The 72,089-nt window shown below is 33.8% G+C and overlaps 2 protein-coding genes and 2 long non-coding RNA genes across 5 annotated transcripts; 2 read left to right on the top strand and 2 right to left on the bottom strand.

Moving 5' to 3' along the window:
* The first annotated feature begins 9,783 nt into the window (after window positions 1-9,783).
* LOC110007486 (uncharacterized) lies at window positions 9,784-10,523 on the top strand. 2 transcript variants are annotated; one of them, XR_002281342.2, is made up of 3 exons: window positions 9,784-9,859; window positions 10,006-10,140; window positions 10,246-10,523. It is a non-coding gene; the product is annotated as an uncharacterized LOC110007486 (long non-coding RNA). The 2 variants fall into 2 exon arrangements; XR_016043519.1 differs by having other exon boundaries at window positions 9,809-10,140.
* Window positions 10,524-19,543: 9,020 nt separating this feature from the next.
* LOC18436790 (uncharacterized) lies at window positions 19,544-28,588 on the bottom strand. Its single transcript, XM_006847012.4, has 2 exons — window positions 28,317-28,588; window positions 19,544-20,048 (listed from the first exon to the last, which is right to left on the bottom strand). The coding sequence occupies exons 1-2, from the start codon at window positions 28,564-28,566 to the stop codon at window positions 19,729-19,731; spliced, it is 570 nt and encodes a 189-aa protein (XP_006847075.1). The 5' UTR covers window positions 28,567-28,588; the 3' UTR covers window positions 19,544-19,728.
* A 6,224-nt stretch (window positions 28,589-34,812) lies between these two features.
* On the bottom strand, window positions 34,813-51,066 carry GNL2 (GNOM-like 2). Its single transcript, XM_088852589.1, has 6 exons — window positions 50,355-51,066; window positions 49,346-49,645; window positions 44,773-46,074; window positions 43,204-44,061; window positions 41,352-42,005; window positions 34,813-35,744 (listed from the first exon to the last, which is right to left on the bottom strand). The coding sequence occupies exons 1-6, from the start codon at window positions 50,700-50,702 to the stop codon at window positions 35,037-35,039; spliced, it is 4,170 nt and encodes a 1,389-aa protein (XP_088708715.1). The 5' UTR covers window positions 50,703-51,066; the 3' UTR covers window positions 34,813-35,036.
* A 405-nt stretch (window positions 51,067-51,471) lies between these two features.
* Window positions 51,472-60,024, top strand: LOC105420853 (uncharacterized). Its single transcript, XR_966753.3, has 3 exons — window positions 51,472-51,745; window positions 54,803-54,908; window positions 59,696-60,024. It is a non-coding gene; the product is annotated as an uncharacterized LOC105420853 (long non-coding RNA).
* Window positions 60,025-72,089: the final 12,065 nt, after the last annotated feature.

The raw sequence follows: 72,089 nt of genomic DNA, 5'->3' as shown, positions 1-72,089 counted from the left end.
AAAATCCCTTGAAATAGTTTTATTTGAGTTCCAAAATAATTTGGGGATGGTGCATCATGCACTTTCATTATTTCTTCAAAATACGTGATTTTTCTCTTTCTTTTCAAAGTACGTGAATATTGAGATCTCATTTCTCTATCTGGATATTTATTAACCATTAATTTTGCTTTCTAAAAATTTTTGGGGCTTAAAAGAGATCGTGGCCCATCCATGGTGTAAATCAAATTCAACTATTCCTTGGGAGCAAGTAAAGATCTTAATATTATTTAAAATTGAAAAACTTTCAAAAGAGGGGTTACCTTATGTTTTTTTGCATTTTTTAGATTGTTTTTCCCAAATATGAACTGTTTTCAATTTATTTTTCTCATTTTTCAAATCCATCCCACCGTCTAAAAGATGACCAATTTGCCCCATGTTGTGATAATGGTTCTCACAAAATGTCATTCCATAGTGCACAATGCACACTGCATGAAATGGTTTCTGATTCAATTTTTTTAATTTTTAATTTTTATTTTTATAATCTCAAATGCCACTTACATAAAATAGTTTCATTTTATAGGTTTCAATATAAATAAAAAAGAAATATACACAAACCCATTTGTTGCATCATGTCATTTCACAAAAGAGAAATCAGTGTTCAAAAAATCGACTCAGAAAAAGTATTCGAACCTTAGCTGAGGCAAGTCACTTGGCTGAGTCTGTGCAACTCGGCCAAGTTCATGTCATGCTTAAAAAAAAAGAAAATAATAAAATTAATAAGTTTATATATAATAAGATGACAATATCTATCGTGAATAACGAAGTAGCGTATTGGTAACAATCTTTGGTGCCTCAACAAGAGGTTTTAGGCATCGAATTTTCTGCCTCTTGCAGGTCACTTTGTAACTTGTGTAGTTTTTTAATAATCTTTACTTGTTTTTTAGAAATAAGAAAGGTCTCTTTTTTAATTAAAAAAAGTAGCATATTGGTATTAATCTTGTGGTGCCTCAACAAGAGGTTCAGGCATCGAATTCTGCCTCTTGCACGTCACTTAGTAACTGTGCAGTTTTTTATTAATTTTTTTGTTGTTTATGAATAATAAGAAAGGTTTCTTTTTTAATTAAAAAAAAATCATCTCGTCCGAAGGATTTTGAGGTAACCTAGACGTGCACAATAGCCAAAAGTCACTTTGACATTTTAGGAGTAAGGCAATGAATAAAAATATATATAAAACTTCGTGCATAGTACTTGGCCTTGCCCACAAGTCGAGGTCAAGGTCGAGGCTGAGTAACTCAGCCGAGTCTGAGTCGCTATGGCAAAGTACATAAATACTTAGAAAAACTTTTTCTCTAATAAAACTTAAAGAAAAAATCTAGATAAATTATCCTCAAATAAATGATTCACAATTTATCCCTGATTTGGAGCATTTTTATCTTCAAATAAATTGATAATATGCCTACCAATTTAAAACTATCTCATAAAATTATTTAGTCATTGCATGTGTTTGTTCCAAATGTAGCGAAAGGAGGGTAATATTTTTTTTTACGTACACCAAAAATCCCACATAGAAGATGTGGTATGCCAGTCGCCTTCATAAAAGGCGTAGAGGAGCATGAGGCGGTTCCAATTCATGAATTATCATTTCTAGTCAAAAGGTAGGGGCTCAAATTCTTACTGACATACCACTTTTTAAGAAAGAAGGGGTCAAATCCCAACTTACATACCACTTTTTAGAAAATGGACCAACCTTACATCTAATTAGAAAAGAGGGCCTCAAATCCCAACTTTTAAAAAGGGGGTCAAATCCCAACTTACATACCACTTTTTAGGAAATGGACCAACCTTACATCTAATTAGAAAAGAGGGGCTCAAATCCCAACTGGTATACCACTTTTTAGGAAATGGGCCATCCTTACATCTAACACGTCCAATTTAATAGTTTTAAAATGTAACTCTTTAATCCTTAATCTATTGGAAAAATGTAACACTTCCAATTTAACAGTTTTAAAATGTAGCTCTTTAATCCTTAATTTATTGGAAAAATGAGTAGGGGTCTGTCTTTTCTGCTGAATTATCAATAGAAAACGAAAAACTTCACTAAATTACCCAAAAACAAGAAAACAAAACCAAAGTGGCCGCTAGTTATGATCTTTTAAATATAAAAAAAGTTTATATAAAGTTGCACACATAAAATGTAGAATTGAGGCGCTCCTAAAAAATCCATCGTAAAAGACTGTATTGAAGTTTGAAAGCCTTCTAATTGAAGTTGGAAAGCTGATCTCGACATCTCGTATGAATATAAAAACAAAAATTTATTTTTTGGGTCCAAAAAATATTGCAACTTGCTACACATTATCTGGACTGTTTATTTTCAATATTTTCTTACACCTATAGATCTGCTTGATTTGAATTATTTTTGAAGTTTAAAATTTTATAATTAAAAATAAAAATAGATTCTCATACCATCCTAGGATTTTTTTTTAAAAAAAAAACGTTTAACAAAAAAAAAAATCATCCTAAGACTTTGCGACACAAATATTACATCTCACAGTAAAGTTTGATCATGCACCTTAATTTGATTGTTTAAAGTGGCGACCTTATACAAACGACACCCGAAATCGGTCCGGAATCCGAAATGACGGCCGCCGCCCTTGGAGGCTTTGTTTTGCCGCAGATGCATTTTAGGCACAGCACCATATTGCAGGGTGTCCTTCAGCCGCCTAACTAGTGGCACCTTACTTAGGATACAGAGTCTCAGGATTATGTAAGAGGTTCTCTTAGGCCACTCTCTTTCGTGAAGTAATCCGTTTTCCTACTCAAGTCTTTACTGGATATTCATTATCCTTGTTTTTTAATAAATTAAATTTTGTTTTTGAGCAAAGTCACTTTTTTCCTAGTTTCCCAAGAAGCCCTGTCAAAGTTCAACTTACATAGAATTTTTAGGAGGTATCGTACACAAGGCCGGAACATATGAGTATATATTTAGAAGATATCATCTTTTGATACTTTTTCCATCCTCCTTACACATTATACACATGTTAGTAAATACATTCCTCTTCTCCACAACATATCAATAGTGAATAATTTTCCCCACATAAGTGACTATAGGAAGGCTTTTACTTTATATGGGATGGGAATCTTCCAAACCTTGAGATAACTATGGGGATGGCTCTAAATCGGCCCAGGATTAATAGAATAGATGCAGATTTAACTGAGATGCTTCCATCCTCATGATGCTCCCTAAGATACTTATCGCCAGGCATTGGATGGTAATATATGTTGGATATGTGTGGCCTTTGAAGGATTTGACACCATTGTAATCAAATTTAATTTAATGGATTATTTGGCTGCATGGGAGCTTGATCCGACGGGGATCGATGATGTAGCTTGGGCCCATCCGAGACAGGTGGTTAGACTCACGCAATGTGATTCACCAGGCCTTGGAAGTCTAGGGATTAGAACAGTGTTTAGAATCACGAGAACCTAAGACCATAAGCATCAAAGCTAAGAAGGCAACAAAGAGGACTTTGGGTCATCCCTTGTTGAGGCCAGAGATATGCTTATAGCAGGCCGAGATAAAGATGGAATCCCACATTATGTTGGAGACTTGTGAGGGCATGGGTCAAAGCCTCGACACTACTAACCCATGGCACGTGCATATGATAGACACACCATGGGAAGCCACCTCCTTAAAAAGAACTCAAGGACTTCGCGATAACATGCAGTTATTCGAAAGAGAATTCTCTCACACAGTGCATTGTCGTGCAGGGGTCCAAGAGTGGCCCGACCTTGTCCTCTAGAGGAGCACATGTGATCCACAATGACACTCGTGCAACCGCATATTTTGGTGGACCAAACATGAAGCCTGCATATATGACTGAAAGACCTAGTTTTGTTGGCTCGACTTGAGAATGCAGCCCGTGATTTATGGACTAGGCCACCATAGAGTGCCTTAGATAAATTTTCTAGCCTTAGGTGCCTATTCTCCTTCAATGATTTTTAAATGAGTCCAAACCACTGTTTTTTATTATAAATAAAATCTATTTTTGGATTTTTTGGAATGTTTTTCTATGAAAAGAATATGAAATAAATAAGCTTGGATAAGATCAATGATATACTCATGTGGGCGTAGCATATGAAACGCCCAAGTGGCAAATGGGGCTCACATGGGCTAGACATGTGAGCATAGCATATGAAACCCCCAAGTAGCAATGGGGCTCATATGGACCATTCAGCCCATAGTAAGGCCCATATGGGGCCATTGCACCTCATGGAGGGGTTACGCCCTAGTGACATCATGATGATGTCATCAATTGGGCTCCCTCTTATCTTTTCTCTTTGTTAGTGTATTGATGATGGAATTTTAGAATTATTTATGAGGAACTTGGTAAGTGACCTACTTTTCCATACTTGAAATTTGCGGAACACGATAATGAGAAACTAGCATTGTTTAAAAAAAAACGGATGGCTGACCTGAATCGGTCATACCCATACTCGTGACCCATACTCGTGTTGGATTGGTGGATCGGTTCGGAGAATCGGTCAAATCAATAAATTTTATCTCAAAATATTTTCAAAAAATCGCTATAAATATCTAAAAATAATGTTCTTTTAGTCTCTAAAAGAAATTAGAAGTAGTACAATATATACTTTTATTATTTTGTAAAAATAAGTGAATACTGAGATGTTGTTTTCATGTTGTGTGTCTGTATAATTATTAATAATAATATGGTATTATAATATGAACAATTGCTTCATGTGGGCTAGACTGTATTTCTACAATATGCGATCTAGAGGTATAAAGCATCCATATTAAAGATGGATGCAATTAGGAAGTCCATCTAACGAAACAATTGTAACTAACGGTCCAAATATTTTCTTATTTTCTTATTATTTGTAATTTTCAATTTTTTTTTTTTTTTTTTTCATATTCATGATCTCCATGTTAAAGATTATATATACTCTCTAACAATTAGGATCAATTTATATTTAAAATATATATTTATTGCCAGACCCGTATTTCTACAATATGCAGGCCACCCGTATGCTAACCGCATCCTTATAATATTACATCAAAATACTTTTAAAAATAACATTTCCATATTATAAAATTAAAGAAATTAATTTTCCATATAAAGTGAAATTAGTATCACATCAAAGTATCAAACATTATTAATTCTCTTTACTCATCCAAAATTATCACAATCTAACTAACTACATTATTATATACTAAAATTGAAATTATTACTTTATAATTTATAATTGGAAAATGCTGGCGTAGGCCCACTAACCTACAACTACATATAGGCCCAACGTCCATGATTCAATCTGAAGCGATCTGACGGACACGCCTTCATTTCGTATTTTAATTTTAATTTTAACTTTTTTCATAAATCCAAATTATATGAAATTTTAAGCTTCTAGTCTTCTCATCAATGTGCACCTAATAAAAATATTAAAAAATAATTTATAAAATATAAATTGATCAAAATACCCCTTAAATATTTTGGGGGTACTTTAGTCAATTTATTTTTCACAAAATATTTTTTTAATATTTTTATTAGATTCTAATATTTTTAAAGAACACGCCTAAAATTTCAAGTCATTTGGATTTATATAAAAAAATTAAAATTCAAATACAAAATAAAATCGTGATCATTAGATTGGCTCAGATTCACTCTGGGTCGTTTAGCTTATATGTAGTTGTAGGCTAATGGGCGTACGCCAGCATTTCCCTTTATAATTATTTACTATGCAAATAAGAAAAACTCTAAAATCTCTTATAACATCATCTAATTTAAAAAACTTATTATAACTATAATATATATATACATGGAAGATACTACAAAACTCTTTACTAGCAAAAATGAACAGTGATTATACCTACTCTCATCACCGTCCACAGTTCATCGTACAATCACGATTGTATGGTAGTATTTTATTTTTTATTTTTTTTATACAAATCGGAATGACTCGAAATTTAGAGCGTATATTCATCAAAAATAGATGAATCTATAAAAAAGATCAAAAAAACATTTTACATGAAAAACATTGACCAAAATACCCCCAAAAACTTTTGGAAATATTTTGGTCAAATATTTTTATACGAATTATTTTTTTATATTTTTATTAGGTGCGTCTTGCTAAAATATACATAAGCTCCAAATTTCATATCATTCTAATTTCTAGAAAAATAATTAAAAATAAAATACTACCAAACAATCGTGACTATGTAATGAACTTTGGATGATGATAAGGGTAAACGAAATCACTGCGCATTTTTTCCTATAGGCGTTGAGAAGACTTTTTCTCTCTCTCTCTTTCTATATATATATATATATATATATATATATATAAAGATTAGGTTATCAATGTATAATTATAAGTTATAATAGACATTTTTGGTTATCACTAAAAAATTCAATAATTAATATTTTTTAAGTTTCAAAAACAATTGGGGGTGTTACGATATGTACTTTTATTTATGACAAAAGTACGTAACTATTAAGATGTTTCTCTGTTTGGATGTCTCTATAATTATTAATTAATTATAATTTAATACTATAATATTGCATAAAATGATTCAACAAATTCCATTTTATATGATTATAAAATATGGATTATATACAATAGGACTATTTACCGTTAATACAATGTGGTCACAATTACGCACAACTATCTGATGTGAAGTTTGATAGCTTGGATATATTGCCAAGTTTGAGAAAATTTCTTTTGAAGTTTGAGTTTGATCAATGGAATAATTGCAGCCATCTAATTTCACATCCAATGGTCAAGATTAATGTCTCACCTTGTACCAAAGGTAAATGGTCTCCTTCTATTCTTTTTCTAAAAAAGATTAACCCTATAAATTGAAATTAGTATCACTAAATATTTATTAATTATCTTTGCTTATCCAAAATTGTAACAACCTAACTAGCTGTAATATTATACTTTAAAATTGAAATTATTAGTTATATTTTATAATTATTTTATTATAAAAATTATAATAAATTTATAATTTTCTTATAATATCATTTAATTTATAAAACCTTATTTACAACTATAAAAAAAAGTAATACCTACATAACTTATAATACAAATAAATTAATAACTAGGATACAACATTGTTAATATTTAATAGAGTAGAAGTTTAGAGATAGAGTAGGAGTTTAGAGAGAGAGAGTCAAAAGTTTGTTTGGGTAATCAAGTGACCCAAAGTTACTGAGGCGAGAGAGGGAGCGAGATGCAAAGGTGAATGGACTTAATTAGTCCCACATCGGACAACTAATTAAGTTTTACAAAACGCTCGACGACAACCGTTTCCATGCCCTTGGGCGCATGTTGGGTGGCTCATCAGTTAGTGGCCACGTGGATTTTGACGAGGAAAAGATGGCAGGACCCTTAGTTCTGAAAAAAAATTCCTGCCTCTATAAAAACAAAACAAAAAAATAGGAATCGTCCGGTTCTAGAGAGAACCGGACGATTTTGTACAGTGACTCGCCCGATTTCACTGTACAGAATCGAAGAGTCCGTACAGTGAATCGGCGAGTCCCGTACGGTTTTTTTTTTTTTTTGGTTTGTAATCCATGATAGATTTTTTTGTAACACTTGATTGATTTTTTTTGTAATCCATGATCGAATTGTTTTTTTTTTTTTTTTTTTTTTTTTTTTTTTTTTTTTTTTTTTTTGTAACCCATGATAGAATTTTTTGTAATCCATGATCGAATTTTTTGTAATCCATGATCAAAATTTTTGTTTTTTTTTCTTGTAATCCATGATCGAATTTTTTGTTTTTTTTTTTTTTTTTGTAACCCATGATAGAATTTTTTGTAATCCATGATCGAATGTTTTGTAAAACATGATCGAAATGTTTGTTTTTTTTTTGTAATCCATGATCGAATGTTTGTCTTTTTTTTTGTAATCCATGATCGAATTTTTTGTTTTTTTCTTTTTTTGTAACCCATGATAGAGTTTTTTGTAATCCATGATTGAATTTTTGTAATCCATGATCGAATTGTTTTTTTCTTTTTTTGTAATCCACGATTGAATTTTTTGTTTTTTTTTATTTGTTTTTTTTATTAATCCATGATCGAATTTTATGTAATCCATGATCGAATTTTTTGTAATCCATGATTGAATTTTTTGAAAATTTGTGAGTTTTTTATTTTAATCGATGCTCAAATTTTTTTTTGTAATCCATGATAGAATTTTTTGAAAATTTGTGATTTTTTTTTTTAATCCATGATCGATTTTTTTGAAAATTTGTTTTTTTTTTTTTTAATCCATATTATTCAAAGAGAAAATGAGAGAGATGATGATTCTGAGGCCACCCTATCCCAGCCATATTATTCACATATCGAGTCCCAACAGCAAAAGTGCAGGGATGAGCACGACAGTGCAGGTGAGCATGAAGGATAGAAAATCTTCGGGGATTTTAGATTAGGAACACAACAAAACACTAACACTCAGGGATTTAAGAATAGTCAGACGCTTGCTAATATCGATGATTCGTTTTTAGATCGAATCAATGAATTGTTAAACGAATTCAATCAATGGCACCAGCGAGACCAATAAGAACAATAACGTCGTCTATCATTTTATTTTTAGATCATATATTACTAATTTTATGCTTTATTGTAGTCCATGTATGTTGATATACTTATTCCATGATAATTATATGTTTATCCTTTTGTGTAATGTAAATGAAATGCTGAATGGCGGTTCATACAGGGAAAGAATATATCAATATTCGCATATTCATTCAAAAACATAAAAATTCTTAATGGAGTACCCTCATTTCTTATTGAATTCCTAAAAAACAATATTTATAATGAATTTTAATAATTTTTTCGAATTTTTTTTAAGCTTTATTATGATCGATTCACTCAATTTTCGATCCGAATCGTCGATTCGTCGATCCGGATTAATTTTTTGGAAGCCCGATCCTTGTCGCCGATCATTTTTTTAAACCATTGGGTGAGACCAAAAATACACAAGTCGATATCCAATTTGGCATTTAGAACCACATCATCAATTTTTTAGATAGAATTGTCCAATTTCGAGTAGGATCACCAATTTTCGAAAAAAAAAACCACAAGATTCCTTATTACATGTAAAGTTTATTCGGGATACATGCCAGCTACATAAAGCACCCATGTGCCTGGATTCCTTGATCACATGTAACGTCTTCTCAGGACATATGCCAGCTGCTTAAATGAATATGTGGACGTTGTTTGAGATAACACGTAAAGTTTATGCGGGACACTTGTCAAATTGGGCTTTATTAGTCTACAGCTATGATGAACCCAATAGTTAATTATTTAATTTGAGCAATCTAACAAATACGATTTCATTTCGTATTTAAATACAATTTTATTTCATATTTAAATTTTTATTTTTTTTTTATAAATTTAAATCATTTGAAATTTTAGACGGCTATTATTCTCATCAAGGCTTACCTAATTAAAAAATTAATTCGCAAAACCAAATACTTCTGAAAAGTTTTGAGAGTATTTTGATCAATTTATTTTTCATAAAATATTTTTTTTATATTTTTATTGGATTTTGATATTTTTTAAATAATATAAGCACAAAATTTCAAGTCATTTAGATATATAAAAAAAAATTAAAATTAAAATACGAAATGTAATCGTGATCATTGAATCGACACAGATTCAATATGAACCGTTAGACTGGATCTACGCCATATTTTTCTTAAAAAAATCCGTAAAAATTGTTTGAGATAATCATAGGGATCTTGTCTCTCTCGTATGGACAAAAAAGAAATTGAGGGAGAGAAGGAGAGAGAGATTGTGAAATAGATAGAGATCAAGGAGAATAGCACACCCCACCATTGCTTCATTGTCTCCCTTGATGTGCGGTAATGATTTCCCTTGATTAACGAAAATTGGCAATTAGGATAGATTTGATTTTTTTAAAGTAGTTCAATCACTTAGAGAGAGCAGTTCTAACTTCCATAGATCCAATTTAACCGGAACCTCTAACAGGGTCCTATTCTAATCTCAGGAAGTAGCCTTCCGGTCGTCCGATGCATTTAGAAGGCAGTACGTCCGCATTACATCCTCTTATATGCTGGACTCTTTCTTCATGTTAACTGACTTTGGCTACCCACTTCAGCAGAACTTGAATTGTGTTTTTGAGGTACGATCAAAATTTAACTTGATGCTCTCCAAAAGAGGGGTTGTATGCTCAATTGTGTGTTGCTTGCCATCTAACTGTGCGCAATATTCTCACAAACTATTGTAGAGGGAAACATGTGCTCGGTTCGGTCATGCTTCTTGGGGCAAGATGGAGGAGTGCTGGTAAACTGCAGAGGAACGAAACCACAAGCTAGCACACGCTAGTTTCCTATGGGCAAACATCAGTTTTGCCTCGAAGTTAAATGGTTTTGAACTTGCCGAAGCGAGCCTTTCCCACCATTTGTTTTATTTACATTTTCCAAAGCTTCAATCTAATAAATTTTTATCTAGTAGCGATTGTAACTTCCTAGTACCAAAGTTTCAATCTAATAAATTTTTATCTCATAGCGATTCTAACCTCTTTGTATTAAAAATAAGTGGTCTTGTAATATACAATCCATCGTTTAGAGAAAGTATAAGGCTTCTACGAGTCTTAAGACTCGTACGTATAAATGAGTTCACTCCTAAAAAACTATTGTTGAGATGGATTTAGGACTTAAATTTTATGTAATCTCTAATATAGAGATCTTCAATATGTAAAAATAATTAAATAAAAAAAAATTAAAAATGATAATTTTATGAAGAAAATATATAGACTATTGGTTTTAACCTTTTTTTGAGAGGGACCACACACATGCATCCATGTTTGAGATGGATGATTTATGACTCAGGGGACTGTAGAATCGCATTCCCTACGCATACAACACTTCTTTTTAGGGAAATTCACCAAAAAATGAATGTTTTATATCTCTTAGAATTAAAAATAAACATGTGGGTTTTTTATTTTATGCTCAAGTCCCACCATTTTGTATTTTTTTATTTCAATTTTAGTTTGGAAATCCAATGTTCAAATTAGGGTCAAATATTTTTAAATGAGGAGGGGTTAGGACATTGAATGTCCAAACCGAGTTTTGTTGGGAAACAAGTCACCTCACCATGAAAATAGCAACTTTACTACCCCAAGCTCTAAATTAGATATCTCTTTTAATCTTTACGTAGGACTCCCAAAAATAAAATAAATAAATCACTCCTGGACCTGAAAATTCCCCATACAAAAAATCATAAAAAAAATTAAATATCAAAATTCTAGCCAATAACTTGAATTTCTTCTATGGGATTTGCATCACAAGCACACTCTAATTTTCATGATAAAAAGTTATTAAAAAAATGTTTATATTAGGAGTCAACTTTATATTGAAATAAGTTTTCACCTCAAAAGTCCATTAGGAAAGTTTGTTCTGATGCTAAAAACCCTCGAATTGATCCTCTCAACCTCAAGATGTATATGGAAAATAAAACAATTTCGATTTATAAAAATCTTGCATCTTGTAATACATTATTTGGAATTTTTATTTTCAAAATTTTTAATTATTTATAAATCTGTTCAATCTACATCATTTGGAGTAATAAATTTTGCATCGTCTTGAGGTGTGCCTACTTCAATAGTATTAGGGCTAACAATGGTCCAGAAAGTGGCCCTAAAACAGTGGGGACTAGGCCGCTTGCCCTTATATAGTAAAGGATTTACACCTTACACAAACTTCACCGAATTATTAATGACATCAAGGTCCCAAACCTACCATTTGGTTTATTGACCTCCTCAATGGTTTCTTTCGCCATACAATTGGGGTTTGTTCATCTTTGTGCTTTTCATATTTAAAAATAGTCATGCCATTATAGAAAATTGCAAGGGAAAAACGTGCCCTTATATTGTAATCGAAATGCTAGCTTCTAGTTGCCATGACAGAGAAATTTGTAAGGGATGAAGTGGTCCTCAATACTGTCTCATTCTTTGAAATGTTGGCTCCTCTCTCTCTTGATGGATCTCTCTCATGTGCATCCATCACGTAAAGGATGTAGTTTCTATAAGGCTTGGGCTTTATGAAAATAAAATAAAGCATTATCTCAAATCCTTGTCTTAGAAGCGCTCGTGCTGGTAGCACTTCTAGATCTTCACGGCACCTCCTCCACCATAGTGTGAGTTGGCAGCAGAACTGAAAAGCTGGGCCTACGAAATAATCTAATTCGATTTCAAATAAACAACACCACCAACTATGGCAAGGCCTCCTTAATGATTAGGTTAGTCAGCCCGAGACGCGTTTGTTGACAAAACTGCGGTAGGAATGGAGATCTTGCAATGGAGTGGAGGCAAACTGATCAACGAGAAACATCCCTACTCACTGCAAACGAATACACCACAAGATCGAATTGCACTCATGCCTCTCCTGCACTTTTGGCGACATAAATCTCCATAATGGCTTTAAAATCAATTTTCAACACCAACAATGAAATTTGAAAGTAAAAAAATGATACAAATCTTGAGGATCTAAAAACACTTATTTTTAGGGTGGAATGGACGGTCTAGATAATTTGTTGCAATATACACTATTTTTAGAGCTTTAAATCTCAATTCTTTTTCACAAACATAATGTTCAAGTTGTAAAGGATCCTCAATGCTTGAATTGCAACTTTCAATGAGCTATGAAGTGAAGCTTTACTTATTTTGATAGGGCTGCAGCCCTATCAAACCATTTTCGTTAAATTCCAAAGGAACGGATTCTTAGGCCTGATTGAGGGGAACGACCGTCTAGAAAATCATTAATCATCTACTTCAGTGCCTTTCTCCTTTAATTAATTCGATAATCCAATTTCTTTTCAGGAACACACATTTAGTTTAATTAAAAAGCCCTTAAATCACATTAAACAAACACAGAAAGGCCAAGGAGCCCATGCGATCACCACCCTTCCCCATGTGACACCCGCCATTTTTTATTTCAATCCAAAGAGATTAATAAATCACTATAAAACCCTGAAACAATGGCCGGTCCCACTCTCTCTATATTACCATCTTTCACTTCAACCGTCCACCATTTCAGTGGATGGTGATGACCAATGAGACTACAGATTTTGTATGTCCTTGAATATGACTTAGTATATTGCGAAATGACAGGAAGTACATTCTTTGGAATATGTCGTAGTCAGGGTTAGGCACTACAACGATGACAATGAAAGTTCTCACATGTGATCCACCAGAGCAAATTTCCCCTAAGGAAGGATTAAATTTAGGAAAAAGTTTATATACGCTCTAAACTATCAAATTAGGGCGCACCACAAAAATTTCACCAGAAAAGGTTGTTTTGATGCTCAAATATCCTCAAATTAATCATCTCGACTTCAAGATGCATAGACATGAGAAAAAAATAGATTTCAAAGTTTAAAAATAGTGCATCTTGTAATGTATTTTTGGATTGCCAATTTTCAAGATTTTAAAGTTTTCATAGATATGCTCCATCTACACGCTATGTTTTAAGCTTGAAATTTTATAATTCAAGATGGTATTTTAAAGTTATCACAAAGATTTCTAGTATTGAAACCACATTTCTTGATACCATTTGAAGGTGCACTTTACTTTGATTGAGGCACGGCTATATACCAACCGCACCCTTAAATTTAAGGGCCTCATAGTGTATACTCTCTATGGAGCCTCGTACATTTACTCCCTTGGACAAAGAGTAACTTTGGATATTTTTTTAATCTAAAATTTGAGATCCATTTTAAAGTCACATATGGTTTTCCAAAGATAAAATTAGATTTTTTAGTTTCTAAACGCTTAGACATTAGAAACTAAATCTTGTATTTCATTTGTTAATTTATTTACATTATAAATTATATAATGTATTTTTTTATAGTTGTAAAGACAAATTTTTTATATTAGATGATATTATAAAACAAATTTTAAATTTATTCTTATTTGTATAGTAAATTATTTTTAATACTATATTATAATTAATAATCATACAAGCATCCAAATAAGGAAACAACGTCTCAATATTCACATATTTTTGCAAATAATGAAACTATGTAATGCATCACTCCTAATTTTTTTTAAGAAACTAAAAAAACACACTGTTTTTAGAGATTTATAGTGATTTTTTGAAAAACATTTAGGACAAAACTTGCCGATTCGACCGATTCGATGATTCGACACAGGTATGGGTACAGACAACTCGAGTCACCGATCCATTTTTTTTTTTAAGCTTGGAGCCAGCAAAGACAAGCAAAAAAACTGCCCTAACAAATTTAGGGGGTGATAACTTAATTGTTACTCTATGTATTACATAACTTAAATGGAAACTATTAATCCCATTTTGCTTAACATGATTTATTTAGAAAACCTGAATCCCAAAGCAAGAGAAAATTATGAAAATCCCCATGAGAGAAGAACTGTTCGACATTTATCCATTTCCAACTATCCCAGCTCAAGACCACGTACTTTTCCATGTGCATTTAAAATTGGATCAAAACTATAAACAGGGGAGTTTCCCTAAAGCAATAAAGTTTGAAAGAAAGGGCTTGCCAAAATTGCAAGGACCCAGTGACGTAATCCAACGCTTTTGGATGAATCCACAGCTAAGTGAATTTCAAAATATTTTTTATGAGATTGTTTACAAAGAGACCATTTATCTTTGTACATGAAGATCACAATCATTCTCACTCATTGGATGTCCAATTGAATGGCTTAAGTGAGTCACGAAATCTCAGAAATTTTTTTTAGAACTATGTGACTATTCAATGACACACTAAAAACCATCCATTTTAAAATCTAAGAGACAAGAATGATTATAACCTCCATATACAAAAGATAAATTGTTTCCTTGTGGACAACTTCTTTCTTTACATCTATTCCCTCGAGCAAATAACCACTTGGAAGGTTTTTCTCAATGTGAAATTTTAGGAATGGATGGCTTAATGACTACTAGATGATTATTTTCAAAAAAAAATTTCTAAATTTTCAGTTTTTTAGCAGTTACATCGCACTCCCACATGTGTTCAAGTGTAAGATATTATTATCTTTTTCTAGTGGGTAGAAGGTGCTAGGAAATATTTTTTATTTGGATTAGCCTATAGCTCAAAGAATAAAATCCCCAAAATTTGAGATCTTAAAGTTAATACTAAATTAAATTTTACTAGGTGGGGTGTAAATGGACTCCGTACTCTCGTGCAAGAGTATAAAATATTTTGGCTTCAAGTAAATAATATTATATAGATTTCAAGTTTTTCAAGCTTCCTTCTATATACAATGGTTATGTACATTGTATTTATCATAAAAATAAATAACCAAAATATCTTTAAAATTTTTAAAGGTATTTCAGTAATTTTTCATCATCAAAAATATTTTTTTATTATTTTTATCAAGTGTGCCCTTGCCAGATCTATCATACCCCAAATTTTGCTTCATAATAATTTATCAAGTAAAAATAAAAAATTAAAAATAAAAAGCTCTCAGATCAAGATCTGAGAGTTCAAAGACAGTATATGTGGTTATAAAGTATACTATATTTGTGGCTGTAAAAGGGATGACTCAGCTGCCGATCTAGGCAATTCCCAATGGATAAGGATTTCGTACAACTGGATTATTACCCACGTGGAATTCGACTAAGAGTTAAACCCATGGCTTCCCCTCTCTTCTCTCTCTCCTATATGTACATCAACTTCCTCTCTTTCTTCCCCTCTCCAATTAACAACCTCTTCAACTTGTCCCCCTCTCTCTCTCTCAACAAAAGAGGCCCCCGCTCCCCACTCTATTTGTGGTCTCAATCAAAACCAGAATCCAATCCCCCCTCTCTCTCTCCCTCACATTGAGAAACTCATCAAATTTTTCTCTATAAAAGCTTCTTCCAGGGGTTGGCACAAGACCCATATCAGCAAAAGACTCTCCCTCCTCCATGGTAGTTTCACTCCTCTCAACAGCCGGCCTCATCTGGCCTCTCTCTAAAACCACCACCAAAACAACCACCAGCATACGCCCCAAACCCAAATACAACACGCATACAAAGACTACATCAGGTCCCATAAACTGTCTCTACGACGATCTCGGCCTCTCATACCATGCTTCAAAAGCCGACATTAAGGCCGCCTACAGAAAGCTAGTGAGGACTTGCCACCCAGATGTCGTCTCTCCGGATCAAAGGAACAAGTCGGCGGATGATTTCATCAGAATACACTCTGCCTATGCCACATTGTCTGATCCTCAAAAGAGGGCAGATTATGATAGGAAAAGTCAGATGTCATTTTCGAGCAAAATGACAATCCGGAGAACGTGGGAGACTGACCAATGTTGGTGAATTCTATGCCGGAGAATATATTTATCTTAATAAACACCATATGTGGGTGGTCAACAAGTGTCTGGAATTTTTACACGAATGATTCTGGTGGCTGGAATCCAGCATATGTCAATACTAATAATAATGAGTAATGCTATGAGCTAGTAATCTGCTATCACATTCTATTCTGTAAATAATAACACGAGTGAAAGATCATTGCGAAAAAATATTATGTTTGACATTGCAATGGGTTATCAGCTATCAATTGTAGCAGTTTCATAGCACTGGTTATGCCAAAACTGAAATGACTCAGAACTACGTTGAATGGAAATAGCTATGTACATATCAGTATGAAACATGGTCTTTTTTTTATGTGATTTTTAAAGTTATGAAGATGCTGCAGGCGTTCAGCCACTTTGAAGATTCAATGCATTAGCTCATGACTGATAAACAAAATACTTGTGCCCAGAAGAAAATTTTGAATATGTATTCGTCTAAATGAGAAACTAGTAGAATGAAACAAGAGTAGATATTAATTGGGGACAAAAGGAAAGTCCAGTTTAAGGAAATGGAAACAGAAGTGGCACTGCATCCAAAATGTTAGCAATCTGAAGGCAAGAAATTTGAGTTCAATTCCTATTCTTTTGTTTTTTTTTTTTTTGGGGGGAAGTCAGGAGACTGAACCTTCATTGAAAGAGAGAGACTGATATAACAATGGAAACATGACAGAAACGGCAATAAAAATTAGTAGAAAGAACAAAAAAAAAATTTTTGCTATAAGCAAAAAAAAAATTCAATTAAATTTAAAGGAAAATATCATAAGAACCCCAATTTCCAAACTTATATTGCAGTAGCTCCTCCCAACTTTCTCTTTTATGCACCATTAAATTTCCTTGAAAACGATAAACATACCCTCTCATTCTGTACATACATCCACCCTTTTCTCACTTTCATACATCAACAATTTCTCTTGTACCACAAGGTAAAGACAGGATGGGAAGAGGATATCGTATAAGATAAACTGTTGAAGTCAAATTTCATACGGAAAGGTGATAGCAGAGGGGATGGAGGGGATGGGGCGCCTTGATAGTTCTTGAAGAAATTTTTTCCCGCTCGAAAGAAAAAGGTTGGGAGGGGCTAAACATGAATAAGTTTGAAAATTGGGGGTTTGTACTGTATTTTCCCAAGATTTAAATAGGAACAGATATAGAAGATATACGCCACATTAAAAACAAAAGCAATTGGAACATGAGAAATTTGAGGCCAAAATCTAGCATAACACTGAAATTGCTAATCCATTATTCAAAATTAAATTGTTGACCGACTCACTTTCTTACCTCGACATACATAAGTTCAACATCAAATTTATTAAATAATTTTTCTTTTAAGCTTCAAATTATAGTTTAAAAGATATAAAGCGGGACATTTTTTGCACGGCAGTGGTTGCGTGCAGCAACACCACAAAACTTGCCAGAAGTACCAGTTCTAGTGCACAAAATTCTGCAAATTCATTATCTTCACCTCCGCATCATGGATCTAAAAGAATAAGGATATGGAGCCCTAAAATCAGACCATCTTCCACCACTTTTTTTGAACCATTCATTTCAAGTATTTATAGATGTGCCAAATCTGTGCATATTTTGAGCTACAAATTCCAGAAATAGGAGAGAAAATGGATATGCAGGTGATCAGGGGCTGCTTTGGATCCTCAATCAATTTCCAAGATGGTTGTTTGAGGAGCCACCATATGCACCTGCACCCTTGTGAAATACTTCCCCAAATACAAATCTAGAACATAAAATTATAATTTATATAACTTACTAAGATAAATATTCCTGGAAATAAATTCAGTTTTATTTCTTTCCCAAAATGAGATATCCCATACTATTATGGTATGAAGTCCACGTCTAGGTTCTCTAGTTTTTACCAAGTTTTCCTATTTCAAAAAGAAAAACTCATACGCCACTATAGGAGCATTTTACACCTCATCAGAGCTCAAAAATTCAAGATTCCATCATGACTTTTTTAATTTGTCACAAACTTTGCCAGTAATCAGCAATTTGTACAAAACTATACTAAAGGTGGATGGGATACTTTTGGGTACAGCAAGTGAGAGACTCCAATCTGAAAGGGTTGAGTCATAGCTCCACACCACTACAATATTTTCTCAAAACTGTTTTTAGCTGTTCATCATTCACAAATTATTAATCGTCAGTTGCTCAAGCTGGATTGAAGCAGGTGGAACCGGCAGTTGAACAAATGATTGAGCTGGAAAAGGTTGAGCATCGTATTATTCGGTTTAACCTTCACTTTTAGACACAAGCATGTAGTCAACCTGCATTTGGTATGATTAACCCCTCCACATTATCTACCTCTTCTTGGTATATATCATCGTCGAGAGTTCATGACTTGCACACTTATAGGGCAGTTATCTACCTCCTACTAAGCTAATTGTGTTATTAACATAGAGTAAAATGTCCTGGATTCTTTGGTATAAACTACCACCCTCTATTTCGTCTGGAACAGTGAAGGAGCTAGAGTTAGGAGGTTGTTAGCCCTACTTACTTGATTTCTAAGTTCTAACACAAGAGTAGCAAATTTTCCAACTCAATTTTGACTCATTGTTTAAAGGTAGTGTATCAATGACTGACTCCTATTCTTTTTGTGCTTCTCTCTACCTATCACATAAAAACATGGGCACATGGCACTATGATAAATAATCAACAGCATTTACAAATTAAGTAAGGAGTGGAACAAAGGAAGTTCTATAAACAAAATCTTCAACAGTAGTTCAAGGTTTAATAAATTTCATACATTTACTGCATGTAAGTCTATTGTCCTTTTTCCATAATCAATTCGATAAGAGTCATGAGTCTTTGTGTGTATCTGATCTTTATAAAAGAAATATAGAGAGCCTTTGAGTGCTTAAAAACTCGCCAACTCCGGAGTTGCCTGATTTGTACCCATTCTTGCCCCTCCTTTATTATATTTTTATAGACTCCACTGAGTCTTATTGAAGCTTGGCTGAATCGAACCGGCAGATCTCAGGCTCCAGCTCTTGACTGGTTTCATGTTTTTAAACGCTAACAACAAGTGTACTTTCAAGCACCTATAGAACATATTTATTTAACCCAGACTTTGAAGTTTGCATAGTCTAAACATTGGCATCAACTTTTGTGAGGTAAACTCCGTAACCGCAGGAGTCTCAATAAATGCATACCCCAATGCAATAAGTTATGGCAAAGGCAGCAAAGCAACATGGATTCCCAAACAAATTTACAATTAAATAAAATCTTCGAAAACACATATATAATGTACAGGGCCATCACTAATTGCAACCTTTATGGGTAATTGTCACTTTATTTTGAGTAGGATCAGTGTACCTAAAAAAGGTCAGAAACCTGACATTCCCCATCAAGAATAATTGCAACACCAGAAATAGCTCTCTAGGAAACCAGGTGTTTCTCGATGGTTGCTACTAATGCAGATTTGGGTACAGCCCCAATCACAGTGTCTTGCTTCTCCCCATTTTTGAATAGTAGAACAGTTGGGATGCTCCGAATACCGTAATCAGTCGCAACCTGTGGGCTTTCATCAGTGTTGAGCTTGAAGCACTTCACTTTCCCCACATACTGCCTCGCAATCTCATCAATCAGAGGTTCAATCATCCTGCAAGGTCCACACCATGGCGCCCAAAATTCAACGACAACAGGAACCTCACTTTCGAGAACGGAATCTTTCCAAGACGATTCAGTAACTTCCACAGCTGCACAAATTCAACATAAACAGCTCATTTACTTGTCTACTGCTTAACAATCCTACAGCTTGTCTGAATTCCACCCCAAACCATGATCAACTCATGGTTTGGAAGAGCAGTTGGGGGATGAACTACCATTTGTGGGTCGGATGTCGCATATTTGGCCTTTTTATGTGTGCTGCCACTATGTAAGTGGAGTAAAAACAGGAATTACCAGTTTTATCCCAACTGCAAATGGCATACATTTCAGTGAAAGTCCCCGTAATTGACAAACCACAGTTGCAGGCAATTACAGGAGTCAACTCCCAGGTGGAGCACCTTCCTCCCTCCCTCCCTCTATTTATGTGTGTGTGTGTATGTGTGATGAGAGCGTGACTACTTTGCAAGAAGAATACCATATTGAGATTTATAAATGATGTACACAAATGCACAAGGGAGTCAAATGTAGCTGGTCTTGGAGCTCGAGAGTTAGTGAATATACTCTAGGTTGAGAGCATACATGATAAAATGCAGAGTTTCAAATGGGAGAAAAGAAAACCTTTTTGGAATTTCACATTGTTCAAATGTATAAAAGAAACCCAGGCACATATTTTAAATACAACACTCTTTGCGTATTTACAATATGTACAAACCAAATAAAAGAAATTAGTAGACATGTACAAAACGTACAAGGGTGGAAATTACAAAAAGAGCCATGTGAATGCTAAATTACAACCAGGTTCAAACTAATAAGCATTTGGGATGATAAACTTTGTGAAACAAATAATACATCCTCTTACAAAAAGAACGAGAATGTAAGAGAACCGCAGTACAAATTGAATGTCAAACCATTGCTAATCAGATACTCTTTCTACCATATCTAAAATGCTGGCCGTTGAAAGATTTAAAAGAAGGCTACACCAACGACTTAATACAACACTACTCAGTAGTTATTGACCCACTCTCCATTCTCTACTCAGAAAGGCCAGAATTTTGCAGTTAGACATAATCTGCCCCATTTGCCCACAGCCTACTAGATGATCATTCTGGGAAAGAGCTATTCTGATTATAGTTGTTGGAAATGCCTAGGATTCCGAATCATTTCAGGATTCAGAATCACATGTATTAGATGTTTCCTAAAATTGGAATCATTGTCCATACAATTCGGAATTACGAATCGTGATTCGCACTATATTGGAATCCCGATCCAATAAAATAGGAATCGTGTTTCCTATTTGTAGAAATCGGTCCCTTCATGTTGGAATCGAGTTTCATACCTATATGGAATCGCACCTGACCCCACATAGTTCAATGGATTCTAGAATCGCAATCCGATGAGATTGGAATCATGATTCCTAAAAATATAGAATCGTGATTCCTAAAATTCTGGAATCATTGTCCCCAGCACCTTGGAATCAAGGTTCTCACCATTCAGGAATCGAGATTCTCCCCATACTGGAATTGCACACCAGTCCCCTTCAACATATGAGAAAAGTATTCAAAAAATATTTAAATTTTATCAACTACTACAAGATTGAATTTTGGTCTGTATATATTTAGTCAAATTACCAATGTCAACCTTTATGATATCTTCGTTAACAATCCCATACAATGGACTCGGTCTACCAACAACCCTTCGCCTACAAGGCCTGGAGCTGATCTGCGGCATACAACTAGTGAGAACAACAACGAGCTCCCTCTATCTCCTTTCCTTGAATTATAAATAAGTAGATGACATAGAAATTCTTCTTGTTAGATGTAGTTTTGAGACTTTTAAAGATTGAGTTATTCAATTTTAAGTCAATTTCTGATATTTAATGATTAATTTAACCTAAAATACCATAGGGCACTTCGCTCATATGCTTATCCTCTCACTCTACTTGAAGAAAAGCAGTAATAGCACATCTTGGTACCCATCATATATTTAACAATATTACATTAGTACCCACATCATTTACCAAAAATTATTAAATTTGAAGTAACAATTTTTTTTAGTAATATTTATACTTGGTAAGGGTTGGTAAAAAGTAATATGGAATTCGAAAACAAGGATAGAAATTAGAAAACAATAAAATAAAAAATTTCACATATTCCCCATATTTAAAAGTTCGATTTTAATGCCGTGTGCAACAACTTTAACATTCGCAATTCCTAAAAATTTGGAATCAACATTTCGCACAACGGCACAAGCAAAATCCCATTGTTGTGTAGCTAAGAATCACAAAGTCTGCGATATGGAATCTTGGTTCCAGGCTTCCAAGAACCGAGATTCATAAACTAAATTGAATCACTTTTCGAGAAACTTGGAAACGTGATTCTTTTCTTTCATAATCGAGTTTCCTCCTGGGCGATTCGGGTAGCAATAATTCTGATGCCCAATACTAGAAATTGCAACTGCTATGATTGGGACCTCAGTGGGCCATTCGGGTAACTATAATTCTGATGCCCCAAGACTAGAAATCGCAGCTGCTATGATTGGGCACGAAGGGTTAGACCTCGCAAATAACCTATGCAGCACCTCCTTTTCTTGTTCACACAAGGAACATGAAACCTTGAGCATTTTTTAGTTTGCCCTCATGAGATGAATAAGGCCAAACTGGAAGTCTGATCAATCATCATTTACAAAACCTCAGCCCTCTTATTCCTCCCCGTTATGACTTTCAAAATGCAATGACTCTCTTTATCTGCTCCAAGGCTTACATCCTCCAAAAGCCCCAAAAAATTAGTACAAGCTCAAACTATATATTTTATCCGTGCTCCAACATTCTTGATTAATGAGTCTCCTTCATAAAAGGGTTTGCATGAAGATTTTCAAATGAATAGGTGAAAATTTTATTCATGTATTGCAAAGCTAGGAAGCGCATAATGCAACTTAGAATCATTCGCAAATGAGCCAAATTTGCTGTAAGCTGTAACATGTATCTCAATTAAAATAATTTTTTATCCAGTTTTTTGTCTTCACCACAATACCATTTTCTGCTACATTAATGATATTCAAAGCTGCATGGCAGTGAAAATCTTTCATTTTTTTTTTCCATTAAACTACCATCTTTCGAATAATTATTTTGCATAGATCTAACAATTTTCTCCATTAGCGTGATTCTAAAGTGTGCTGAAAGATAAAGAGTACAATTTAAAACAAACCTTGTCTCAAGAAGCCATGTTGGTGCTTTGGCAGCAGCATAGAGGGTTTCTGGGTGAAATCAAAACCCCAATGTTGCAGGACACCTTTGGAAAGTCTTTCACCTTTTGGTAGGGAAGATATTTAAGGGTTTATATCCCCACCACACCCTCACCACCACCCCCCCCCCCCCCCCCCCCCAAACTCCCCCAAAAAAATAAAAATTAAATAAATAAATAAATAAATAAGTACATAAATAAAATAAATAATAAACAGGTATAGAAATTTTTTGTATGATCCAAGCGATAAAGACAAAGAGTTAACATTCAAATTCATGAATATTATGTGGTTCAAGCAAACTGAACCAAAAACATTATCTTTAGATCTTGAATGTTCACAAGGTATTGTATGTTTAAGTGTTAGACATTGTTAGTTTTAGTTTTATAGTTTACGCCTTAAGGGTTTCAATCACAAAGTGTGACCTACAGCCTTGTGAAATTTTCATTCCTTATCATTTTATAACCTATTAGGTAAAGTGTAACTTCCATAAGTATATGCATTGGAGTGAAAGTTTACATATGTAATGTGATAGAGTAATCGGCACATTTTTACAGGTTAAAAAGTTTTTGGTTAGTGATGGAAGTTTGAGAATAGCTTTTCTCAAATTTTTATCAAAATGAAAAATATTAAATTATATCATGATGTCAATAATGAAGATAAAATTGAAAAATATAGAATGGAATGATTTGTTCGATAGTTCATACCGTTAACTCCGTGTGCGTTATCAATATCTCTACGTGCGATTCGTTAGAACATTAACTTTTACTTCTTTCTTTTTTAGTATTTTAGTATTAGAATCTCATATAAGGTTATAGAATGTCATGGTGCTAGAACCTTGTTTAGAGATGTTTTTGCTGGTATCGACCTGGATTTGGATGCCCAAGTAGAATTTGGAGCATTCCAAAAAATAGGAGATCCAACTACAAGGAGACAAATAGTTTGATACAACATTGCTCTAGTCTGTCTCGCCTCTATTTGGTTTGGTATATTTCGTATAGAGTACAGGAAATCTAAAATATTGATTCAAGTTACTCTTTCTCTAGGAAATGATCCCAAATGAATAGATATGGAAGCTATATATAATTTCATTGTAAACCACGATCGAATCTATGGAAGCACTGGTTTATACATTCCTGTTGGTATCGACTCTAGGGATAATTTTTTTCGCTATCTTTTTTCAAGAACCGCCTAAGGTTCCGAATAAAAAAATAAAATGATTTTTCATTATCTCAATTGAAATAATGAACCTCCTGGGAGGTTCATTATTTCAATTAGTTCCCATGTTCCTCGAATGGATCTCTTAGTTGTTGAGAGGGTTGCCCAAAGGCGGTATATAAGGCATACCCAGTAAAGCTTACAAGTGAACCAGATATGGAGATGGCAACTAGGGTTGCAGTTTCCATTATTAGAGAATTTCAATACCACGACAGGATAAGATAGTTTATTTATAACGGAATAATATACAAAGTCAATAGATCTCAACCAATGCAATAGAATTTATGGTTACACAAAGCGTGGAGGATAGTTCCTGATCTGGTCCAAGACGGACTATTGTATAGGATTTATTTAAACCGTTGAATTTAGAATATGGTAAAGTAGCTCCGGGATGGGGAACTACACCCTTATGGGGGTCGCAATGGCTTTATTTGCAATATTTCTATCAATTATTTTGGAGATTTATAATTCTTCTGTTTTACTGGATGGAATCTCAGTGAGTAAGGTACAGAAAAACCAGGTAAAAACAAAAAATAAAAATAAATGAATCACTTAGGACTTGGATTTCTAGGTTAGGTAATTCGACCGTGCAATTCCTTTGTTTCGGTATTTCTGGAATATGAGTGTGTGACTTGTTATAATTGATCCTATTGTATACTACAAAGAGTGGATCTGTCGTCTTGATAGAGATGGCTCTATCTTGTCGGATATTCAGTCTAGTATCTGAAACATATACATTACATGGTGACCTAGACAAACTATTTGATAGGTAGAAACTTAAATAACAAAATGACCTTATCTTTATAAAGTTACCAAGACAGAATCAACTATGTAAATGTTGCATAGAAACACAATGCGTATAATTGTAGATTCTCATGTACTTTTAGAAGGGATGGTAGGATAGAAATGGGTCCACCCAAACAACAACATGTTGGCCTGTGTGTCAAAATGCTTGTAAAATGGCGCATATTCATCACCTATGCACTAAATAGACTATGGATGCTAGCCCATGTACCTTCTAGCTTACACATCAGGCTATATGCTCCCATAGGAGATAGATACTTAAACAGAAGTAATAATATGAGGATTTTAAACAGAAAAACCATGTGAGTTACTTTTTCTGAGAGATAGGATATCTAGGTTTTAAGATTGGGAAAACATTGTATACCTAGTATGAGCATGTCATTGGATACTTTGACTGAACATCCATCATCCACATATATCCATGTACTGTGGGAGATGTGGTCCGCTTTTAAGGCTGCTCCTATTTTTTTTTAGCAGGCACAGTTACTCAACTCCATCAAGGATACATGGGGATGGTGAATGGGTATGAACCCATACTATACATGGGGATGGTGAATGGGAATGATTTTAATATTTTAAAATCATGGATGCCTATTCCACATGGCAGAGGGGGGCTGCCACGAGGGGCATAGACGATTTTTCCATGCTACGAAATATAAACAATTAGGTTGAAGCCCAAGGTTCAAATTCGTGACTTGTTAAAGATCTCACAATCTATTTCGCTGTGAAAACAATCATATCTTCCAGTCTATCCAATGAAATCGTCAATATTTAACTTGCCATAGGCACTACTAGCAATTCCAGAATTGTAATTTTAGCCATGAGACTAGATTCGTCAAAATCCATACCAACTGCTACAAAATTCCCATTGCATAGATCGTGCCTTATAAGGATCGACAGTTCCATGGGACAATTGTCCTGTAATGTATATCCAACCACTTGTAGAATTTGGAAAGAAGTGTTTTGTGGAGAGATACATCTCTTGTTACGGGATCCATAGAAGAACAAAGAATGAACATTTTCACCCAATGTTTTCGATGTTCTTCAAATTCAATGGGAGCTTGCTGTCGATGGTTGGAATGGCGTGGGAGGGGTCAGGCCAGCCAACCACAATAAAATAACAACTGAAACTGATAGAAATTTATGGATGTCAGATAAGAGCAACTTTGCTACGATGGCACTGTCACAATATAGGGCTTAGTCAAGGCTACTAGTCAAAAGGTATAATATAATTTAATTAATTTATTTATTTATTTTTTGGTAGCTTCAGAAATGCAGTTTAAGAGAGTCAGATTCCATGTAGCTACTTTAAAAGGAACCACTTATAATAGTACACGTAGGTTTTGTACTAATGATAAAAAGAAAAAAAGAAAAACATAGGTTGTGTACAATACATAACTTGATTAACAAGAAGGTCTTGCCTAAGATTAATGGGTCTTAGAAATCTCTATTAATAGAGAACTTTCCATATGAGAATCTTTACATCTCTCATACAATATGTTGTCGTTTGATACCCATAGAGAGTTACTCTCATCTGCAAGTAGGTTGTGTACTACTATAAACTGCCTTGGTTAATAAGGCCATTCCTAAGCTTAGTGGGTCCTAGATATCTCTATCGATAGAGAACTACCTCATGTGAGAGTCTTTTACATCTCTCATACAATGCATTGTCATTTTCATACCATAGGAGCTACTCTCATCTGCAATTTTTTACTTCTCTTGTTGAATATCTTCTGTTGCTTTCGCAATAATTCTCTCTCTACACTTATTTATTTTTCACAATCTCCTCTCTCATTTCACAAAGATCTACTCTTTGTATGTGAGTCATCATGTTTTTTTTCCTTTCCAAGTTGCTCCTGAGCATTAAGCTCTGGGGGTTATTTGTGAAATTGATTCTGACTAGCTATGTCACAACACAATAAAGATGCCACTGGGCTATGAAGAACTTAATTTCAACACACTTCTTTTTTCCATAAGTAGTGTGAGAACTTAGCAAACATTGGAAATTCACTGCTAGCTACTCTACAAATTATAAAAAATATATTTGAAATGTTTTTGAGTCTTTTTAAATCTTCTCATAATTAACCATTTATAGGCTCCCAGGCCCCAAACCAACTGGAGTTGTTTAGATGTTAATGCAAACCAAATTCACATCTATTTTTTGTGTGATCATTCCATCTCTCGAGTCTAATATTAAAATTTCTACAAATGAACAATGGAAACCAACATGAAGTTGATATCAAACTCATCAAGACCAGCCTAGTAACCATGAACTCAGATGGGTTTGCAAAATACAAAGAAAAGGAACATAGAAAAATCAAGAAAGAATTCGTATCAAACACATATAATACCTTAAAACTCAAAAGAGTCGAGGACTCAGATGCAAGCATGAGCACTCTCATACCATAACTTACGAAAAGACCAACTCTTTCATTCTATCACCAAAGCATAGCCCCAAATTTTCTAGTAGGTAATAATTCACTGAGAGATAGGAGCTTTCAAATAATGGGCAGACATAAAAGTGACAACAATCCTATAATCCGATAAACCAGACAGCAAATAATTATGAAAGAAATTCCAACAGAGAATACAAACACTACAGATTCTAAAATTGTTTAAGAAAAAAAGGGCAGAAATCCTTGGCTAAAAAGCTAAAAAGATATTGACATGTGAGGTTAACACAATTCATTTAGCAAAATTTCAAGAGAAACAGCAAATAAAAACGATGACCATAATCCCCCTTCCTTATAAACAAACATATATATGAACAAAGAACAACAAATAATCACCATCCATTCCTATTAGAAACTCATAACCATAAATGAACACCAGCAAATCAAACAAAAAAGAACGAAGCAAAATAACAAAAAATAATTAACCACTCTAACTGTAAAATTGTACTGAAGGGAACAAAAATATCACTCGAACTTAAAACAACAGTTGGACGATAAGATAAAAAACTTCCAATTATTCTGAAAATACCAGAAATACAGGGAAAAATACACATATGAAACAGGTACGTAAAAAAAACAGAACTAATCCTTATTTGTGAAAACATTAAAACGTAATTAAACATTTAAAATCAAATAGCGGTCTACCTTGAGCAAGAGCATCTTGAGCACCGCAAACGAAATTTCCTGACCCTCTTCTCCTTCTCACTAAAAAAGGGCTCACGGGATCAGGTTCCCCGATTCTCAGGCCCGCCCGTAGTGCCCGAGCCCCCCGGATCATGTACGAAGAGGGCACAGTCAGCTTCAGCGACGAAGAGGCGGGCAGCAAGTAGGGGCTGCCCGGTCTCGTTAGAGTGGCGGTGGAGGAAATTCGAATGTTAACGGTTGCGGAAGACATTGCTGCTACAATGTATGAGTGGTTCAGTTATTGCAGGACGGAAAGAGCATGGCGAGGAGAGATTGAGATTCTCTTCGAGAGAAATACGCAGGCTATTTAGAGAGAGAGAGAAATGGTGGCTTTGGTTTTCCTGGGGGTGCGGCCAAACCCAGCAAGAGGGAGGGGAAACCGAGAGCATAAGAAGATTCTCCCGATTTTATAAAATTTAGATTTTTAAAAATAGTAATGATACTAGGCGTAGATGTATCGAAAGTTGAAACCAATGGTTTAAAAACCGGATCGGTAACCCGGATCGGGCTTTTCAAAAACCTATCCGGATCGGCGAATCGGCGATCCGGATCGGAATCGGGTGAATCGGTCAGAATAAAGCTTCAAAAAAATCCGAAAAAATTATTAAAATTCATTATAAATATTGGTTTTTAGGAATTCAATAAAAAATGAGGGTACTCCATTAAGAATTTTCATGTTTTTGAATGAATATGCAAATATTGATATGTTCTTTCCCTGCATGAACCGCCATTCAGCATTTAATTTACAGTATTTCGTGCTCATCCCTACACTGTTGCTGTTGGGACTCGATATGTGAATAATATGGTTGGGATAGGGTGGCCTCAGAATCATCATCTCTCTCGTTTTCTCTTTGAATAATATGGATTAAAAAAAAAAAAAAACAAATTTTCAAAAAAATCTATCATGGATTAAAAAAAAAATCACAAATTTTCAAAAAATTCTATCATGGATTACAAAAAAAAATTCGATCATGGATTAAACAAAAAAAATCACAAATTTTCAAAAAATTCAATCATGGATTACATAAAATTCGATCATGGATTACATAAAATTCGATCATGGATTACAAAAAAAAACAAACAAAAAAAACAAAAAATTCAATCGTGGATTACAAAAAAAGAAAAAAATAGTTCGATCATGGATTACAAAAAATTCAATCATGGATTACAAAAAACTCTATCATGGGTTACAAAAAAAGCAAAAAACAAAAAATTCAATCATGGATTAAAAAAAAACAAACAAACATTTCAATCATGGATTACAAAAAAAAAACAAACATTTCGATCATATATTACAAAACATTCGATCATGGATTACAAAAAATTCTATCATGGGTTACAAAAAAAAAAAAAAAAACAAAAAAATCGATCATGGATTACAAGAAAAGAAAACAAACATTTCGATCATGGATTACAAAAAATTCTATTATGGGTTACAAAAAACCAAAAAATTCGATCATGGATTACAAAAAAAATCTATCATGGATTACCAAAAAAAAAAAAAAAAAAAAAAAAAAAAAAAAAAAAAAAAAAAAAAAAAAAAAAAAAAAAAAAAAAAAAAAAAAATTCCGTACGGAATCGCCGATTCACTGTTCGGACTCGCCGATTCCGCACAGTGAATCGGCGATTCACTGTACAGAATCGTCCGGTTCTCTCTAGAACCGGACGATTTCCGATTTTCGGGGCGATCCGGTTCCTTTTTCACTATTTCCGAGTCGAACCGGGCGAGTCCGGTTCGACTCGGCGTTTTTTAAAACGCTGGTTGAAACATAAAAATCTAAAAAATTGACGAAGGAGAAGGTTTATATAGAGCCGAGGCTCTAAACAATCAAATTAGAGCCCACCTGAAACATGAGATTGTTTTGATTCTTAAATTTTTTCAAATTGATCATCTCCCAGTCAAAATATATGGACATGAAAAAAAAATAGATTTCAAGTTTTAAACATAGGAGTTGGGATTCTATATAAAGAGACCATATGTCTTTAGAAAATGGTTATATGAGGTTGAGGGCCCGATCAATCAAATTAAGGTGCACCTCAAAATTTTATTATTTTGATGCCAAAAAATACTCAAATCCGATGGTCTCACCTTGATATGCATGGACATAAAAATAAAATGAATGAACTTCAGGTCTTGGAAATAATGTACCTTGTAAGGCATTATCTAGACCGTCAATTGTTTTTTGGCAAGTGTTGGTAGATCTGCTTGATCTACACTATTTTTGAAGCTTTAAATTTTATAATTAGAGATGAAAATAAATTCTCGGCCCATCATACAGATTTTTGGTACTGAAACGACATCTTTCGACATTGTTTGAAGTTGCACCTTGCTTTGAATGTTTAGAGCCTCAACCTTATACAAACTACATCATTTATCGCAATCACTCCTACACATTAGATGTCATTTATGGCTCTCTCTATTCGAGAGAATTTAGGCGTAGCACCAATAGGCAATAAAATAAGAGAGAGTAAGCTTAGGTAGGTTGGCCATGTGTACCGCCGATCAAATATAGAACCTGTTAGGAGGTGTGAGTTAGTTCAAATGAAAGAACTAAAAAAAACAAGAGGTAGGCCAAAAAAGACGTGGTTGGAAGTAGTTTGAAAATATATGAGGACTTATGACCTCACTGAGGATATGACATTTAATGGAGCAAAATGAAGAACCAAGATTCATATAGCCGACCTCAATTAATTTGAAAAATACTAAAATAATAATGTTGATGATGATGATTTAGAGCACTATCTCTATTATATATTATTTTTAAGTGTCTCTTTAGAGTTAAGGTCCATTCTAGCTTTAATTTACAATTCTTTTCTTATTCTTGTAACATATATCCACCCGTAACTTTAGCTTTTTCTTATTCTTGTAACATATATCCACCCGTAACTTTAGCTTATTAATGTGTTTATATTTCAAGTAGAGATATTAAGCTAGGTTTCAAATAGGGTGTTAGCAAATCATCAACCATCCATTGTCACCAATGGGAAGTTGAGGAGATGCTAGCATACTGTGTCAAACACAAATGTCAACGTACTGTACAAACAATTGTGACAGTAAATAACCTACAATAATGACAGATACAATTTTATAACATAGAAATATATAATAATCTCTAACTATGAAGGAACTTAAGAGTACAATGATGGACCAAATCGTTCCTCTCAAGGAGAAATAGATAGTTACACATACCTTGAAATAGATAGTTACACATACTTAAAAACTCCTTTGAAATATTCCCTTTTTTTTAAGATAAAAGGTTCTTTGAAAACTACATTGAATCAGAATGATGAGTTAAAACGCTGTCATAAAGTTCGGGATGCCGTAGGTGCCTTTTAGTACAAGTATGAAATCAGATTTTCATTGTATCTCCGAGACAACCACAACTTACATTTCAAGAAAACTATTGCTTTGATTCCTTGCTCATTTCCCTAATGAAAGTTCACGTTTTTTTAAAATTTGTACAAAAAAGCCTTAAAAAGCATCTTATGCATATCCGGTTAACTGTTTGGGTTCGATTTTTTCCGCCTTGAAATTTTCAATACCACATATTTAAGGCCAATTTGGACTTTCAATTTTTTCTACCTTGAAATTTTCAATACCACATATTTAGGCCAATTTAGACGTTTCATGTCACCTGCCGCCACACTGGCACTTAGATTGGGGAAAAGTGCTGTTTAAAATTATCAATATGGAGCGGTGCAAGTATAAATAGAGAAAATTTATTTCCAAAAAGGAAAAGTATGTAAGGAGACCATTTGTCTATATAAGGAAGTCACCACTGCTCTTGTTTGTCAGTTTTCAAATTGAATGACTACGAGCATGTTTTTGTCTAAGCTCAAATTTTAGAAGAAATTTCCTCAAATTTCGTTACACACTCCAAGCAGTCCAATTTGATATCCGATGGTTAGGAGTAATTGTGACCTCTTTGTAATAAAGATAAGAGATTATGTAATATGAGATCATTTATTTTTAGCTCAAGGAGGTCTCAATCATTAGATGTGAAATTCAATAGATTGAAGTGTGTCACAATAGTTGTGCATAATCAATGATACGTCCTCAACGCCAGATTTCAAATCCGACGGTCAATAATGATTATGGCCTTAGCAAAAATAAATGGTCTCCTTGTATATATTTCTTTAAGATAAATAGTCTTATAGTATACAATCCCATCTCAAAATCACAAATGTCGACCAAACTCCTGCTTGTTGCACTTCTGAATAAAAGAACTACATTGGTGGACTCATATGAAGTAAACAAATCCAGTGTTGTAGAACCAAGATCGACAAGGTAAACCACCATCAAAAAATATGGTCTAGATTGAGAAATTACAAATCTAGATCCATAAATCGAATTGATTCTCCAGTGTGAGAATCGGTCCAAAAGATAAAAAAAATGAGAAAAAAAAAATATATATATATATATATATATAATGCGTGGGAACTAAGCAATCGCCCAATTCCCAAACTCTCTCCGTTCTATATACGTCCATAGGAACTGAACCTCTTCTCGGTTCCAATAACGAGCTGGGTTAGTCTAGATCAAATCCGAATCCACCTTGTCAGTTTTTTAAACAATAAGCAAACCCATTGCTGAAACGCAGACATGCCCTAAAGTTACTGACATTAAAAAGAAAAAAAAGAGAGTTAGAGAATCCCATCCAACACCAAGATACAAGGTCTGATTGGCACTACTACTTGGTTTCCACTCCACATCTCAAGGCTAAGTATTTAAGAAGCGTCCAACATTTCAGGAGTAAATCATACAAAAGAAGAGCCTCACAGGATGTATACTCTGTCCATAAATGGTGGGCCAATGATTTCATGTAACCGTACATGATGCAATAATCTTAAAAAATTATCATATGGCTATTTGTTTGATTCAAATTTTGAAATATACACTCTTTTCTTTTCATTCTAACGAATAATCACAAAAAAAAAAAAATTGAAAACACAACCTAAAAAGTAATTTTTTAGCCCAATTAACATAGGCCGTTCATTTTGATAAGATGCTTAGATCTAGGCTTTAGAAGCAATTTTTCATTTCAAATTTTTTTTGGATGACTTTATTATCATTAGATGAACAATGTTAAAAAGAAAAAAATGATTTTGACTTTATAACGGCTAATATCTTGAAATTCACAAAATGAATGATCTAGATTTGTTTTTGGAGGGGACTCATTTTGACCATATCTAGGGTTCAAATTGAACTTTTTTTTTTTGGAGGAGATTGATTATTGAGATGAAGAGAGTGTGTGTGCAAAATTTGAGGTCAAACAAATACCACACATGGTTTTCTAGAAGTGCCGTTGCATTAAATTATGATACAATCGTTTGCATTGGATCACTGCTCTACATGGTGATATATATATATATATATATATATATATATATATATATATATATATATATATATATATATATATATATATATATATATATATATATATATCTGTGTGTGTGTGTGGAAAAGGCTTATGTGAGCCAATGGGCTCACAAGAAAAAATGAGCTCAATGGCTCAGATTGAATCCGAGCCGATCCAACGATCACAGATGCCCGGTAGTATTTGAATTTTAATTTTTTTCTACTAATTCAAATCTCTTGAAATATTAGACGTGTGTTGATAAAAAATATGTGAATATTTGAAAAATGTTTAAAAAATATTTTACATGAAAAAATAACCAAAATACTCCAGTAAATTTTGGGGGTATTTTGGTCATTTTTTATTTTTCAGATTATGTTTTTATATTTTTATTAGGTGCGTCTTGATGAGAAGAATATTCACCTAAAATTTCAAATGATTTGGATTTGTAGAAAAAAAATTAAAATTCAAACACTCTCGGCCGTTAGATCGATTCAGATTCAATCTGAGCCATTGGATTTATACTATTATGTGAGTTAGTGGGCTCACCCTAGCATCTTTATATATATATATATATATATGAAAATAATCCTGTGAGCGAGTGGGCTCACAAGTAAAAATGAGTCCAACGGATGCCTTTGAATTTTAATTTTTTTCTATGAATCCAAATCAATTGAAATTTCAAGAATGTTTAATTTTTTTTCTATGAATCCAAATCAATTGAAATTTTATGAATGTGTTCATCAAAAATAGTTGAATCTTTGAAAAATATCAAAAATATATTTTACATGAAATTGACCAAAATACCCTTGTAAAGTTTCAGGGGTATTTAGATCAATTTTTTTTGTGGATTATTTTTTTTATATTTTTATTAGGTATAGCTTGATGAGTAGAACAAACGCTTAAAATTTCAAGTAATTTAGATTGTAAAAAATAAAATAAAATTCAAACACTACCGGACATCCGTGATCGTCAGATCGGTCCAGATTCAATCTGAACCGTTAAGCTCATTTTCCATATATATATATATATATATATATATATATATATATATATATATATATTCTCAAATGAAATCAAGAAAGAAAGGGAGGAGATCGCTGCAAAAAAATTTCTATTACTTAATATCACTTAAAATCCACTTCTTCCGTTCTTTCGCATATCATGTCGGGAAGACCACCACATTAGAATTTACATGTATCAACATCAGATATCGACACATATATATATATATATATATATATATATATATATATATATATATATATATATATATATATATAACACAGCTTCAATTTACAAATGAGCATTCATTCCCCAGCTAAAACTCGTCTTCTGGGAATAGCTCTTCCTTCAAAGAAGGTGCAATCCATTGTATCTGAATATTAGTAATATCCCACAACTCATCTCCATCTCTTTCCACCAGTATCCCCTTCTCCATCATGTCCACTATCATCTTCCTTAGCAAACCAGGTATCTTCTCTCTAACACTTCCTCCTCCAACATCAGCCTTCATTCCAGTGTCCATCCTCCTCAGAACACCAAGCCAAAATGTCCTAAACCCACTAACAGTTCCCATTCTCTCTACAAGTCTCAGAAAAACCTCGACTAAAACTTCCATGGCCATCTCCACAGTGCCCTCCATAAACTTCTTCTCTGTGGCCTTTTCAAGCAAGTCGTCGACCATTGCGAAAACCACAGTGTTGAAGCACTGTAAGCAAGCTTGGGGGCTGAAAAATAGGCCTTCATCAGCTTCGATGATAGCACGGCATAGGGTTGAGACAGCATGGTTGCGTATTTCTTCACGTCTGACTAATGTTATTTTACGCAGAGCATCTGCGAGTTTCATGAACATGCCTATTGCACCACCGCGCACCATCCCCTCGTCACCAGAGGCACCGCTAGCACTGCTTCCGGTGCCACTGCCGCTACCAGGGTCAGAGAAGCCGGCCCTGGCCCAGGCCACAAGCGGGGTCACAGATGCGGCCATGAGATCTAGGAGTTTCATGCTTTTCTCTGGAGGACACAACTGCAAAATATAAGAGAACATAAACCATATAAGCAAATTAAATTGTGCAAGGTGAAAAGAACTATTATGTATTTGTGTATGTGTACATGTGAGTTTAGAGTGGATAGTAAGATGGGTCAAATTCTTGCAATGTCATAATATGAAAAAATGAGGCAGCTACGAACTTATAAACAGCCAACAACAGACAAATACAGAGCAAAAAAACTGGGAAGAAAATCACAATAACAAGGCATAGACATGAGAATCCAAGATCTCTACCATGCACCATGAGAATAAAAATAATAATAATAATCTACAAGAAGGCTCTCTTTCTCCACAATAAACGGTTTTTTTTTTTTCTTTCACAAAAACCCCGTTCTGTTACATAGTCAGTTTCCTTTTATTCCCCACCACTTGCCGTTCTAAAAGATCTTCTCTACTAAAATGAAGACCTTTGTTCTCCATACCACACCACTTATCAAAATTCTACTACGATTTTCCTCGGCTTGTCCAGGAATACTAGTGCGATTCATTGCTTTCGGAACCCTAGTTGTGTTGAAAGCAGTGGTAAATAGTGGCTATTTGACAATAGCTAGATAGAATTTTCTCAGTTTCCCTTTATTCTGTAGCAGTAGAAGAAAGAATAACTAGTGGCATGATTCCAAATTATGGACCGTGGCCAGAGGCAGTGTTCCAAAAATCGAAACAGCCTCGTATATCAGCCAAGCGCTGGTCCGAATAACCGGTAAACCGGCGGATTCAATAGACTTATCCGGTATGTCCCAGCCAGTCCAAAAAGTGTATAAAAAAAATAAAAATTTCAAAAAGATATTAGTTTATTAAAGCTTGATTAAACAAAGGACATCCAAAATGAAGATTCATAGTAATCCAAAAATTGATTTTAAAAAAAAATTTAAAAAACTTGATTTTAAAAAATTGATTAAAAAAAATAAGACAAAATGTAAAAATAAGTATTCATGCCAAAAAATTTTTCAATCTTTTCCAAAATGATAAAAAACATATAAAGGCACATTAGAAATAAATCCATAATTTTTTTGGATTTTATAAGGGTGAGGTCCTAAACAATGAAATTAAGGCGCACCTCAAAAACTCACTAGAAGATGTTGTTTCGAAGCTCAAAAATCCTCAAATCGATCATCTGAACCTCAAGATGTATGGACATAAGGAAAAATGAATTTCAATTCTTGGAAATGTTGCATCTCGTAATGCATTTTTTAGAACGTCAATTTTCAAATTTATGTCCATTATTTTCTCCTTTTCTAATATTGAAGCTTTCCTTTATAATTATAATTTAAAAATAGAAAATAAAATAAAATAAGGGTGAGGCTCTCAGAAGATGATGTTTCGACGACAAAGAATCTTCAAATTAATCATTTGAACCTCAAGATGTATGGACATAAGGGAAAATGAATTTCAATTATTGAAAATATTGCATATTGTAATACATTTTTTGGGTTGTCAATTTTCAAATTTTTCAAGTGATCATAGATCTGCTCGTTCTACACTATTTTGTATGCTTTAAATTCTATAATTAGATATTAAAATGAAATTTCAGACCATCACAAAGGTTTTAAGTACTGAAGCAATATATTATTTGAAGGTGAGCCTTACTTTGATTGTTTAGGGCCTCAGCTTTGTGCAAACCACACCATTTAAAAATTGACTATTGTTCTCAAAATCTTCATTACAATTAATTTCTAAGTTTTTTTTGTACTTTTTTGTTTAATTGATGACTTATTTTTCTGCCTCTTCTAAAAACTTCCATACTTTAAAAGTAGTTAATTTTTTTTTTATTTTAAAAAATTTTAAAATACTCATAAAAGTTACATGCATTTTTCTACAAAAATAGGTATAAGAGAACTCTCTCTTCTTCCTTAATATGTTTACAACTAAATAACTATTCGTATTTTATTATTTTTATGCCCTCAAAATTTATCTATAACAAATTTTTAGGATTTTTAAACACTAGAAAATTTCATTCGAGTTCTTTAGTACAAAGATAGAAAATTTATATTTTAAAATAAAATCTTCTTTTGCAGGAATTTTCACAATCTATCATTGTTGATTTTCTCTTTATAACTAAAGATTCTAATTCCTTTAAAAAAAATCATTTGCTTGTTTTCATGATTCTTAAATGTATAAACTAGCATAAATTCTTAACACCCACACCCACACACCCACACACACACACACACACACACACACACACACACACACACACACACACACACATATATATATATATATATATATATATATATATATATATATATATATATATATATATATATATATATATAGTGCCTCCAAAATTATTTATAACTAATTCTTAATTGTTATTACAATTTTTTATGTGTTGACTATAAAGAAAGAATGCCAGCTTTATTGGTTATTTTTAAATACTTAATTTCAAGTACAAATTTACCAGCTATTTTTTTCAAAATTTTATATTTGAAATTTTAAAGTGTCCCAAACATAAAAGACAGAAAATGAATTTTAAAGTGTCCCGAATATAATTATGGATTTTAAATTTTTGAAATTTAAACTTTTATTTATGATACATTTTCCTTTTTTAAGAGCTTTTAAAATAAAAAAGGTACATTTTCCTCTTCTAAGAGCCTTTAAAATAAAAAATAGAGGCTAGTTTTAGAAAAAAATTATGCTTTAAAAATAGTTTATAATCAATTTCTAAAATTTTGACAATAACCTTGTATACGCTTACATATCCAATAGTTTGGCATAATTCTTTAGGATGTAAAACTAATGTCATTTAAGTTGCCCGAAACAGGAGATAAGGACACTAAAATTGTACTATAGTTTTCCTTTGTTCTATGTTTTTTATTTTTTCTCTTTTCTTTTTGTGTTTTTCATCTAACTCTGCTTACATTTTGCATTAAAAATGAATCATTGATTTATTTTATTATTCTTCTGACTTCTTTTTATATTTATACTACAACATATGTAAGTCCACTAGCAAGTCGTTAAGAGATGGTATTAATCATAGGATTTCAATCCATAATCTGCTTTAAAGAGGGAAAATAATCTACTACTCTGCTCAATGGGACAATGTAACCATGTTTGAAAAGTATACTATTCATATATGTCAAAACAAGTACAATTTCAACAACCAAAAAACTCAATTAAAATTTGAATTTCTTGTACTTTTTTCTTAATTTTGACCTTTCTTTTTTTTTTTGGTAATTTTATGTTCTTTAATTATATTCAAACATTTCATAAAATTACTTGTCATTTAGAAGCAATATAGGTTGTGTGGTTTGAAAATTTAGAATTCACAAGTTGCTAAGGAGAGGACTAACTTCCTAACACTCTTAGTCTACATGAATTTCAAAATCATTTCATTCGTATATCTAGTGCTATTATCTTTAAAAAATGCAAATCTACGAAACTTATTTTACAGAATTTTTTTGAATCAGTGTGTATATGTTTGTGTGAGCCTACAAGCCAACAAATGGCATATTGCTCTATGAAGTCATTCTTATTTCACAGTTTTAATTTTTAGTATTCTATATTTTTTAAAGGAAAAATTACATACATATTTATTATAGTTTCTGTTATTACAGCTCTACCTAATAGTTTCTGTTATTACCATCTTACCTTATTCAACAACTGAATTCAAATTATTTTTCGTTGTTAAACAGAATCAATTTCGGTTATTTAATAATAAAAAATTTTAAATTTTCTTCCTCAAGAACCAAATTTTTTTCTCTCTTGTGGGTCTGCATATCCTCTCTCTACCTCTCTCTCCATTAGATGAGTAAAAACGGTTTTTTTTTTTTTTAACTCTCTCTCTCCCCTTCACCAAAGGTCTTTTTCGGATAAGTTCATAATCCCTAGATTTCTCCTAAATATAGGGGTACAAACTCGTTGAGATAACCATGAATTCAAAGAGATATAGAGAATACGCTATAAGATTTCTCTTAATCTTCTAATTTCATAATCCCTACGATTTCTTCTAAATTTAGGAGCTCAAGATTTCTCCTAATCTTCTAATCTCATAATCCCTAACATTTTTCCTAAATTTAGGGGCTCAAACTAGTTGCTCCCATTTGATTTTATGGGATAACTATGGCTTTAGAGATGTAGAGAAAATACGCCACAATAGAGAGAAAACATTTTTCTCTTCTTCAAGAAGGGAAGTTGGTGCATTTTTTGAAAAAAAGTAAAGTCATATTTTTTAAAAATTTTCGATCTCATAATCCCTAACATTTTTCTTAAATTTAGGGGCTCAAACTAGTTGTTCCCTTTTGATTTTATGGGATAACTATGGCTTTAGAGATGTAGAGAAAATACGCCACAATAGAGAGAAAACATTTTTCTCTTCTTCAAGAAGAGAAGTTGGTGCATTTTTCGAAAAAAAGTAAAGTCATATTTTTTAAAAATTTTCATTTGGAAACTATGTATGCAATTTTTCCTTTTTTAAAAGGATAAAAGGTTTATGTATGCATAAACATTTGCTTCTCCCAAGGCATCACACATACATCTTAAAGATAAATGTGGAGTTGTGGTCTCTCTAAAGAAAGGCAAAGATCTGCTTACTGGGCTGATAGCTCATTCTATTTTTAATTTGTATATTTTTCTTCAAAAATTAGTTTGTAATTGTTTTAACACACTCATGATCGCCATATTAGAACAATTATATATAACTAAGACATTAAGTCCAAAATCCATCACAAAATGGATTGCGAATAGGGGATGCATATTGAGTCCTAGGACTCATAAAAACCAGATTTGCTTTTAAAAGGACAATGTCATTTCCCTTTAAAAAAAAAACAACAGAACAATGTCATTTCTAAACAATGTCAATCTATAGTTGAAGTCTAACTTGATGGCATTGATTTAGACTAGTAGTTGAAGTCTAACTTGATGGCATTGATTTAGACTAGTAGTTGAAGTCTAACTTGATGGCATTGATTTAAACCAGTGATTAAAAAACGCCGGGTTGGCATAGAATCGCCAAGTTCGATCCAGAAATCGGTCACCCCGTGTCGGTTCTGTAAATATATAGAAAATCGCTTGGGTCTAGAAGAACACTGGCGATTTGCTACAGTAAAATAACGTTTCAATACAGTAAAAACACCAAATCACCGATTTGGACCAGTTCACTATTTTTGCACATGTTTTTTCACGAATCCGGACTAGTTTTTGTAATGTCAGATCCTAGTCACCGATCCATTTTTTAAAGAGTGCGGTTTGTATAGTGCCGAGGCTCTAAACAATCAAATTTGAGCCCACCGTCAAGAAATATGATTTTAATATTGGAAATTTTTGTAATAGCCTTAAAATGTATTTTCATCTTTAATTATAAAATTTAAAAAATTGACGGTCAAAAAATACGTTACAAGATGCACTATTTCCAAAACTTGACATCTATTTTTTTCTCATGTCCATGCATCTTGATGTCGAGATGATCAATTTGATGATAATTGGGCATCAAAACAACCTCTTCTATTGAAATTTTTGAGGTAGGCTCTACTTTGATTGTTTAGAGCCTAGGCTCTATATAAACTTTTCCCCTTTTTAAATCAATGATTTAAACTAAATACATTTGACTAAAGTGAAACTCAATTTATTAGTTGAGCATATTACCTTGGACGCGGCGAACCCAAAGGCTGTGTCCACACACATGAGGAAGTTCACTTTGGTGATATGCACACCTCCCTCCATGAGCCCCACCAGTGTGTCGGCGCCTTCTTCGAACACCTCATGGTTTCGAGCACTCAATGAGAGCAGTGATAGTGCACTACGCCAACCTACATGAGTATGTATACTCTCAGCATTTTGTATCAATATCCTACTAACCATCCTGACAAATGGCTCACATCCTGTTTCTAATATCTTCCCAGCATCTAGCTTCCATGTAAACTGTATCGATCTAAATATTAACTCTTCGGCAAGTTTCTCTGGTCGTTGAGCCATTATTCTTCGGCATATACGAAGAAGACCTAATAGTGTCTTCTCTACGAAGCAGTTGAAGGAAATTGCTGAGAAATGGGAGATTAGGATGAGAGACTCGTAAACACCGGGCCAAAAGTAAGCGAACCGGTCTGTGTTCTTAATGGTGATACCTACTAGGAGCTCAATGCATAGGGACACTGCATCTTCCTCCTCGCTTAGGGTGCTACTATACTTTTGGGCTCGACCAGCTGCTATTACTAGGGCTTTGGCCAAGTTCTCTAGGGAGTCTATGTTGAGAGATCCACTTCTTGTGAAGATGGTGTCTATGCTGCATTGTTGGATAACCTGGTGAAAATTTCAAACATTGAAACTATGAAACCTTATTAAGGAAGCCAAGATTACATATCATTTACATGCAACATATCATAGTAGAATTTGTTTTGATGGTTTGTATTAGTGGCTACTCATGTGCATACATGACACATTCATCAACACAATGAAAAGCATATTGTATGTGAAGCTTTTACATAATAAAGGCTTGTTAAAGCCAAGATTCTTCGTATTTATTTGAAAGGGAAAATATCTCCATATCCCTTTTTAGGTTTCATGATAAACCCAAGGTTTCAAAAGATATCTTTTAACTACATGGCCACTTTAAACCTACTTTTTAACTTAAACAAATCTGAGAAAGACATGCTATTTCTAAACCCAATCATTTCTCTCTCTTCACTTATGTCTCAAACTTCTCTATTTCTCTCTCTTCCTATGTCTCTGTCTCACTCTCTCACTCTCCTCCTGTGTTTTCCAAACACTTTTTTCTCTCTTGCCAATAACCTCTCACCTCCATGAAGCCCTTCTCTCTCTAGAAGTTTGAGATGTCTTTTTAGATTTGTTTGGCCTAAAAAAACAAGTTTAAATTGGCTCAGACGGTTAAAAGAAATAAAATGTACGAGTTTTATGCCCCAACATATCTTTTAAAACCGTGCATCTATTGTAAAATGAAACCTAAAAATAGAGGGATATGGAGATGTTTTCCCTATTTGAAATAGTTGAATTACTCATTTATTAAGAAAATGAAGCTAGAATAAATATGGATGTGTTTCCTTTTATGCGTAGGTTGAAAAAATGGGGCATAGAGACAATGATCTTGTCTAGAAATAGGTATGTGTTTCGTGAGAATACATACATGTACACATGCATGCATATGTATGCATGTACGTGTATACATATAAAACGAATGTATGCATTTACACATGTATATGCATGTATACTTTCATCTCACCATGTGCGCCAAACTTTTCGCTTTCAATATCTTATGAAATTTGTTCTTACTATCACTAACATGATATGGTATGGAGGAATGGGCTCAAGGCATAGATGGTCAGGGTGGAGTGTACCATAATATGATGCCTTGAATTCCATTCTTACTACAGGAAATGGACCTTTTCCCACTTAACTACCCAAAAGAAAACATGATTAGTATGTGTTCTGTCCTATTTTTTTGTCAAAGTCGGTTTAGATCAAATTACACTACAAGGAATACCTGTAGGTTCCTCTCAAATTCATTGCCTACTTGAGATGTCCTCATGTCCTCGGCACATGTGTCAAGTGATAGGAACTGCGTGAACCTCCCCATCAAACCAGAGTTGCGCCTTGATAACACATGATGCAAGTGAGAAGGGAAAATGACCCCTGCTTCTGATTTTCCAAAATTTGCAGCTGAATTTCCTTGTGTTCCTTCATTCTCACCTTCTTCATCCTCGTCATTGTGGTTATCCACTATGGACTGAGGCAAAAGCTTTAACTTATTCAATTTCAACAAACATTCAACTATGTTTCGCCACCCACTTCTAATGGAATTACCATATTGATTTGCTATTGCAAACACTGTTATGACAGCGACTCGGGGCTTTGGGTCATCGGCAAATGCATATATTGTATCTTCTACTGATGTGTAGGGGCTGAGTAATGTTGTAAACTTACATAGAGATGTTAATAACTCATCTAATGCATCTTCTAATCTATAATTTGCCATCTTAGCAATGGCTGAGAAACCCTCAATACAAATGCGAATGATTTCCTCATCATCTGCATGCTCAAAAGATGCTGAAATTGCAGCAATTGAGGGGCCTGAAATTGCAGCAAACATTTCGCGACCGAGTTGTGGTCCACCTTTCCAAATGGCGTATGGCTCCATTTTACTAATTGATGTCTTGGTTAGTGTAGTCCATTTGCTAGGTACTTTTTCTGGAGACACGTGATCATTTGTAGAGGAGAGGGTTATCTCATTGTTGCCTATAGAATGATAAAGCTCGGATAGGTATTCTCGAGGAAGATCATTTCCGGCGTTTATGCACCGATTATTGCGAATGAATTCTTCCTCAGTCATCTTCTTCTTCACCTGCCATAGTAACGCAAGAACTTTTCAATAATTATTTAGGAGGTTAAAATTTTGGAACTTACTCAAGTAAATGAATATGCACAACAATTGACAAAATTCAAGAAAAATAAATTGCCAATGGAGAACTTAAGGCCAAGAAATCTTTATAAAATCAGTGGTATTCCATATAAGATATTCCAATCAAAATATATTAGAGGTGAAATGGAATATGTGAGCTAGCTTGGTTAACATGAGGAAGAAAAATGGTTATTTAAAATACCCACATAGTATTGCAAATATTTGCTCATTATCCTAAAAATGAGGTATTATTGTCAATACCGATGCATTTTTCTCATTAATCACTCGAATAGAAAATAAAAATAGCAAGAGATGGCAAGGGAGGCCAAATCATTTTAGTAAGTGTTAATATTAGAAAACAATAATCCTTACAAAAATTAAAATACAATTCAAATAAATAAAAACAAACTAGGAGGTTTATCTCATCATCCAAGCCTTATCCCAGGGGTCGGCTATATAAAAACCAGGAGGTTTATCTATAAAATTTAAAAAGATCGGGTCTCCGGAAGAAGCAAAAATCTCAAGAATTAACAATACTAATATAAAATGAACTCAAGAAAACAACTTTTTAAGGGTTGAAGAAATCCAACTAAATGATAATCCAAGCACAAAGGAAATTATATATAAAAGCCTTATGAAAGGGTGGATGACTACCTGAGCATTATGTTGGTCTGTGTTGAGCATGATTAGTGAGTAGCATAGTACAAAAACTGCATCTTTGTCAGCAAACATTTCGGTCTCCTGATCACTATAGAACTTCTCAGCAAAGGCCTCCAAGATTCTTTGTATCTTCTGAGACTCTCCTGGTAATCGAAAAGTCTCTAAATATGTTCTCAATGCTATATCAAGAATCACGCTTGAAAAATCGAAAGTCGATGTCAATTCCTTTAAGACTTGTATATTGAACTCATCAGGATCTCCAAGAAAATCTCCAATTAGTGTCTTATCAAGACCCATTGTGTACCTCAAGAAGTGACCTACACTTTGAGGGTCTGGTTCCTCTGGTACTAAGTGATTAGCCCTAAGGAAATACATTCCTTTCTTTTGATCCCTATTAAAATGGTCTCCGGCAATGGCCAACTTCTTCTTAAACCACTTCCTTTCCCTTAGAAATTTCACCCACTTTTGGGAATCCTCATAATCGTCGCATTGAACTGTCCATAGAGTCTTGTAGGATGTAATTTCGACAGGAATATTATCTTCTTCATTGCTTTGTTCATCTAGAACACAATCCGTGATGTTTTGGATTATGACCACAAGGCCTTCCAGTGATTGCACTTGCAGACTAGTCATCGGAGAGTTAACCGGAAAAGCATGCTTGCAAAGCAAGTTCCCAATTTGCTCAAACACATTTTGACACATGGGATCACAATCAAAATTTGTATACATCTCCATTGCGAATTGGGGTAGCCTACAAAAGCTTATCAGACCTTCAATGGCTACTTCTTGTTGTTGTTGCTTTTGAAATGAGGGAGCAAACTTCACATTGGAGGCTATGATTCTTAGCAAAACATGCACAAAGAAGGCCTCAAGTTGGAGCTTCAAAGAGCAACGAAGGTGGTGGTATAGGTTTAAGACAGTGCTGCAGATTATAGAGAGAACTATAGGGGAGCTTCGTGGTCCGTAATGTATCAGATGGTGGAGAAGATCATCTTGCACTATCTTAAGGAGCCTTGGGTGCTTTCCAATTCCTTCACCACCCAATTCAATGGCTGAGTTTATTAGAATCAAAATAAAAAGTTGCATGTCTTCATCAAAACCTCCACCACTCATTTCTCCATCTGAAGAATCAACTAAGTTAAGGAGTGTGCATAGGAAATAGAATATATCTACCATGCATGCAATTCCATAGCCTGAAGAAGGATGGGAGGAAGAAGAGGAGTCTTCACACTGTGAATCAAGGTCTTCTCTATCATCGTCTGTGCCTTCGAGCTCAGGTAAACGCATGAAGATGACCTGTAAGCTGATTTTATGTAAGCTTTAAAACATGTGAATTGCAAATAGGGAAAGTATATAATGAAACCATTTATCTTTCATACAAGGTGGTCACAATTAATCTTGACCATTGGATGCGAAATTAGGTGGCTGCATTTATTTCATCAAGCTCAAAGTTCAAATAAATTTTCTCAAACTTTGTGACACACCCAAGCTATCAAATTTCACATTTGATGGTTATAAGTAAAAGTTTATATACAGCTTAGGCTCTTAACAATCAAATTAAAGCCTACCTCAAAAATTTCACTAAAAAAGGTTGTTTTGATGCCCAAATATCTTCGAGCATCTTGATTTCAAGATGCATGGACTTGAAAAAAAAATGGATTTCAAGTTTTGGAAATAGTGAATCCTGTAATGCATTTTTGGACCGTCAATTTCTAAGTTGTTCAAGTTTTCATAGATTTGCTCGATCTACACTATTTTTTAAGTTTTAAATTTTAAAATTAAAGATAAAAATAACTTTTAAAGCTAGATTTCTAGAATTGAAACCACATTTCTCGACACTATTCGAAGGTGGGTTCTAATTTGATTGTTTAGAGCCTCGGCTCTATACAAACCACACCTTAACAAAAGAGGAGAGCATATCATGGCCAAAAATTAACAAGGATATATCTAATGGCCAATAAGTAATTTCATATTTTATTTTTTATTTAAATAAAATTTGTAACTTAATTTTAGGGTATAGGATTATTTTTATAAAGAAAGCTGAATAAAAATGATTAAAAAATACTTTAAATAAAAATAACGAAAATTCCCCTAAATTTATTATGATCAACATTTTCTATTCAAAAGTTTTTGTTATCATTATTTAATTCTACTTATAAAATAAAGCTAAAACTTAAATTTCGTATTAATTCTATTTTTTAATAAAAATAAAAATAAAACCTCTTTTTGTCCTCGGATGAAGTTGGTTCAATCTTACGCATTACAAGGTGCCTTAAGTGTCCACAGTAAGTGGACACAATAAACGAACTCTAAAAAAATTTAGAATAAAAATAGTACCATAGAAATAAGATCCAAAGAGTTTTGGCAAAGGGAATGAATAAAAAAGGATAAAAATTAGAATAAAAATGAAAGGACATGGTCATGGAGGAAATAAATTCCAGAGTTGTAGCAGGTGTAATAAGGTGCGAATAAAAAAGGATATACCACATTTCCCGACACTATTTGAAGGTGGGGCAAAAATTAACAAGGCTATATCTAATGGCCAATAATTAATTTCATATTTTATTTTTTATTTAAATAAAATTATTTTTATAAAAAAAACTGAATAAAAATGTTTAAAAAATACTTTAAATAAAAATGACCAAAATTCCTCTAAAGTTATTATGATCAACATTTTCTATTCAAAAGTTTTGTTATCATTATTTAATTCTATTTATAAAAATAAAGCTAAAACTTAAATTTCATATTAATTCCATTTTTAAATAAAAAATAAAAATAAAAAGCAAACCACTTTTTGCCCCTCGGATGAAGTTGGTTCAATCTTAAGCATTAAAAGGTGCCTTAAGTGTCCACAGTATGTGGACACAATATACGAAATAAATTCCAAAGAGTTTTGGCAAAGGGTGTGAACAAAAAAAGATTAAAATTTGAATAAAACTGAAAGGACATGGCATGGAGGAAATAAATTCCAGAGTTGTAAGGATGAGGAAATAAATTCCAAAAAGTTTTGGCAAAGGGTGTGAATAAAAAATGATAAAAAATAGAATAAAATGAAAGGACATGACATGGGGGAAATAAATTCAATTCCAGATTTGGAAAGAATAAATAAAGGATATAAAAATAAATTCCAAAGAGTTTTGGAAAAAGGTGTGAATAAAAAAGGATAAAAATTAGAATTAAATTTAATTCCAACTCATAAAAATTAGAATTAAATTTAATTCCAGAGTTGGAAGAAATAAAGGATATAAAAAATAAATTTATTTACAGAGTTGGAAGGAATAATTTATAGAGTTGAAAGGAATAAATAATATAAAAAATTCGAGAGTTGGAAGGAATAAAGAATATAAAAAATTCGAGAGTTGGAAGGAATAAAGGATAAAAATTAGAATTAAATATATTTATAGAGTTGGAAGGAGTAAAGAATATAAAATATAAAAGGAATAAAGAATATAAAAAATTAGAATTAAATTTAATTCTAATTCATAAAAATTAGAATTAAATTTATTTACAGAGTGGGAAGAAATAAAGAATATAAAACATATAAAAAATTTTATGTAAAAGAGGCTCGAACTCTCGACCTCAGGATACCTACGCGCTAGCCAACTGCCCCACAACCCAATAGAGAACAATTTTATTAAAAGTTTAATCTCGACCATAACATAGGTGAAAAAAGATATTTTCCTATGTAGGTAACTTGAAAATCAGTTAGACTTCACTTTGAGATGATTGTCTTCAATTTTCTTTTCCTTTTTTGCGTATATGAATTATGGATTACTAAGTTCTTCTCCTCTAAAAATTTTCTCTCTTTTTTTAAATGCACAGCTTTATGATCAGGTTTGTTTTTTTATAGCACTGTTTGATTGCTCAAACTGGATCCGAAAACTGGCCAAGGGCCAGGTCGGTGTAACTCGGAGACTGGCCGGCTCACCCGACCTAACCAGTCAGGTCCCGGGCCTGAGCGGGTTAAAAAGTGTTAAAAAAATTAAAAACACAAAAAAATATTTAAACGATACCAGAAGTATATTTAAAACATAATTAAATAAAATACATCAAAATGTTGAAAAGTAGTAAAAAAATGGATTTTAAAAAATTAATTTATGCCCAAGACTATTTTAGAAATAATCCATTAAAGAAGGTATAAAAATAAATATTCAATGCCAAAGCGCATTCCAATTTTTTCCGAAGTCATAAAAAATCGAAAACACAATGCATACAAATCTCTTATTTTTTGAGATTTTAGATATATTTCTTGAAATTTTTTAAAATAATCGGCCAGACCACCTAAACCAGGCAAAACCAACGCGACCGCTGACCCGTTCCACATTACTCTGTCGATTCCAAGTTGGACCGGCCGATTTGTCGAATACTGTTTTATAACCTTGCTCGGATTTGAACCAATGCCATTGAGCGGCAGCCCAGGACTCCATAAAGCAAAGAGCCCTTGACACCCTCATTATTGAGCCAAAAGCCGGAGCCCATATTTGTCCTCCTTTCATAATCTAATCTGTGTATACAGAGAGACCTCATTTTAGAGAGAGAGGTTCATGTGGAAAGAGTGAAGAGGAACCTGGACGAGCTCGTGCATGGCGTGCCGGGCTTGTCGGTGCAGTAGGTCTCCACGCCCAGTTGCCTGTTGCACCACTTGGAAGCACGTGTTGAAAGCCACACACACTACCCGGTCGTCCAACAACGTTCCCGCCTTGCACCGCACACACGCCAACAACACCTGCTGTATCCGAACCAGGACTGCATCCTCCAACCCGGCGTCCGTGCGCTCAAGCCGGCAATTAGCAACGGCCTCCACCACCGCCTTCATTGCCTCGGCCGCCGTAGGCGTTCTTCCATCGAAGATCTCCATGCGTAACACCTTGTAAATAATTTCTCTCCTATTGTTACATGGGGCATATTCTGCACGCATAACGCATGCGAAATAAGATACACAACAGTGCATCCACCATCCATTTCGAGTAGAGACGAAGAAAATAAATTAACGTACAGACATAGAACGTGTATGTCTGCACATCCATTCATATCTGCCATCCATTTTTATTGGTATGGTGGATGCAATTTTTGTGTACGTATAGCACTCCCAGTAGTGACCGGTTCATGAAAGTTTTTTTACCTGAAAAAATTATTTCATTTGGTTAAGTGTGAGAATATTTTTACATCAATTAGTTGTCCATTCGTATGAAAATAAGCATTAAAATACAATTGGTATGAAAATATTCTGGAATTTTTTCACATGAAAATATTTTTTATAAATATTTCTACGCGAACCCAATGTGGCGTAGGTACTCATGGCATTTTGCTTTTTATAAACAAAAGATTAAAAATAAAAATAAATTTTTTTCGTGTACCCAGTATGATAAATATGTGCCATGGCAGCAATACAGGTTATGGCAGTCCAACCCATGGGATGGACCGTGATGGAAGAAGACTGCCATGCAAAAGTTAATTAACTACGTTTTTGCCTTCCCCCTGCGCTCATCATCATTCATTTTACAAGTGAAAGATGACGACCCTTATGACCGTATTGTTACCATAACTATAGGTATGATACTGTAAAAAATACATACCTTGAGCACAGCTGAGAGAGCAGTACCAGTGGCCGGTGCAGCGACATCATCGGCCTGGATGACATCAAGAAAAGGGGAGAGAAAGAGCGTGGGATCTACAAAGGCCCAATCATCATTGGGGGCGAAGAGGAATGAGCGAAGGGCCTTCAAAGATTGGATAAGGGGACTCTCTGGGGGCTCTTCGGTGGGAAGGAATTGAGGGGAGGCATGGTCCAGGGGCCGGCGCATAACCGCCAGGACCAAGCTTACTTCTGTGTTTATCATGCATGAGATGGCAAGCTCGCGCTCGGACCTACGTGCTGGCCTCTGGGACGCGGCGCAGCCCTTATCTTCGTCTTCCTTGGGCATTCTTAAAATTCCATGACCTTTGTTCTATCTGTTTCTTTCCCTCGGAACTTAGATTTGTCTTCGTCTCTGTTTTGGCTTGAAGTTTTTTTCAACGATGAATGAGAAAATATGAGATTGATTACATGAACTGAAAATGACACCTTTTGGTCCTGGTCGGATTCCTGCTTTTATGCCTTCTTATGAGAGTGAGCTGACGCGTTTCTTTGTCGGGTATTTTCGTTAACAGGGTACAATTAGCCATCCACGTCTAATACCAAAATGTGTTATATTTCTGTGGGACTATACTATCTATTTACACCTTCAGGTGAAGTCCTTTTACCCAAAAAAAAATTTCGGGTTTTAAATTGAGAAAGTTTTTTAATGTTTCTTTCCATAGAAGCTATATCCTCTCTTTACCATCCAGCCGTTGAGTTTTTATCAAGAGAGCCACTTATCGTTTGGTCTTAGATCCGACATCTCAGAGTATTTTATTTTTAGTTTTTTTAATACAAATTTTTCGAATATAAAATTTGATACGAACCATCTTCTCATTAGGGCGTATCTATAAAAAATATAAATAATAATTAAATAATAATAATAAAATTATCTTTTAAAATTATCAAAGATATTTTTGTTATTTTATTTTATCAAAAATAATTTTTTATATTTTTTATTAGTGCGACTTTAATAGAAGACTGGATTGTCAAGATTTGGTGTCAAAATAATTTATAAAACAAAAAATAAAAAATAAAATAATATGAAAACTTCACATTGTGATTAGGGCAATCGTAGACCTCCATAAAAAATGGACGGTTGGATAAAGGGAGGATAGAAAGGCCAATTTCCCCCTAAAATTTGGGGATGTAACCCCTGCGTCTTCTCTCTCTCCTATCTTGCTCTACCCATCCCCCTTCAATCTGTTTTATCTCCCTTTCTCTCTCTTCCCTTACTCCCCACTATCCATGTTCCCCTTTCCTTGCGTCTTTAAACACGGCATTCTGCAAAGCTTTTTGCAGTGGTTCTAACTTTGAGATGTGTCTGTTGCTCTTCCCCCAAAGTTAGGGGTGAGGCAAATTATTTCCTTTTCCTTTTATTTATTCATTATTAATTTTTTTTTTTTGCAATTTTCTATTTTTATGGTTTTTGAGCTTTTGCTTTTTTGTTTCTTGATTTCTGTTTTGTATTAGTTTAATTTGTAGATTCAGCTGGTTGAAGTGGCTTGATTGATGAAAATTCTCAACTAATGTGTCATGAAACGTCAAGAAAATTCTTTCCAAAAAATTAGGACCATTTATGATATATGGCTGTTGTTGTATTGAATGTATATGATTTACTTTTCATTTTCTCAGCATATAATTTTTTTTGGGGTAGATGATTCTAGATTTCATTAAGTTAATAATTAAAAAAAATAAAGTGCAAGGCTATACCTAAATCGTTAACAGGGAGAATTTATTTACATTTAAATAAGATTCATCCAATGTCCTCAAAAGCCTGAAACTTTGATGCTTTTTAGTGTCTCTCTGAGCCATACATCTTACCATGGCACTAATCTTCTTTATGTTATTGGATGATCATTAACCTCTTTTTAGTAGACAACATAACACTATTGCAGAATGTTACCTACAAGCAGAACCAGTGAATGAGTTGAACTGTTTTCCGATTGAATTCCTGGGTTTTGAGTCAAAATATTATTGGCAATTTGTTCTGCCTTTGTTTAGTTGGTTATCTACTATGTTCATTCTACCATAACTTGCTAATAAGTTGAGTAATTTTATCTGATATATACTTGATATTGACAAATGCATGGGTGACAACCAGTGGGGAAATATAATTGGTCGTTCCCTATGACAATGAAACAACATTTTGTTGTAAGTTCATTCAAGACTATTTTTACTTTCAAATCTATCTCTTTGACAAATATGTACATCGTCCTTCTATTTCCTTAAAGAGAGAGCCCCATGTAGCTATGATGTAAACCATTTTGATGTTTGTAAATGTCCATGTGTGTGCGTATTTTGATTGAGAGAGGGTGGGAGGAAAGGAGGATTTTTAAATGCTTGGCATTTTATTGATTAATAATCAGATGTGGGAGTGCAGGGCGAAGATTGTTGGTGAGGTTCTTGTATCCATCCATGTCCCATGGATGGGCCTAAAGAGAAACTCATATACTGGTGAACAGGTTGAGTCAACGGTGTGTCAATTGCAAGCAATTGTGTTCGAAATTTGAACATCACCATTGAGAGGCTTGATGCCATTCCAAGGAGTGATGTCAACAGGGCGTGCTTTGCCATATGTTTTCCTTTCCATTGCAGAGTAATTCTATGATTATGTCTGCAAGTCAGTGTTTTTGGACTCAGCTGAGTTACTCGGCCTCGGCCTCTGATCAATTCGAGTTTGCCTCAATTTATTAGTACACCTCCCTGGAAATAGGGAGGTGGCGCTCTCTCTCTAAGCAAGAAAATTCTGTTTCTTTCTCTCTCTAGCCGGGGCCTCTCTCTCTCTCTGAATTACACCACTGGAGCGGCGCCTCCTTTCTTTCTCGCTCTAAATCGCCCTGCTGGGCAAACTGCCTTTCTCTCTCTAAAAACAGGGCATCACCCTTTAGAGAGAGAGAGGGGAATTTTTTTGAGTGTTGAGTGCAGCAGAGGCTGAGATGTGTGGCCATGAACATCCCATCTCAAAGTTCTGAGTTCCTGCAGATATCCTCCACCACTACTGCATGCATCAACACCCTCAATCAAATATCAAAGCCCTCGCTTCAGGTCTCTCTCTCTCAAAATTTTGCCTTCTCCATTGCTTTCTATTCTTCCCCATTCTACACTATCGAATACCCTCTATATCTCATAGTCTTTAGGTGCGGGTGCGTTGCTGGGAGCGGGAGCTGGCTTGGGCCTGCAGAACCGTGGATTGCTGGAACTTCCTTGTGGTCAGGGTTGTCGTCAGTACCATCCTATATCAAGGGAGCACAATCCTTGTCACAGGGGAGCGCAATCATTCTCTCTCTTCCCCTCTCTCTTTATTCTTCCCCATTCTTCAGGCCTCAACAATGGCTCCATTTGAGGCCTCTTCAAAATTCCAGGGGCAAGAGACACGTCGCCAAAATTTGGCCCCAAGCTCTCCCCTCTGCTCACGTTCTCTACCCCCTCTCTCTCCTGGGCAGGTGGGGTTTTTTGCTTTTTATTTTTTGACCTTAATGCTTTTATGGTGATGTTGGCCGAGTTGGAGAGGACTCGGCTGAGTTACTTGGCTCCGGCCATGGGCAAGTACCTGGCCCAAGTCAAGTTAAAATAGCATTCCTCCAAGTACTGAATTTCTTCATGGTTTTCTTTCTGTAATGTGATTTGAAGTTTTAAACAATTCAATGAATTTTGGAGCATGTATGTTTGTTTATCACTATAGCATATAATCATGAACATATGGCCTGTTCCAAACAAAAATCTCTCCAGTGTCCTCTCCTCCCAGCTCCACATCTCCCTCCTGATTTCATGTCACATCTCTCTCTCTCTCTTTCTTTCCTCTTGTAAAATACTGGTTACTTTGAGTGCAAGCTAGGATTTAACAAAATAGGTATATGATCACAGTTTGGAGATTATCACAGTTTATTCTATTTCTTGGGGTAAGAAAATTGTTGTAATTTTCAATATGTCAGGAATTTGTTGGTCTTGTTACAAAGACAAGTAACGTGTTTTTGGCAATTTCATATGTAAATAAATGAGGCAGGACATAAATGAGTCAAAAAAAAAAAAAATTCAAGTGTTTTTCTCTTTTTGTAATGCCATTACTTATGTAAGTAAATAAGATGAACTAGGTAAAGAGTTATACTTGTTTGCTCTGGCCATGAGTTTTGGTAGTTGTGTCAAACTGAGCTTTCAAACAATTATTTTTTGTTCAAACAATATCTGTTGTGCATGGTATTCAGAAGTAGCAGTATCACTACTTTGCAAGATTTATAAATTGGATTTAGTTTAGTTGCTTAATATCTTTTGATGGACTAGAAATCATGTTCTTGATGCTTCAAATTTCTGTTTCAATGTCATGATCATTTAATGTTACAGGAGATAGAAATATTATCTTATAACCTTTTCTTGCAAATGATGTCATGGAACTATGTTATTGTCCAGTGTTTAAAAAGTGCCCCATTTCAACTGAGACATGGGCAAGTTACTTGACTGGGGTGGCCTGCCGAGCCTGGAACAGATACCTAAAAGTACCCTGTAAAGTACTCAGGTAAGTACTTTACAAACTCAGATGCCTATTATGAAACTCGGGGTGATTTGTCCGAATTTCACAGTACTCGGCTGAGTCGCTATAATACTCCCCTGAGTATTGTATATTTTTAAGTTTAAAAAGAGGGCTGGAAATCCACCTTCTTTTTTTCTTGGTTTCTTCGATTTTGAGGTTTAGGTTTGCCATGTTTAGCTAGAATTCTGTCCTCAATAAGATCTTAGCATAATTTATCTATTAAAAAAATCGATTTGAGAAAATAAATCTGATCTGATTTTATTTTTTTAGATAAAAAAGAAGATAGACCAAGATTTTGATTGATTTTGAAAATTGCAATTTCTTCTCAGTAGATAGTCAATCTTTGAAATCCGATCCCCAATCCTATGTTTGTATTCTTGATCCAACCATAGGCTTCACTTTGAAGAAAAAAAAAAAAAAAGAAGAAAAGACGAAGAAGTCAAGCTGGATTTGAGAGATTTGAAATTTGGAATTACTTTTCATCCAAATTTTTCAAGAGCTTGGATCTCTTAGATGAGAACTTGAAACTGAAAACTGATTTGCAGGTTTTGATTGGGGTTGTTTGAGGAAGCTTGACCAGGGCTTGAGGCATAATTTGCATCTAGCTTGAAGATCAGGGGATTTTCGAAGACACCTAGGTTTTCTTTTATTTTGTAATTTAAATTCAAAATTTTGATTTACTTTTTACTAAATCAAATTCAATTGTTCTGTAATTCATTTAAATATAGTTTTATGTCATTTATGATTTAAACTTAAGTACCCTTTTTGCAGATTTCCTGTTCTTCTCAAGCGAAACATCAATTTTATTCTCATTCCATGTTTCATATAGTTTTTTATTTTATACCTTTTATTTTTTTTTATTTTTTGTGACCTTTCTGAATTCTTCAATTTTTTACAACTTTTCCTTCATTTTACGTTTTTTACCCCTTTTTATGGCTAGGGCTTTACTTGAGTGAGTCCAAGTCCGCTCAGCCGAGTCACTCAGCTTGGGCAGGTGCCAAGTACATTGCCTGAGCAATGTTAGAATACTGTACTTGTCTATTTAGTTCTCATATGATAATTACTTATGTCATGCTTATGTTCTATCATTTGCATCTAGCATAACATCCAGATTCAACATCTGCATATTGTTTGGTTCATTTAACAGATCTTGCATGCTGTATTACATATTATATATACTGTTAATAAAATATATCTACTCGTGAAATGTTGCATAAATGTCTACAACCTGCTGTGTCTATTAGGTCTTTCAATTTTCGACTCAGGGCTCAGTGGTTGGCATGATTTTTAGGCAATTCTTTCTTTCTTGTTTTGAATGTATTAAGCAATTCTTATGATGTATTATAAGAAGCAAGGATCTTAGGAGCTAAATGATGAAGATAGGAAACATTGATGGGCTATTTTTACTTTTGGGAAACTGAAATTTCAATTAGGTGGTTAACCATTTTCTCAAAAAAAAAAAAAATTCAATTAGGTGAATTAAATAAAGGTTAGTTATGAGTAAGCTACAAGCCCGTGTTGCAATTCTATATCAAATGGTTATTAGAAATAGGTTGGGGAAAGGCAGCGTTCTGGTAATTATAATTTATAAATCATCAAAACAATGAACAATGGGAACTTATTGAAAGAAGGCAACAGTTGGCTTTCTTTCTAGAAGAGTCCAACGATGTATCTCTCTCTGTAGAGTTTCCTTGAGTTAACATGGCCTTTGGACATGTGACACAGTTGTTACCACATAGCAATAGGCCTCGGCAGTGCAATGGTGGTGTAATGAAGCTATAAATAGTGGGCATTGGTTAGAGCTTAGGCAGTGTGGATCAAGTGATCGAGCAAGTGAGAGTGAGTGGTAGAGAGAGAGAGGGGGAGTGTAAGAGAAAGAAGAAAGAGTAAGAATGTTTTAGGTATTTGAGTGTAGAGTGGCTTGAGAAGTGGTGAGAATCCATTTACTGAAGAAAGAGTGAGAGTGTGTATTGTAGAGAAAGTGAAAGTGTAATGAATGAAGATGGAAATGGAATGAGTATGCCTTGTTGCATTGGGTCTTCGACCAGGAAAAGGGGAGTGGGGAGAATAGGGCCATGGGTCAGGTCAACATTTGCGAATTACGACAAGGAGCTAGAGCCTAAAAAAAGTGGGATGTGTGAATTTTTTGAGCTGGGATATAGAAAGTTGGCAGGCTATCTGCTGAAATAGCCCTTAGTGGATGGCTCGCGGTCTATTGGTTGTCCTAAATCCTAAACAAGGGGGCACCATTAATCATGATACCAAATACTATCTTTCTGAACTCTTCATCTATGAAGGAGTGTATGAAGAGATTTTCAAGGTGTATTGGTGTGGCCTTTTTTTTTTTGTTGGAAAAGGTGGTGTACTGGTGTGACATTGACACACCATATCAGAAAGGACAATGATATAACATATAGTTAACAGATTTCCACCCTTAATTCTGGTGTAGAGTTCATATTGCATAAATACATGGGGCTATATGAAATATGAGGGTTGTGACTGTGTGAAACATCAAGAAAGTTAATACCAGTTCCACCACTAGCAGAGATGGTTGGATTGTCAAGAAAGTACCAACTTCACCATTATCAGAGACAGTTGGATAGCACTACCCTTGTATATCCAATTTGACTAAATGGACTGGCCAGCATATGAGCAAGTGTAAGTGGTTTCAGTTGATGACCCCGCGGCAATAAGAGGAACAAGTCATGCCACTAAAAATTATATTCTTCCTCATTCATGTATGTGTTTCTGTTTTTCTGTAATCTTGTATCAAGATGATGCATAGGATTTCACAATGGATGACTGTTAGTTATCAAAAATTGGAGGAAAAACGGTTGCTACTACGCACTAAAAATAGCGTAGGAATAACTTCCAAGTAATAATTTTCTATATACTCAAACTAAATAGAAAGAAGAAGAACAACCAAGATGAGGTGGAAGAAAAACATTCGTTAAAGAAAAACAATAACTACTAACTTACAACAATAAGTGCTAACCAACTAGTAGTTCAATAACTTCTCATTACACAAAATTACAAATTACAACCTCACTACATCATTCATTATAAAATAAAATAAAGATTAATATAATTTCTAGAAAATAGACTTTAACATCGTTAACACTCCTTCTTAAAGTGATTTTCTAGAGAGGAGATCATAACTGGCTCTTAAGTGTGATGTGATCATGTCTATCACTTCCTGAAATCGAAAATCTGGTCATTTGACAAGCCATCAAGGATATTCGCAAATTCCATCAAGGATGGCTGCATAGCCCACCTTTGAATAGAGGTAATATTGGGAATATACTCCCTCTTTAACCCATGAGTGATGTACCACTTCATTCGTGCCGCCGAAATAGGTTTTTTCAGGACAACATGAGATCTCCAAACAAAGATCCCTGAGTTGAGTTCCCAACTCAACACTTAAATCATTCAACCTTTCACCTGGATCCATCTTAGAAAAGACAACCGATCTTCTTCACCAAGGGAGTCAAGACACATCACCACCAACCTTGTGGCTCTAATACCATTTGGATAAAGACGGAAGCCACAATATCGGAACAATCCACTTCTCAATTAGTGTAAAAATATCACACTAGCCTGAGACTCACAACCAAATAGAAAGAAGAAGAACCAAGATGAAGTAGAAGAAAAACATTCATTAAAGAAAAACATGGGGTACACAAAGGCATTACAATCTCGACACCCAAGATTAACCTTGATACATGTGACCCAATTTTCCCACAATACACTATCTTTAAATAGAGGTTCTTACAACCATATTTACTACAATAACTCATCACTCACAACAATAACTACTAACTTACAACAATAAGCACTAACCAACTAGTAGTTCAATAACTTATTATTGCAGAAAATTACAAATTACAACCTCACTACATCACTCATAATAAAATAAAATAAAGATTAATATAATTTCTAGAAAATATACTTTAACAATTTTAACAGTTGTTCATCTAGTGCATTTCTAATTTTAGTTATATGCTTGCAATTATGCCCAAGCAATATTTGGGCCGTGTTAGATTAGCTTGGCTGGCTGTTTTGTAGTACTTTCTCAAATTGCAGTACAATTACAAGTATTGATTTATTATCCTTGTCCCAAGAATACTACAACAACCTGCATTCCCTTGGTCATATCAGAGCTGACTTATAATCTGAAATTTGGGAAACCTGGGTAAGAAGATGGAAAAGGGTCCTATAGATTGGTTTGATGATGTGCTTATGATTTTCAATCCGAAATGTTGAAGAAGAGAAAAATATCAACAGACAGCAGCATTTGTAAGCTGTAAATTTTCTATATTAATTCAATACAAGTAAAAAATCTACAGGCACAATTGACTGTATGTTTGTACAATTACTTTTTACCTCCAATGTTAGCCATCTTAGTCTCCATATAATGTACTATTATTGTACTGTTACTCAATGCATTGGGAGTGCCTGCTGTGGTTCAGTCTGCTGCTGAAATGAGGGCATCCACCCTCACGTTTTGCATTTAAAACTAGCAATGTAACTTTTGTTTTGGTTTCTTGATGCTTCCTTTGTTGAATGTGAATGGGGCTTTCTAAGATGCGCTGAATTTCTTGAAATTGTTTGAGCATTATTTGCTTTGAAGTTGCATCTTTGTTACTAGAGATCTATAGTTCATGGATACCAAATTTCTGAAAAGCTTGTAAGCTTCTTTTTTGGGGTTGAGTTGTTATGTAAGATTTTTTCACTAGAGTTGGTTGAGTGATATATTGGTATATCTTATGCAGGCTAGAGCTGGACAGATTATGAACAATCTTAATGGAAAATCTCACCAAAATGATACCATTTTAAAGCTCCAAAGATACACCGTATTACAAGAGGAACTGCGCACATGTTCACAGTTTCTATGCGAGGGGTGAATGCATAAGATGTCCGAATGTCCATATAGGCATGAATATATTTTGAAAATACATTATGATGTACATTAAGCATGAACGCTATTACAGGTTATGTCAAAACTTTAAGGGGTTTGTTTCTTTGACTGTAATAGAAAAGAGAAAGGTGATGTAGATACTTATTGAAGAAATGTATTTTAAAGTAAAAATACTCTGGAAAATAACTGACCACTATTATTTTTCATTGTTGAGGGGAATGACCGATTAGATCTTCCCATTGTTTGTCACCCATATATTTATCTTCTTGTTATATCCTCTCAGTCCATCAGTTTCGCCTGACTATCAATCTCAAGAAAGCAGCAACAGCTAACTAATCACCTTTGAGAGTAATATCAGGACTCATATCACCTAACACAAATTTGTTATACTGGTCACAAACTCCCAATCAACTCCATTTCCCCAACCTTATACAACTCTAGGACGAAAAAATATTGTTGGGATCTCTAACTACAAAAAATTTTAACTCAAAAAATAGTTCAAATCAAGCTGATCTATAAATATGAAAATCTTGAAAATGGACGGTCGAGATAATGTGTTTTTTTTTTTTCTTTTTTTTCACATCCAAATATCTTGAAATGATTGATCGAAAGATTTTCCAATGTCAAAATAGCATATTCTGATGGAGTTTTGAGTTGCACTTTTTTCTATAATTTAAGGTGGCAACCTTATATAGAATTTTTAGAAAAGCATAATATTACCAACCAATTGCCAGCTAAATTTTAAAAAGAGAGAATTTGAGGTGGCTAAGAGCCTTAGGAAGAGAGAGAGAGGGAGAGAGAGAGACGGGAAGGGATCTTCAAACGGGAAAAGAGGTCTTATTAGTGCCGTTGTACAAAAAATTTGGGGAAATTATTTTCCTTGCTTTACAGCCCCTAAGGAACTAATTGAAATTCCGATTGATGTATTAATCTCCTAAAAAAGGGTTCAGGGTGACTTTTTGGAGATGGCCAAAAAAAAGAAAGAACAAAAAAAAGAAAAGTGAAGAACAGGGACAAAGGTGAGACCTCTTTTCTTTTGTGGCATTTTATTTGCAAGTGAAATTTAATGTGGCATGAACTTCCAGACTTTCAACAAAGAATAATTTTAAGAAATTATAAAAAATATACCTTTTTTTAAGATGATTAGAAATAAATCCCAAAATTTTCAAAACCTCATCTATATCCTTTTTCTGCTTTTGTATTTTTTTACTAAAATAACTTTCATGGAAGTATTAGGTTTGTGAAGATCATGGTTACTCCAAAATCGTGATGGTCGTTGAGGGTTCAAATTTTGTTGGTATGGGGCTTAAGTCATCATGATTTTATTAGGACTACTATCGCGGTTCTTTAAATGTCGTGATGCTTGAAAACTTAAACCCAATACAACTTGGCTTAGAACCCATCACAGTTCTTTTTAAGTGTTGTGAGGCTTCAAAACTTAAACCAAATACAAATTGGCTTAGAACCTGCTGTGACCATCACACTTCTGGTTCGACCATGATGCCTTCACGAATCCAAGACTACCGTGAAGGGTATTCTCATCAAAAAACACAAATAGCGGTAAAACATGTATGAATAAATGAGGTTTTGAAAAATGTAAGATTTATTTCTAATAATCTAAAAAAAAAAGTATATCTTTTATAATTTCCCAATAATTTTCTAATTTTGTTTATAGATAATCATGTTTTATTTCTGATATTTAAAAGGGTTTCATATATTTTATTTTTTACAATCAAGTCTTAGTTTTTGAGAAAAATAAATTTAATTTTATCTCCTTTTCTATGCATTACATTAAGCTCAATTTTAGTATGTCTAAAGTTCTCACTATCATATACCTATAAAAATATTAAAAATAATTTGATATAATAAAATTAGCAAACTACTCCTAAATAATACGGGAAAGCTTTCTATGTTCTCCCTACAACATAGAAGTTCTATCCTCCCCCTACCATCCAGTCGTCCATTTTTTATCAAGAGAGCCACTCACTGTTTGATCTTAGATCAGACGTCTCAAAGTATTTTATTTTTAGTTTTTTTAATAAAATTTTTCTAAATATAAAATTTGGTACGTGCCATCTTCTCATTAGGGCGCACTTATAAAAAATATTAACAATAATTTTTTGATAAAAAATAATAACCAAAATACCTCTTGAAAATTTCAGGGGTATTTTGGTCATTTATTTTATTGAATATATATATATATATATATATATATATATATATATATATATATATTTTATTTTTATTTTTATTTTTATTTTTCTTTTTTTTTCTTTTCTTATTTTTTTTTTGTTTTCGTTTGTGCATGTTAATAGAGGAATGGGCATCCAAAATTTGGTGTCAAAACAGTTTATAGAAAAAAAATTAAAAATAAAATAGTGTAGAGACATGACATTGTGATTGGGGCAATCTTAGCCCTCCATTAAAAAATGAACAGTTGGAAATGAGTTAGGAGATAAATGGAATTATTAGAGAGAGCTACTAAAGAGTGTAAGGACATGTTTAGAGAGAGAAAGGCGTTATAGAGAATTAGAGAGAGAAAAACACATTATGAGTGTGTGAGGATTTAAAGGATGAGAAGGCCCAGGATTAGGGAGAGAAATGGCATGGTAAGAGAGTTAGAGAGCCAAAGAGCACAGAGAGAAACAAAGGTAAAAAAGTTACAACTACAGAAAGAGAAAGACCACAACTAGAAAAAGGTGTTAGATAAAGACCATAATTAAAGAGAGATAGAGTATGGTTAGAGAATTAGAAAGAGAGAGAAAGGACGTGGGAAAAGGAAAAAAAAAGTGAGAAGCGAACTTCTTGAAAAATATGATAAGCAAACTTCTATAGTGGATAGAAGCTAAAGGTTTCCATTTTTTGAGAACGTAAAACTTCATAGAGCTAATTTACTATAACACTTTTTGTCAACAAATGATGAAGTGTTATAGGAGATTGGAACTTTCAACTTTTGAAGTTGGAAATTCCAGTTATTGAACATTCTCGTGATAAACTATGGACTTGTTAGGGCTGGCAACTGGCACTGGCAACATGCCTGGCTTGTGCCAAGGAGCCTAATCCATACAAGGCCAGATGCGCCTTGACGTAGGTATAGATTAAAAAATAGAAGAAACAATAAATAGGGTTGGGTTGTGCCATGGTCTGGCTCGTGTACCTGTGGAGCGCTCGGGCATATCATCTTCCATTGGAGTTTGATTTATTGTTGATTTATGAAAAGCTATCATAAATATACTTTTATTTTTATCTATCTAGAAAAAAACCCTTAACTTTATAAACCTTGTCCACATCCTTTTTTTTTCAATTTTAGGTTTTTTTTTACCAAAATAACCTTCACAGTAGTCTTATCTATCGTAAACCCATTTTATACGACATTTTATATATGGGTAAAAAGTTGAAGTATTATTACGGTACTCGAAATGGCGTACTAGTATCGCACCCTATAAACCTTATCCGAAGCCTTTTGTCGTTTATGGTTTTGTTTATATTTATCTCTTCTTTTTCTCTCTAATTCTTTTTATATCTCTCTTCTTTTTCTCTTTAATTCTTTTTAATATTTATCTATTCTTTCTCTCTCTAATTCTTTTTTATCTCTTCTTTCTCTCTCTAACTCTCTTTCTCTCTTTACTTACTTCATCAACTTAATAAACGCGAACCAACGTGCCAAGGAGATTTGTATAACAACCTGTGCGTACCTTACGCTCCCCTATAAAAACTCCCTTCAACCCCATTCAACTCCGTCTACAATTATCTCGCTGGTAAATCACTGGAAAATTACCTGAACGCGCTTTTGGCGTACCTGAGAAGGCCAATCCGTGCTTCTTCGTACGTCCTCAGTACTGCAATCTCGCTCGAAAAAGCATAGACTAATTCTTTCGTATCGAATGTTGGATTATTAGGAAAGAGATGGACTCCCAAACTCCTAAGATTTGTTGGTGGTGTCGTGAGACTGAGGATCGCATAGTGGAGTATTTTTCTGAACAATGAGAACTCAAAGCTTCTTTGCGTATGCCTCTCAATGGCCTTGAAATGCTTAGTTAGAGAGGGATGGAGGAGGTCGTTCTCCAACCTTCGGTTTTCTCCTAAAAACTCTGAGAAACATGACCCTGTAATCCTGGGGTTTGGGTGGTTATTTTCTACCCATTAGATAACGGCATTTTCTCTCTCTAAGAAGCTTCCCTATCTTAGTGATAAATATAGACTTTAAGATAAGGAGAGAAAGAGGGCCCCATGGCCACCCATACGTGCCAACATTCTCTCCCTTGGCCATGAGGGCTAGGTATATTGAAATAATATCATTTAATGAACCAACATTTATGAGCATATCATGAGAATGATATCCTTATCATGAGGCTTTTCACGCTAGTGCAGTTATATATCTCATACCAAAAAATATCCAACATCATATCATGGGTTTTTCACGCTAATGCAGTTTTTCCTCTCATGACCAAAGCATCAAAAATATCCCATTTGGGAGTTCCTGACTTAAATATTTCCAAGTCCCATCAAAGCTATATGCTTTGATAATATTTTTGTACTCAATCCCTTTGTTAAAGGGTCTGCAATCATATTTGAAGATGACAAATAACTTACAATTATTTCATTCTTCATAAATGTAATAATAATCGATTTTCAATGTGCTTACTTTTGGAACTATAAACACCATTTTCTAATTGATGAAATAGCAGCCTGACTATCACAAAAAAAATTAACAGGTTCGTTAATTATATCCAGCTTCAAAGTATTTATGAAGTATTTAAATGCTACAAGCAATATACTCAGCTTTCATAGTACACCGAGCTACATAACCTTGTTTCTGATTAGACCAAGAAACACATCCACCTCCATAGAGGAATACAAATCCTGATGTTGCTTTTCTATCATCTGGATCTGCTACAAAATCTGCATCAAAGTACCAAGTAACCTCTAAGTTATCAGCTTGGAAGCACAACTTGTAATTTTTAGTTTTTTGAATATATCTGAGTATCTTTTTACAACTTGCCAAGGAGTCATCTCATGATTACTCTCAAATCTACTTACAAGACCATATACATGACTCAAATCAGGTCTTGTACACAACATGACATAATTTATGTATCCTACAACTTGAGCATATGAAATTCTTTCCATTTCGGCTTTGTCACTATCATTTAATGGACACATTTTCTTTGACAATTTTAAGCCTTTACAAACAGGTGTATCTATGAGTTTACAATTTTCCATCTTGAATATCTTAAAAACACTTTTTAAATAATTCTCTTGAGATAAACATAGAAGTCTTGAACTTCTATCTCTTGTTATCTTAATGCCCAATACATTTGAGGCTTCTCCCATATCTTTCATTTCAAAATGGGAACTTAGCCATTATTTGATATGGTTAATCATGCCAATATCATTACCAGCTATCAAAATATCATCTACATATAGTGACATTATAATTGCTTCCACTATTCTAGACATATATACAATGATCTAACATGTTGGCTACATATTTCAGTGATTGAATTATGAAAATTAATGTACCACTGCCTAGAAGACTGTTTTAGACCATATAAAGATTTTTTAAGTTTGTATACTTTGTATTCTTGACATTTAATTACATACTCTTTTGGTTGTTTCATATATATATCTTTTTTTAATTCTCCATTTAAGAAAGCTGTTTTGATATCTATCTGAAATAATTCTAGATCATAATATGCAATTAATGTTAGGATGATCCTAATAGATGAAAATTTTGCTACAAGAGAATAAGTCTCTACATAATCTATACCCTCCATTTGGGTAAATCCTTTAGCAATGGATCCATTTGCATTAAGCTTTTTCTTTAGGACCCTTTTGCAACCAATGATTTTTCTATCTTTATGGAGGTCAATCAACTCCCAAACTTGATTTCTTTTAATAGAATCAAGTTCATCATTCATGGCTTGAGTAGTTCTTTTAGGCATGTCTGGTATACTTGAATCAATTGACTCATTTTCGCCAAATGTAGCAAGAGTCTGAGAAACAGGGTCTTTCAGACTTTTATCTTTATCAATTTCATGTAAGTCAATAGGCTTATTTAAAATGCTTTAATCATCTATATTTTCTAAGAAATGAGCATCACGACTCTCTATTAATGATCTAGTATCATAGTTATAGAATCTATACCTCTTAAAATTTTCTAAATAGCCTATAAAAGAGCATTTTATAGTTTTACTTTACAATTTATCTCTATTTAGTGGCGGTATAAGCACATGTACCCAAGAACCCCAAACTTCAAGATAGTAAGGTCAGGTTTCCTACCTGTCCATAAGTTATATGGGGTCAAGTCTATAGATTTAGTTGGGACAAGATTAATAATATACACTGCAGTGTTGAGAGCCTCATCCCAAAAATGAGGTGATAAATTTGGATGGCTTATCATATACCTAATCATGTCCATTAAAGTTCTATTTCTTTTTTCAGCTACCTCATTTTGTTGTGGTGTATATGGCATGATTGTTTCGTGAATTATACCATGCTCCTTACAAAATTCAACAAATAAGACGGAGCAATATTTACCTCCCATATCTGCTTGAATAATTTTAATATGTCTACCTAATTGATTTTCTACCTCAGCTTTATATTATTTAAATGTTTCTAATGCATCTAATTTTTTACTAATTAGGTATACATATCCATAACGTGAATAATCATCTATAAATGTTATGAAATATTCCATACCTTTATGTATTTTTACCTTTAATGGGCCACATATATCAGAGTGAACAATATTAAGCAGTTCACTTGACATTTTCCCTTTAGGGAAATACTTCTTAGTTAATTTACCAGAAATACATGATTCGCATGTTTTGAACACAATTTCTCCTAAATTGGAGAGCAAACCTCTTTTAACTATTTGATTCATTCTGTCTTTATTTATATGTCATAATCTTAAGTATCATAAATATGGATCATCCATATATACATATGCATCAAAATAACCAGAAAAGGATGAACTTCCATTAATATTCAGTCGATACAAATTGTCGATTTTAGTACCGTACACCAAAGCTCTAGAATGCATCCCAATGGTGACCCGACCAGACCTGAACCTTATTTCATAAACATTGTCGTCCAGCTTAGGGACATAAATCAAATTGTGCCTCATAATGGGCACGTACATTATATCAGTCAATAAGAGATTTGTTCCTCTTGGTAAATACAGCTTAAAAGTACCAACACCTAGTACATCGCAATGGGTGTCATTTCTCATGTAAATCCGCTGGTTACTCGCTGCAATCTCCTTCAATTTTGTGAATCCATCCTTGGTCCTCGAGACATGTCGAGTGGAAGCTGAGTCGACCCACCAATTTCTCAGGTCCTGGTTGGCAATTATTGATTCTAGGAGTACGCAGATTAATTCAGTTCTTTTATTTTGATTATTTCGAATAGGGTTGTTATTCTGGTTCCTATTTTTATTTTTCAGCTTAGAACAATTAAACTTGATGTGCCCAATTTCCTTACAATAAAAACAAGTCTTCTCAACCTTATTCTTTTGATTTTTAAAATTTCTCTCATCTCCCTTATGTCTATTATTTTTCTGATTATTGAAAGGTTTCTTGGGGTTATACCTATTATTTTTCTAATTATTGAAAGGTTTCTTGAGGATCTGAGAAGATGAACTTTAGGCAAAGCAGAGCTCATTTAACTTCTTCCTCATTCTTCTCTTAGCTTCAATACTGAGATGCATGAGAATATTTAACATGATTATCTCTTTTGCGGAATGATTAATGCAATTACAACAGACTCCCAAGATGGAGGGAGACTGTTAAGGACAATGGACACTTGCATGTGATCGGGGACTGGATTCCCAACTGCAGCAAGGTCCTTTGCAAGCACTGTCATTTTATTGACATGCTCGTTCACTGAGTTCAATTCTTTCATTATGCAAGAATTATGTTTTCTAATAACAATTGCACAAGGGTCTTAGAAGTGGTCTCATATTTTTTCAGATAGGGCACCTATCATGCTTTGAGCTGTGGTGTGATCCTCAACGACTCTAATTAAATCATTTTTCATAAAGTTCAACATAGTAGTCCTAGCTACTTTGTCATCTTCTAACCATTTTTCAAGTCGCCTTCTCGCTTGACCATTGGCATTAGGCTCTAAGACTGGTGGTTCTATTTCTAGGACATAATCTATCATATCTTGGAAAAGAATATACCAAATTTTTCTTTTCCACATAGAAAAATTGGTCCCATTGAGTTTTTCAAGTTTGGATAGTTTTGACATGACTAGCCTAGATGCCATTTTAAATTTTTAGATAATACCTAAAAGTTCAAAAATTTTAATTGTGTTTAAAAGAAGGTTGTCTGCTAGCTAAATCAATAGGTTTGCCGATTCTCAATGAGCTGCAACCTAAAAAAAAAATTTTCTCGAACAGTTTATGTTTGCAGTGCTATGATACAGCAAAAAAGTAATAAAGTAAGGCAACAACAACTTTATGTCATATCTTGCATAAGAATAATTTTTATAAATATGTGAATATGTCTTAGCACAAGAGAGAGAGTCTACAATGATATTTGATATTTTTCAACAAAAATATGGCATTGCATAATGACAAAAAAAAAAAAGAATTCACAAAATCAAGATCATGAAATTTTCTAACTTAAAGAGACTAAAGCATAAGATAATTATGGAATGCAATGATAATTATTATGCAAAAGAGACCATAGGCGTAGGATAATCATGCAACGTAATGAATTATCATGCAAATAAAATATCCATAAATATCTTTAAATTATAAACCAAGCACGCAAAATAAATATATAAATCAACATCAAAATTTAGAGATTAAAATTAACAAAGACCCTTTGAGGTCGAGTTTGTGTTTTAGACAAAACACAATTGTTTCCCTGTAAAACAAACTTTAGTGGACTTGCATAAAAAAGAAAAAACAGGGAAAAGAACAATACTAAAATTTCAGTGAATTTAACTGTGATATTGAAGGGACTTCTTAGCCTTCTTAAAGTAAGAAGAAAAACTTGATGCAGTCTCAAAATTTTGGGAAAATAGCAAGAAGGCGTGGGACGGGGGAAAACATTGCCGAGAGATATTGCATGGTGTAATTGCAAAAAATTTAAAACAAAGCTTGTTGCAATCTCAAAATTTTGGGAAGCCTGCTTACGTACAGAGAAGGTTTGAGGTTAGAGTCTTAAACCCTAACTTCAAGAGGTTCTGAGTTATGAAAACTGTCAAAAAATTTGCATGATCATGGGGATGTTGGTAAACTCAGGAAAAAATAGGATGTAGATAGAAATCAGACTGTACAATATAATAATATTAAGAAACTTACAGATATTGAAAAAAAATTTATAAAAAAGAAATAGCTAGCCTTGGAGAAAAACAAAGTGCTTTCATATAAAGATGATGTACACCTATAAAAAAAAAAAAAATGCGGCCTCAAATTACTGTGAATATAAGCATAAATCCAATGTTATTTCTTTCACAGATTGCAAGAAACATTAAGAGAAGTACCCAAGATTTCGCACAGAGAGCAACCCCAAGCTTTTGGGGTGAGAGAGTATGACAACTCAAACTTTTCCAGGGCAGTTAGAAGGCATGGCGGGATAGGGAGGCTAAGGTTGTGGCCAGCGCCTGTTGGAAGTGCCAGCGCCGGGTGAGTTGGAGAAGAGGTCAGCGCCGGTTGGAAGAGCCAACGCCGGGTGAATTTGTGTGAAGAGGGCAGCGCCAGGTGGATTTGTGTGAAGAGGCTAGCGTCGATTGGAAGAGACCAGCACCGGGTGAGTTGGAGAAGAAGGTCAGCGCCGAGTGGATTTGTGTGAAGAACCCCGCGCTGAGTGGATTTGTGTGAAGAAGCTAGCGTCGGTTGGATTTGTGTGAAGAAGCCAGCAACAGTTGGAAGAGCCAACACCGGGTAGATTTGTGTGAAGAAGCCAGCGTCAGGTGAGTTGGAGAAGAAGGCTAGCGGCAAGTTCTTCTAGTTCAGAATCAAGAACGAGGAGGCTACATACACCCTTACATATCTATCTCTCCCTATCTCTTAGGCATTATTTTTAAGAATATCTTCCTATCCTATTTAAAAGGCACCAAAGAATTTAGGGATATTGAAAATAAAAATCCTCTCTCCTCCCATATAACTCTCTTTATCTTTATCTCCCTCATGCAATAAAGGAAATAAATATGTAGAAAATCCCCCAGGTTCTCTCTCTAGGTGTACAGATAAATATAATGATACAAATCGAGAGGAAAAGGATCAGTTATCCTTGGTATGGATTGGTTGCAATGTTTATCTGATCACCATCCCTATTCTTCCGGTTTTGAACAAGAAAAAAATATAATTACTGCACTTTAAGTGCCGTAGTAGATGATCAATTAATCGCATTACTTGGAGTACTGTGATGCTAAAGACGACATTCACGGTAATACAACTACCGTGAAAGCTATTTTAGTACAAAAAAACTCAAAATTGAGGAAAAAAGGTATGGGTGAGCTTTACGAACGTTTGGAAATTTTTTTTTTAATTGGGATATATTTATGATAATTTCCCTTGATTTATTTATGAAAAAGTGTATTATGTGTAGGAGGCCGCAATTCTACATTGGCATCCCCACATGCATCAACCATCCATTACGAGGATTGATGTGAAAAGGTAGAAGTCCCACAAAATAAATAAAATTGATAGTCCAAAATTATTTTACCAAAATATAATTTTTAATTTTAAAATTTATTATTTTTTACATTGATCCCAATATTTGGGCTTATATATTACTTGGAAAAACTTGAGAAAAAGTTAATATAAGGTTGACATCTTAAATTGTAGAATTAAGATGGACATCAAAAGTCCATCGGAAGAGGCAATTTTGACACTGTAAAACCATCTAATTTATTATCTAGATTTTGAGAAGTATGGATATGGGAAAAAAAAGAAATTTAAGTCGAAATAATAGCACATCTTACACATTACTTGGACGGTCCATTTTCAAGATATTTATAGATCTACTTGATTTGAACTATTTTTGAAGTTCAAAGTTTTATAATTAGATATGAGAATAGATTCTCTGCCGTTCTAAAAATTCTCGGCACTATAATTATATATTTGGACAAAGTTTGGAAGTGTTGTTTAAGGTGGCAACCTTATGTAAAACTCAACCAGAACTTATGTGGTGTGGTTCGTATAAGGTTGAGGCTTTAAACAATCTAAGTAAAGAGCACCTTCAAATAGTGTTGAAAGATGTTTTAATATTAGAAATCCTTGTGATGGACTGAAAATTTATCTTTATATCTAATTATAAAGTTAAAGCTTAAAAAATAGTGTAGATTGAGCAGATCTATGAATATTTGAGAATTTTAAAAATTGACGGTCCAGAAAATATATTATATGTTGCACTATCTTCAAGAAATGAATCCATTGTTTTTCTCATGTCTATACATGTTAACGTTGAGATGATGGATTTGAGGATTTTTGAGCATCGAAACAACCATTTCTAGTGAATTTTGAGTTGCACATTGTTTAGAGCCGCACTCTTAAATAAACTTTTTCAAGTTGATGTTCAAAATCCATTTAAAAATGAATAATGGAGAGAGAGCGTATCCACATCATATTTAGTAAGTAAGAGATTATCAATAAATCGGCTCACCATGAAATCGGAAACTAATCATTTTTATTTTAAAAGTCGGATAAAAAAATCAGGTAAAAAATATGGATTGGCAAATATACTTCATATAAAGAGATCGCGAATACATTGGACTAAGGTAAAAAAATCGGAGTAAAAAATCAGATATATTTAAAATATTAGAAATTTTAAAACTCTAAATATATATATCACTCAATATAGAAAAAATTAGTAGTGGTGAGGAGTAATGCTTTTACTCTATATATCACTCAATATAAAAATGACCTCCCTGTAAATATAAATTTCAAATATTTAATGTGATATATCTCTGGATTATCTATTCTAAGTTAAGTATTGGTAGGTGAATTCAATTTACATTTTTCTAAAAAAAATTATCTGTCTCATACTTGCTAACTATGGTTTAACTATAACCACCCGAAAAAATACTCACCATATCCATAGCTATCCATAGCAGACAACGTGAGAAAGTTTGGGAGAATAAAAATAAAAATAGAAATAGAAATTTCATAAAACAAAAAAAACATATTGAACTTTAAAAAAAAGGCAGTGTATTAGTAGGAAGTATATTTTAAAGCAAATTTTTTGAAAAAATCGCCTTTTAAATTTTTTCGTTAAAAGATCGCGTATTTT

The sequence above is a fragment of the Amborella trichopoda genome, chromosome 11 (genome assembly GCF_054954075.1).
Source record: "Amborella trichopoda isolate Santa Cruz 75 chromosome 11, AtrichopodaSantaCruz75HAP2 v2.0, whole genome shotgun sequence".
Lineage (NCBI taxonomy): Eukaryota > Viridiplantae > Streptophyta > Magnoliopsida > Amborellales > Amborellaceae > Amborella > Amborella trichopoda.
This window is presented reverse-complemented; position numbering and strand designations above follow the sequence as displayed.

Bases quoted from the DNA above. Each gene is read 5' to 3' on its own strand.
- GNL2 (XM_088852589.1), bottom strand. From the start codon at position 50,702: ATGCCCAAGGAAGACGAAGATAAGGGCTGCGCCGCGTCCCAGAGGCCA. The intron at 42,006-43,203 runs GTATTCCTTGTA...AATTTTCACCAG, and splicing joins AATTTGAGAGGAACCTACAG to GTTATCCAACAATGCAGCAT. The intron at 35,745-41,351 runs GTAATATGCTCA...TATATTTTGCAG, and splicing joins TTGGGTTCGCCGCGTCCAAG to TTGTGTCCTCCAGAGAAAAG.
- LOC18436790 (XM_006847012.4), bottom strand. From the start codon at position 28,566: ATGTCTTCCGCAACCGTTAACATTCGAATTTCCTCCACCGCCACTCTA. The intron at 20,049-28,316 runs GTAGACCGCTAT...GAATTTGTGCAG, and splicing joins TCAAGATGCTCTTGCTCAAG to CTGTGGAAGTTACTGAATCG.